This window comes from Capricornis sumatraensis, chromosome 18 (assembly GCF_032405125.1).
Source record: "Capricornis sumatraensis isolate serow.1 chromosome 18, serow.2, whole genome shotgun sequence".
In the NCBI taxonomy this organism is placed as follows: Eukaryota; Metazoa; Chordata; class Mammalia; order Artiodactyla; family Bovidae; genus Capricornis; species Capricornis sumatraensis.
Window position 1 is genome coordinate 14,127,092 of NC_091086.1, and position 72,089 is coordinate 14,199,180.

A 72,089-nucleotide genomic window follows, 5' to 3' on the forward strand; every position below is an offset into this window, starting at 1 on the left:
AGAGAAGCACAGGCCACAGACCTTCCAGGCTGCTCTCAGGTAGAATCAGGGTTTTCCTGCATTTAAAGATGGGGAGATTGGGTATGAGGCACAGAGGGGTGATTGATGGAGAGTCTGGCTGGACTAAAGGTAAAAGCTTGTGTAAGAAAGCTACAGAGAACCAAGTTTGCCAGAAGGGTGGTAGTTTAGTACTAAAGAGCATTGAAGTCAGGCACAATGCAAAAATTCAGGGGTAATTATTAGGACTTCCCAGGTGGCTCAGAGACAAAGTGCCCTCAATGCAGGGGACACAGGTTCAATCCCTGGGTCCGGAAGATCCCCTGGAGAAAGAAATGGCAACCCACTCCAGTATTCTTTCCTCCGAAATCTCATGGACAGAGGAGTTGCAAAAGAGTCAGTTATAACTAAGCAACTCAAAAACAACAAAATTATTTTTATTGGGCTGACTAGTGACATGCACGAAGGTGTCTTGTATAAATACTTGAATGGAAGTGGCACACTGAAAGAATTGGAGGGAAGAGAAAACTAGAGTCGGGCAGATGAGTTAGGATGCAGATGGTACGAGAGGACAGAGACAGCAGAGATGGAAAAGAATGGGCAAATCAGCAAGACTTTGCAGGTAATAGGCTTGGTGGTGAATGTACCAAGACTGAAGGAGATGATGAAAATGGAGGAGGAGGAGGAGAGAGGGTGACGTTTTGAGGAGGACCCTTCAGCTTCGCAAAACTGAAAAATGGCTTTCTACCTTCACAAGTGCTGGGTGATGTTTCCTGGGCAACATACTCCATGATCTCATAAAAATTTTTTTAATTTAAAAAATTGTGGTGAAATGTTCATAACATACAACTTACCATCTTAACTATCTCTTGAGTGTACAGTTCAGTAGTGTTGAGTACATTCACATTGGTGTGCAAGTAATCTCCAGAATTCTCATCTTGCAAATCTGAAACCCATTAAACAACTCCCCGTCTCTCTCACCAGCTCCTGTCAGCCACTCTTCTACTTTCCATCTCTCTGAGTTTAGCTATTCTCATACAGTATCTGTTTTTATGATTGGCTTATTTCACTTAGTGTAATGTCCCCAAGGTTCATTCATGTTGTAGTAGGTATCAGAATTCCCTTCCTTTTTAAGGCTGACTATAACATTCTATTGTATGTATATACCATGTTTTCTTTATCCATTCATCTGTCTACTAATGGACAGTAAGGGATAACCTTCTACCCTTGTACTATGGTAAATAACGCTGCTACTGACATAGCGTGCTCTATTCTTTTGAATATACCAAAGAGTGGAATTATTGCATCATATGGTAATTCTATATTCAACTTTTGAGGCATTTCCATACTATTTTCCATAGCAGTTGCACCATTTATACTTCCTCCAACAGTGCAAAGGATTCCAATTTCTCTACATCCTTGCCAACACTTATTTCTTTAATTCCTTGTTTTTATTTATTTTTAATAGTAGCTGTCTTAATTGGCAGGAATTGGCCCATGGTTGGATATTAAGGATGTGTTATTTCTTTCACTAGCTATAATTCTCTCTGTCATTTAGGAAAGCATTTTGGACTACACGGGCTTACTCTGAAAGGGTGAGAGCGTTAGAAAAAGAAAGTGAAAATGTTAGTCGCTCAGTCATGTCTGACTCATTGTGATCCCATGGAGAGTGTTGAGTAGGCTCTAATTTGTAGAGGAACTCATTCCCACACTTTGGTATCCACTTACAAGCATCAGCTTATTTGTAACACTCTTACGTTATTGCAACATAGCAGTCAGTTTGAATTGAATTTTCAATTCATAATGGTTTCATCTTACACACCCACTGCAAACAACACACTCTCCCCTGAATTGGCATTACAAAAAGGAAAGCAAAAAACAACAGAAAGCCCATCACGGAACAAGATTTTATATTGTCCCAAGTGGTTCAATCAGTGACACTTATTGGAAACAATGTCCCTCTTCATCTACAGAAACTCTGCAGCCCAAGGTTTGGAAACCAGGCCAGAGCATCTATCATTCATCTCTTATGTAGGTATTTAGTGATTATATCTTGAGAGTTATTCCTACTTGTCCAAGTTGGTCACAGAGTAGCATCCAGAGAAGAAAAGTTACAGCCATGAAAAATTTTAATTTTTTCTGAGGTTTCATTTATATAAATAAGGTTGCTTATTTTAAAGAAAATGTGTATGTGTTTTCCAGCAAGGAATTGATGTCTGTAGACCACTTAAATAGTATTCCAAGTATTCAGTGGATCTTCAGGCCCCCCAAGGGCCACGGAAAGCTGAGGATGCCAAATGTTGGCCTCCTTGACTACGGTGGAGTGGCAGAAAGACAGGTCTTTGGCCAGGGTATCTGGGGGCAACTTTCTCCCAGCAATTTCTCTTCAAGACCAAGGGGAAGAAGACAAAGCTTGCAGGTAAGATGATGTTGAAAAGGCCAAGAATACTCCAGGGCAGTGATCCCCAACCTTTTTCGAACCCAGGGAGTGGTTACTTGAAAGATAATTTCTCCATGGACTCAGGGGAGGGTGACGGTTTCAGAATGATTCAAGAACGTTACATTCGTTGTGCCCTTTATTTCTATTATTATTACATTGGATCCACCTCAGATCATCAGACATTAGATCCTGGAGGCTGGGGACTCCTGCTCTAGTGAATTCTCTGTCTGAAGGATTGTCAATATTGCTCTACCTGAGTACTTCGTGTCTGTAGTCAACAATGCATTAGACATGTAAAACAGATGACCCAGGCAAGTTGGATGCATGAAGCAGGGCACTCAAAGTCGGTATTCTGGGAAAGCTCAGAGGGATACAGTGTGAGCGAGATAGGAGGTGGTTTCAGGATGGGGGGAACACATGTATACCTGTGGCCGATTCATGTTGATATATAGCAAAACCATCACAATATTGTAAAGAATTATCCTCCAATTAAAATAGATTAATTAATTGAAACACACACACACAAACAATGCACTAGATAATTACAATTAACAGTTATTTGTTTGCTTTTGAAGTTTGCTCAAACTTCAACTCCAGTTTGAGTTTTTAAAAAAGACCTGAAGACACCGAAAAACTCAAGCCTGAACATTTTTCAGCAAGATTCGGGGCTGCGAGATGGTGACAGTCCTGAGAAACCCTTCCTTTACTTACTTAGTGCTCAGAACCAGCTGAACAGCAAACAGAAGGGGGAGTTTCTGTGCTTGCCGGGCTCCTTCTCCCGTGTGGGGAGTGTCGCCAGCCTCCCAGCCCCACAGACGGCCTTCCTTCTTGAGGAGGTGGCCTCCCCTGCCCTCCCACACACGGCTCTCCATCGGATTGCTTTTCAAAGACTGCTTGAAAATTTCCTCTACCCAGTTTTTCCTTTTCAAACTTATAATTTCCTTTGGGAAACCATTCCTGAGAGGAATGGTGAACACACGCTCAAGAACCACTGCCCTGGATAAGTGGTACAGGGCAGTGGCTAAGAGAGAGGGGGATTTGGGTCAGACCACCTGTGTTCAAATCCTGAGTGCCCCACTTACTTGCTGTGTGACCTTAGGCAAGCCACGTGACCCCTCTGGGCCACAGGTTCCACCTCTATGAAATAAGAGGAGTCATACTGCCCACCCCTAGGGTTGCTGTGAACACTGAAACGTGGGGCACTCTTGGAAGAGGGTCGGCACACTCTTACAAGGATGTGCCCTGTAAGGTATCATTGCCCTCCTGGGCCCTGAGCTCTATTTCCTCTGTCCAGCTCACATTGAAGCAAGTTCAAAACCCAGCGCTGTGACTTCCACTTAACTCACACTTTTAATTTCTTTGGGTTCTATTGGGGTAAAGTCTTAAGGTTTATTTGCTCTCAAAGTCCTTAACATATTGACTGCCTAACTATGAAATGGCCTCTTCAGCCTTCTCTGAAGTTACCCTCCTTTTTTTCACTTTCTCTCTTTTCTCCTTTTCTGTTTCTTTTTTTTTTTTTTTATTTCTTCTTCTCATTATTTTTTAAACAATTTTATTTTAGTTTGGCTTCATCATGTGACATGTGGGACCTTTGTTCCCTGACCAGGCATTGAACCTGCCTTATCTGCATTGGAGGCATGGAATCTTAACCACTCTGGGGCCACCAGAGAAGTCTCTCTTTTCCCCTTTTCTTTCCCTCTCCCTTCCTCTTTCTTCACTCTCATACCAGAAGGCATTGCCACTTTTCCTGCTCCTTTATGCCCCACCGTTCCCGAGGAAGCAGACGTTTAGCTCCCATTATACTTCCTTTACTTGAAAACTATAGAAATTATTTTAGCTTTACTTTTTTTCAAATATGCTGGGGTTTTTTCCTTTCTAGGAAAGGAAATATTACTGCACACACAATAATGTATATTTAATAATGTGATATTTAATAACATATAAAACTGTATATTTATACATTCAGTTCAGTTCAGTTCAGTCTCAGTCATGTCTGACTCTTTGCGACCCCACGGACTGCAGCTTGCCAGGCTTCCCTGTCCATCACCAGCTCCCAGAGCAACTCATGTCTATAGAGTCGGTGACAGCATCCAACCATCTCATCCTCTGTTGTCCCCTTCTCCTCCCACGTCTTTCCCAGCATCAGGGTCTTTTCCAATGAGTCGGTTCTTCCCATCAGGTGTCCAAAGTACTGGAGTTTCAGCTTCAGCATCGGTCCTTCCAATGAATATTCAGGACTGATTTCCTTTAGGATGGACTGCTTAGATCTTCTTGCAGTCCAAGGGGCTCTCAAGAGTCTTCTCCACCACAGCTCAAAACCTTCCACACAGATCTGCGTCATCTTTGTTTAGAATTGGCCTACTCTGATAGCCAAAGGCAGCCGTGGTGGCCCAGGAAGTTCTGGCAAAGAGAAGAAGTCTGATGGCTCTTTATGGAGTCTCTGACATAATCTCTTAGAGTCTTGAGACTCTTGCCTGCCCCTCCCTGTACTGGGTACCCCCACCCCTCCAGCGTCAGTCAGGCCCTGCTCCAGGATTCTTGGAGGTCCTACCACTCTACATGCCCTTGGGCCTGTGAGGAGCCCTGCTGGGCCAGCACCACCTCATTCCATGTGCACAGCCCACAGGCTGGGTGCCATGGCAACTGTCCTCGCAAGCATACACAGGTGGCCAGGTAAGGCAGTGACAACAGCCCTCGGTGCTGTCATAGGGCCATGCCAGGCAGACAGCCAGGCTTGCATACCCTGGTGCCCACTCCATCCGGGGGCCCCCCGTCAGGGGAAGACCTGGGCTGTTGAGCTGGGTCAGCTGAGACGCAGCCCCAGGGAACCACAGTGCTGGGAAGGAGAGGAGGACGGCAAAGCTCTCCGGGGGTTTCCAGGCCGGGTCAGTGCAGAAGCATCTCAATGACTCAGACTTCTTGTTGCAAACCAGGAGCCCTGCCGGGGAAATGAGCCCTTAAGCGGCCCTACGACAATCGCGCCTTTCTGCAAGGTAGTGGCTGTGTTGCCAGCACGGCTGGGACACAAAGCTCACGCTCACTTGCACAGTCTTGTTCGAAGTAGGCCTGGCTGGGGTTTGCTCTCCTTCTTGGTTTCTAATAAATTTAACTCTGCCCTTCATTTGGCCAGACAGCTTCTCTTTTTCCATTACTCCTCACTCCTCCCCTTTGCCCTGCTTTTAAGAATCAAGGACATTGGATTCTTTGTTTGTACCCTGAGAATGCAAGGTGGCACCTGAAATACTGGACAGATATGATACATCTTCCTGAAGCTTCAGTTCCAATTGTTGTGTCCGACTCTTTGCGAGCCCATGGGCTGCAGCACGCCAGGCTTCCCTGCCCTTCAGCATCCCCCGGTGTTTGCTCAGACTCATGTCCGTTGAGTCAATAATGCTATCAGTTCTAAGTACATAAGTGATAAAATAGTATTTCTATGTTAAAATATGTGGACTTATTACAGCAAAGTGGGAGAGTTCCACAGGTTTTCAGGTGAAACTTTAGACTAAGGAAGCTATTCTCTTGCTGAAGACCTTTGGGCTGAACTTCTGGGTGACGTGTGACTCAACCTGTCATTGGGAGATTTTGGTGAGAAAATCTGAGAGGTGCTCCTTGTGACTTGGTGATCCCTGATCTTGGCTGTCTCTACACCTATTCTTCAAAGAGCAGGGATTTCTTGTGGACCACATGCCCAGCAAAATTGAGAGACAAGGATTTGGAGAAAAGCTGAACAGATCCCAACCTGATACAACTTTGGATGCATAATTATGTCATCATATTATGCTCACCACTGTAGTCAGTGTTGATTTGATGTAATGAAAGAGATACAGATGGCGCAGAGACAGTGGTGACATCAGCTTGTCTTTACTTTGAGAACCAGTAATCTTCAGTATGATTCTATCGAATCATGTAATTTTAATCTTCTGCACTTTCAGAGCTTATAAACTCACAAGTGTGTGGATTTATATTCCAAAAATGTGTGTTCATTTATGATTATATTCTGTCCAAATGTAGCTATACTGTACCAAGAACTTTTTAACATGTGGGAAATTTACCAAGAGAGCAAGTGGGAGGGTCGGCACAGGGTACCAGGGAGCTGGTAACTCTGGGTGGTTCACGTACCACTTGAATGTTTTTTGCTTTAGCAAGCTCTAGATACTTCTTTTGGCCATACCTACTAGCCAGTTATGGGCTTCCCTGGTGGCGCAGTGGTAAAGAACATGCCTGCCAATGCAGGAAGCGCTGTTTCAGTCCCTGTGTCAGCAAGATCATCTAGAGAAGGACATGGCAACCTGCCCCAGTACTCCTGCCTGCGAAATCCCATGGATAGAGGAGCCTGGCGGACTACAGTCCATTGAAAAGAGTTGGACACGACTTTGTGACTGAACAACAGCATCAATAACTAGCCAATTACACCCTGAGGTTCGGTTGTAGATTTTCACTGGAGAGGAAGAGTACCCCTCAGTGATGGGGAGGATTGGCAGGCCCTCCACTGATGAGCTGGGCAAATGCTGGCACCTTCGCCTTCTGTAGACATGGGAATTCTGCAGACAGGCTGCTGCTGTGGTGGATCCCGCGCACAGAGGTATCTCATTCCTGGTTCTTGCCCCCACTCCTGCCCCGGCAAAGCTCTAGTCCTGGGGACGTGGCTCTAGGAGAATAGAAGGATACATACTGAGCTCCCAACTTTTCAGTCATTTACTATTTAACTTGATCTTGGGAAGAAATTTAATTTTTTGGAGTATTATTTTGTTTACTGGGGGGATATGTTATCTTCCTTAACAGACAATGATTTTCTTTTAGTTTTTTTTTTAAATTTTTATTGGGGTATAGTTGCTTTACAGTGTTGTGTTCGTTTCTGCTGTACAATGAAATGAATTGGCTGTAAGTACACATATACCCCCTCCCTCTTGAGCCTCTGCCCCACCACCTGTGATTGTCTTTAAATGAGATAATGCATATGTATCACCTGAGCACAGAGCTTCATGCATATGTAGTAAAGAATTCGCCTGCAATGCAGGAGACCTGGGTTTGATCCCTGGGTTGGGAAGATACCCTGGAGAAGGGAAAGGCTACCCACACCAGTCTTCTGGCCTAGAGAATTCCATAGACTGTATAGTCCATGGTGTGGCAAAGAATCAGACATGACTGACTGGCTTTCACTTCACTTCACTTCCAACAATAAGTGAGCCAAAATCCTCTACCTAAAACTCCAGTCAAATAGCAGACTGAATTCCCACATATTCTGCAGGCAGGAGAGAGCCTGTCATCTACAGACACCCCGTGCCTGGTCACGGCTCTTGTGATTTACCAGTGAGACCCAGGGATGAGGCATTAGAGTAATCTCATTCTAAAACTTCTGCTCAGCAAAAGTACAGCCATCTTTAAGTTGGTAAAGAAGCTCAAAGGACTTTAATTTGCCCTGTGAAGTGTGGATTGCACCAGTTTATCTTTCAGAGAAGGCATGCTGCCACCTCCATAGCATCAGTAACTAGGCCGTTGCTGTCTGAGAGCGGCTCCCTCCTGATCGCAGGTGGAGCTGCGGGCCACACAGCTGTGATTCATCTTCCATTCAGTTATCTCAGTGGCTCCCTTGGTTGTTCATTGCTGTCGCAGAGAAGGGCAGTGGCAGAGAAGAAGGGGTCGGAGGGGAGGGTAATAGCACGCCGGGCTCACTCCTGTGTTTTGTAAAACCATTACTCTCTATTACCCCCACTTCTGCATAATATTTTCTACTCAATTAATTCCTGGAGATATCACCAGAAATTGATGTGTGCATACTGAATAAGCTTGGGAATTTTTTTTATGTTGTTATTTGCCTAGATAATATTTTTGCAGACAGCAGTATTATGTTAATTGCTCATCTGGGACATAGAATAGCTGCCCTGAAACTATCCTTTTTTGATTTGGCCCATCCATTCTTATCACAAATGCCATTGGCAATGAGGATCAAGAGCTGAGGATCCTCCTCCAGCATATTTTTCCGTGTTGAGTATGGAGAGGTTCACTCATCTTCTGGTTTCCAGTACTTTACAGAAAACATAGGGATGAGAATGGAGAAGGCAATGGCACCCCACTCCAGTACTCTTGCCTGGAAAATCCCATGGATGGAGGAGCCTGGTAGGCTGCAGTCCATGGGGTCACTAAGAGTCGGATACGACTGAGTGACTTCACTTTGCTTTTCACTTTCATGCATTGGAGAAGGAAATGGCAACCCACTCCAGTGTTCTTGCCTGGAGGATCCCAGGGACGGGGGAGCCTGGTGGGCTGCCATCTATGGGGTCACACAGAGTCGGACACGACTGAGTGACTTAGAAACAGCAGCAGCAGGGATGAGAAGTGATCACTGGGCATCGGGGCATTGATGTCCTTCCTTGGTTTCACTGCCCTGTAATGTAGGATTCTGTGAGTTTGATGAAGTCTTATCAAACCTAAGCTGTTGATTGCTGATATGAAATCATGCTCAGGTAGCCGAGGAGCAGACCAGGCACAGCTGGGTGTTCCCATTCTCTGGAAAGCCAGAGGGACTGAGTGTGTGGATGGGTCATTCATTCACCCCCAGCCCCTGGGCACAGTCCTTGGCGGTCTTCCCAGTAGACCTCTGCAACAGCTGTTTTGGAGGATTGAGCCCACAGACATCAAAGTTGACACAAAGACCACCAACCTCATAGCCAGTCATTCCTCCGTGATAGATTTTTTGCTCTTTTGTCTCGCTCAGTTGCTAAAGTCAAGTCTTTCTTCCAGTTCTTGAAGGACTCATCAGAGCCTGAGAAGTCCAGAGCAGCGCATTCGCCCACATCACCCTCTCCTTACTGGGCAGGTTTCTCCTTAGAGTCAGGAAAGCAAGAAGGTTTTCTCTAGAGATCCTCTCAGTGTCCTCCTGGGCTCTGTTAAGGTACTGGCTTAGATTTCAGAATAACTGTTTAATCCTCTGAGCAGTTAGTACCTTTTTAGAATTCAGACATCTTTCAGACCCTGGCCTGCATAGCCCTCTGAAGTGCTTTTGTCAGGATGGTTTATCAGTCTTAGATCATGTTTTGCCAGCTGCTCAGGCCAGCAGCACAGAGAAAACATGGAGGCATCTGGTTCAGAGGCTCACATTTTTAATCTGAGTAAAATCTCTCTGAAAAGACCTCAGAATATAAAGAGCCAATCAGTGCATATGTTGTCAGAATGTTTACTGTTTCTCTCTCCTGGGGACATTTTCTTGGCATCCCGGTCTGATCTTCTAGGTGTGTCTAATTGTTCTAAAGGCCCAGCTGTGTGAATTTGACTTGCCTAGAGAAAAAACAAAAAGCCATATCTTCCAACGTCAGGGAACAATCTTAAACTTCCCTCTTAGTTCTCACCATTGAATTTCTGCAAGACCTCTGACTTTAAAGCCTTTTGGCAACTAATAGAAAGCCTTGTTTTCTCGTTAGCCTCAGAGGCTGGGTTTTGATATCTTTGAACTTGTCCTGAAGAACAAGGACCAAGTAGAACAGGCCTCATCACTTAGACTTTTAAGCACTTTCCATTCATATCTCAGAGCTAAAAGGGAGGGAGAAAAGAGAAGAAAAGAAATCTTTTCTGACTTTTCCCTTTGTGGATGCCCATGTGACCCATTCCTGCAAGCTTTTGTGGGGATGTTGTAGCCAAAGATAGTTTCACCTCTGACAGTAATTTTGTTGAGACACAACAGACTCATTTTCCTAGAGCTGAAATAATTATTTCAGCATTGATGTTCAAGATGCCCTCTGAGACGGATCTCAGGGAGGGAGGAAGCTACTATTTTTAGTTATGAAAAATATCAACATAAGATGAAGAGACTCAGATTGTGGCTAAGACTCTACTGTTTCTTCAAGATATTCAAGATCAGTAATGTCAAAGTTACTCACTAAGCAATAGGAACAGCCCTCTGGGCAATGTTCTGACACCATCCAGTACTCAAGTGATGCAAGGATGCTGCCAAAGCCCATCCAGGGGAGATGCTTTATGAAGAACCTCCTCCTGAGAACTACCTTCTTGAGTCAGTAGACTACAGTCCTTCTCTCTACCTCCTCATCCCTCGTGGAAAGCATTCAAGGTGTGTGAGGCTGGGGGACTCTGCTCCAAGCCTTGGGACTGCCTCCAGCTGGCAACTTTCCCCATAGCTGCCTGCCTCATTCCTACTGCTTTCAGAGATGGCCTCTCCTCTGGCTTTGGAGACCAGCTCCAACACTACACGGACAGTGATTCGGACATCAATCTTCTCTTACTGACCTGATGAAACTGCTGGTAAAGCACTTACAGAGTATTGAGTTGGCCAAACAGTTTGTTCAGGTTTTTCCATTACCCAAACAAACTGTTTGGCCAACTCAAAAATAGCCCATTTTCAATCATCAGGACTCACACAAGGAAGCAAGGGCATGGAACAAAACTAGTGTTCAACCAACTAGCAGTCACTCCCCAAACCTTATGGTTTTGAATGGCTGTTTTTTATTGGCAGAGTAGGATCCTTTCTAACATCAGCATGCATACAACCCAACCTGTCCTTTCTCAGACTTTCCACTGGATATCATTTTCATTTTTGCAGTTGTTAAGAGTCAAAGAAGGCTCTTGGAAACATTTATCTCAGGAGTGCTGTGTCAGTTACAAGTAACAGAAAACTCAAAAAGGCTTAAGCAGGAGAGGGAATCTATCAATGAAAAGTAGTCAGGCCTTCAGGAATGATGGACTTTGAGGCTCTGATGATGTAATCATGACTATTACTGTCATCAGCACATTTTGACTTCATCTTTCTGTTAATTTAAAACTCTCAATTTCATGTAATTGCTTGAAGTTAGCTTCAAATCTGATAAGCAAGAAGAGTGACTATCCCCCTGATAGACACCTCAGAAAAAATCTCAAAGTATCTCATTGGCCCTGTTTAGGGTCACATGCTCATCCTAAGCCAGTTAGTGAGGAACACAGTGATTTTTTTGGGTGGCCTGGGTCACATGTCACAGTGAGCTTGGGATAGAATCATCTCTCCTGAAACCACGTGGACTAAAAATAGGAGGTGAATGAGTTTCCAAATGAAAACAGAGACTGTTGCCACAGGAAAGGAAAGTGGAAGCTGAGACAAAGGGCACGCGCATCCATTAGCGGCAAAGGCACCTCTCAGCAACCACGCCTTCTCAAAAGGTGCTGACTTCACGGCAGACACTGGACTGAGTCTGGGTGTAGGGAGAGGAGAGGAAGGGGGGCACGGAGGTGCGTACAGCAGTCTTTGCCACTGAGGAACTCAATGTCTGACATTTTGCTTAGGCCAACACGTCTGTGTCCATGGCAGATGTCAAGATGTTATTAATGGGTCCTCCTTGTTGAGCCTGGAGACAGTGTCGGAATTCTTCCTATTACTGTACTCCGCGCAACTGCCGCAAACCAACAGTGACCATTATATGAGATTGATCAGTATTTGGTGAATTGGACCAAATAAACAATCTCTTTCAAGTGGGTTTGGGTAAATGGGCTGGATGTAAGTTGGAGGCTGAGATGACTGATCAGCAGTTGACCACCAATCATTAGTCTGGAAACCCCTGAAGCTGGAAGAAGACAGCAACTAGTTGGCCGTACTTCACAGCTTACAGACATCTAGCTTCTACCAAGTAGGTCAATGAGCGCATGACAATAATTTCTTTTCAAAGGATCTAAAATAATACTAGATGAGAATAACAGTGGGTAACTAGGTTTACTTTTGTGTTTTTGCAGTTTTGTTGGGTAATCTCTTTGTGCATATGTATGCCAAGTCATTTCAGTTGTGCCCGACTCTTTGTGACCCTGTGGACTATAGCCAGCCAAGCTCCTTTGTCCATGGATATCTATATGGGATGGGTCAAAGAAAATTCTTATTTTTACACAACCGAAGCAGAAGTCATCTAGCTCTCTACTGTCAGTGTTTAGAGTTCACACTCATTACCGGTAGAGTAAAATGCCAAATCTGCCACGTATAATGGTACATGAGGCCAGGAAGAAGGATTTAGAGTACCAAATTGTGACAAGATGCACAAATATTTTGGAGATTGGTGCTTTCTCAAAACTCTGAGGCCAACCCTGAAGACATGTTAACTGAAAGAATATGATGTGATGAACTAAAATGGCCTTAAATGTTAGAAGTAACCACTTCTTAACTCAACTAGTTAACAAATTCAATCAACAAATATTTACTGAGCTTCTATCATGTGCAAAATATTCTTAAATATTTTGTGAGATACAAAGAGGATAAACTTGCCCCCTTTCAAAGAAAGAGGGAAACAACCAAATTGAAGATACAAGATTTACACAAATGAAAACTTAAATAACAATAAAGCACTTAACAATAGAAAGCAATAATTATTGAGATGAGTAGTCAGTAAGTGGTTAATTGCCAATTGGAGTATATGAAGAATAATATGGGAGATTTTTTAGGAAGGTGTGATCAATTCAGACTGGAGAGTGAAGAACCTCATTACTAAGGAAGGAGGAACTGGCCTTCATCTTGGAAGTCAGGATTGGTTTTGGAAGCCAGTTTTGGTGGAGAGAGCAGCCTACAAAAAAAGCAAGATGAGTGGAAGGAGCAAACTATATTTGAACCAGAATGAGTAAATAAATTTGTCTAGAGTTGACATTTTGTGTAGAGAAGTGGAGGGTAGATGAGGTTTTAAAAAATATTGAGTTGGTGTAAGACATTATAGAAAAACCTGAATGAACAGTTTAGCCGTCCTAATATATTGAGGTCAGTGGTGGCTGTCAGGCTGAAGATTTTAGACGTAATCCAGCAAGCAATGGGGCATTATGGAAGGTTTCTGGGTGGCAGAGTGGCATGGATGAACTGTCTTGGGAACAACTAATTTGACATAAGGGTGAGGATACAATGGAAGCAACAGATATTGGAGCTAAGGAAACGATTAAGGGGCCTTTTCCAATAGTTTGAAAGGTTAAAGGGTTCAATTTAGCTTTTTGGCAATAGACCTATAATCTTTACAGTGAAATAGAAACAAGAGGTTGTCACTAATGAGATATTTTTCAGAGAGGAGGAAGGAGACCTCAATTTGAGATGTCAGTTCCAGGAGATTAGAATATTGGAGGAAACTGGAGAGGAGACAGTTGTGGGCTCAGATGAGAAATGTAGGCCTAGATGTTGAGGTTCGGGTGAAGGCGCAGTGAGCAAGTACAACATCCAGCTCCTCCCTGTGTTGTTGGCTGGAGAAGCTTCAGCTCAAAGTTCAGGCATCCTCTCTGTGGAGAGATGTTTGAATTAATACTTACCACCCGGCTTCAATCGTGATCAACACCTGACCCACCTCATTTCACTTGCCACGTCACTTCTGCTCTCCAGCACACATGTTCTTGGATGAGGAAGTGTGCAGGCTGACTTTTCCTGTGTCTCATTGAGAGTCAGCACTTGTCTACCTAGCAAAGAGCATCTTATTTGTGATAAAATTGATAGACTGGGGTTTGAGGAAATTAGAAGCAATGTTTCTCTTTGGAATTTTCAGATCACTTGTTTATGACTACAACAAAATTAATTGTCCAATAGATTCTATTATTGGACCTTAAGGCAGTATATGCATTTGTTATAAATGCTTCTTGAGAATCCCTCTGCTGAGTTCAGAGAGTCATCCAGCTTTCTCCATTAGCCCAGGCACAAAGCTATGACAGGTGTCTTTGAGCCCACATTCACTCAGATCAGAACCCACTGTGGAAAATGAGCAGAAACACACAGCTTTGGTCTCAAGAGAGGTAGGAGGCAAAGTTAATTGACCTCTGCTCTTCCTTCTTTGCCCTTTCTTAATCTGAGGTATCCAGAATCATAAAGAGAGAGATCTATTCACAGGAAGTCCCCTACTACACTCATCCCTTCCAATGATTGTCCAACTTTCTATCTCGATACTTCTACCTTTTCTAGAATTCCTCATGAATGACATCATCTGACACATAGACTTTATGTCTGACTTTTTTCCTTTTAGCATAATTCTTTTGAGATTCAGCCATGTTGTTGCGTGGATCAGTAGTTCATCCCTTTTTATTCTTGAGTGGCGTTCCATCGTTTATCCATTCCCCAGTTGAATGGTTTCCACTTTTTAGCCATTATGAATAATGCTGCCAAGAACATTCATGTAAAAGGTTTTGCATAGATCTGTATGTTCCTTTCATGAGAATAAATACCTAGGCATGAGAATGTCATTTGTATAGTAAGTGTATATTCAACTGTTGATGAAACTGTCCATCTGTTTTCCAAAGTGGCTGAATCATATTACATGCCCAACAGCAAGGGATGAGGGTTCTAGCTCCCCATCTCACCAATACTTTCTGTAGTTACTCTTCCTTCTTTCAGCCATCCTAATGGATGTGAGTAGTCTGTTGTTGTGTTACTTTCATTTCCTTGATGAGTGTGATGTTGAGCATCATTTCAGGTGCTCTTAGGCCATTTGCACATCTTCTTTTGGTGAAGTGTCTCTGTTAAATCTTTTGCCTGTTATTTTTATCAGTGTTTGTCTTATTATATAGTAAGAGTTCTTTTCATGTTATTGATGTCCTTTAGCAGACATATCGGAGACAGCAATGGCACCCCACTCCAGTACTCTTGCCTGGAAAATCCCATAGACAGAGGAGCCTGGTAGGCTGCAGTCCATGAGTTCGCTAAGAGTCGGACACAACTGAGTGACTTCACTTTCACTTTTCATTTTCATGCATTGGAGAAGGACATGGCAACCCAATCCAGTGTTCTTGCTTGGAGAATCCCAGGGACAGAGGAGCCTGGTAGGAGGCCATCTCTGGGGTTGCACAGAGTCGGACATGACTGAAGCGACTTCGCAGCAGCAGCAGCAGCAGAAATGTTCTGCAGTTATTTTTTTCAGTCTGTGACTCGTCTTTTCATTTTTCTAACAGTCTTTCAAAGAGCAGAAATTTAAAATTTTGATGAAGTTCAATTTATCATTTTTTTTAATGGTTTGAAGTTTCTGTGTTCTAAGAATTTGCTTTTGCCAAAGTCATATTTTCTATCATGTTTTCTTGAAGAATTTTATGTTGCTTTAGCTCTTACATCTAGGATTTACTTTGAGATAATGATTTTATAGTATAAGGTCAAGGTTGAGTTTCATTTATTTGCACATGGATATCCAGTTTTTTCCAGTACCACGGCTGAAGACTCTCCTTGAATTACCTTGACATACTTGATACTTTTAAGAGCTGAAAGTTTTCTTTTTTTTTTTCAGTTATGCCAAAATGTCTCTTTCAAAAGGATGTGACAAAGTTCTGTGTATCATTTTTTTAAATTAGAAAATTATTGAAAATGTACCCAAAGATACAAGGAAGATTATACAAAATTATTTACATTAATGGGAAACACTCTAAATATATAGCAATAGGAAGCAAGTGAAATAAATTATGGCACATTCATGTAGTGTAATATTGCAGACCCTAAGACTCTTAATGTTTATCTACATATATGAACAGGGAAAGATATTCATTGTAAGCATTAAGGGAACACACAAAGATCATAAATAGAATGTCTGATGATACATCTTTGCAGAAACCAAAACAACAATAAAAATTATAATCACTCATGCATATAGAGATGGACTTACCTGGTGGCTGAGACAGTAAAGAATCTGCCTGCAATGTAGGAGACACGGGTTTGATTCTTGTGTCAGGAAGATCCCCTGAAGAAGGGAATGGCAATCCACTCCAGTATTCTTGCCTGGAGAATTCCATGTATAGAGGAGCCTGGTGGGCTACAGTCCATGGGGCCCCAAAGAGTTGGACACAACTGAGCGACGAACATACATGCATACAGAGAAAAGAAAAATATAAAATCATGTAGTGTTTATTTTTGGATGCTGAGATTCCAGACAATCAAAGTTTATATTTCTCTTTCAAAGAATGTGGATTACCTTTAACACCAAGGAAAAACACTTCTTTACTAAAAAGAGATAGGTACTCAGCATCAGTGTTTAAGGATTCCATATATACATATATATATGGCTTAACATAACACTATGTAATATTCTCACCTTAAATACTCTTAGTGGTGTGAACTTTCTGGAGAATCAGATTCCAGAAGAAATCTGGTATGCTCAAGCTAGAGAGACCCACAAAAGGCTTACTAAAGAGAATGAGGCATTTGAATCTTCATTTCCATTAAAATGCAAATTAGAATTAAAGTTTTCCATATGGTGATGCATCTAATTTTCTACCATGCTCCTTCTAACCCAAATAAGAGATAATTTCTGTTTCTAAATTCTTTAATGATGTAATTCCTCACAATTATAAGTCTATGTAATCCACTCTATTTTTCCATCAATAGTGCAGATAGATGCCTCTGATCTCTCATGCAGCCATATGGTGTGATGAGACACGAATCTACTTTTAAAAGTTTTATTTTCCCAGAATACATTCTGCCTCCAGCTACATTACATGCACATTATTGCTCTGCGTTTTAGAGGTGGCTCTCGGAACTGTTACTAAATCCAGGACAGAGTTAGACTGGAATGTTCCAGGAAGGCAAGGATCTGTAGTCCACGGCCCAGTGTCTGGGTCCCAGCAGACCCTCAGAAAATGCCCGTGGAGAAAATGGATTGAGAAGAACGTGGCTGCTCATTTAAGAACCAGGGTCATTTCATACTTGGATGATCAAAGAAGATGTTAGTCGCTCAGTCATGTCCAACTCTTTTCAACCCCTGAACTGTAGCCTGCCAGGCACTTCTGACCATGTCATTCTCCAGACAAGAATACTGGAGTGGGTTGCCGGAAGATTCCCTTCTCCAAGGAATCTTCCTGACCCAGGAATCAAACCTGTGTCTCCTGCATTGTAAGCAGATTCTTTACCATCTGAGCCACCAGGGAAGCCTGATCAAAGAAAAGATGTTTCTAACTTCAGGGGTCCTGGCTTACATCTTTTATAATGTGGAAATATTAGCACACTTAGCATTGTGTTTCAGTTCAGTTCAGTTCAGTTCATTTCAGTTTAGTCGCTCAGTCGTGTTCGACTCTTTGTGACCCCACGAATAGCAGCACACCAGGCCTCCCTGTCCATCACCAACCCCCGGAGTTCAATCAGACTCATGTCCATTGAGTCAGTGATACCATCCAGCTATCTCAGCCTCTGTCGTCCCCTTCTCCTCCTGCCCCCAATCCCTCTCAGCATCAGAGTCTTTTTCAATGAGTCAATTCTTTGCATGAGGTGGCCAAAGTATTGGAGTTTTAGCTTCAACATCAGTCCTTCCAAAGAAATCCCAGGGCTGACCTCCTTCAGAATGGACTGGTTGGATCTCCTTGCAGTCCTAGGGACTCTCAACAGTCTTTTCCAACACCACAGTTCAAAAGCATCAATTCTTCGGTGCTCAGCTTTCTTTATAGTCCACCTCTCTCATCCACACATGACTACTGGAAAAACCATAGCCTTGACTAGACGGACCTTTGTTGGCAAAGTACTGTTTCTGCTTTTCAATATGCTGTCTAGGTTGGTCATAACTTTTCTTCCAAGGAGTAAGCGTCTTTTAATTTCATGGGTGCAGTCACCATCTGCAGTGATTTTGAAGCCCCCCAAAATAAAGTCTGACACTGTTTCCACTGTTTCCCCATCTATTTCCCATAAAGAAATGGGACCAGATGCCATGATCTTCATTTTCTGAATGTTGAGCTTTAAGCCAACTTTTTCACTTTCCTCTTTCACTTTCAACAGAGGCTTTTTAGTTGCTCTTCACTTTCTGCCATAAGGGTGGTGTCATCTGCATATCTGAGGTTATTGATATTTCTCCTGGCATTCTTGATTCTAGCTTGTGCTTCTTCCAGCCCAGCATTTCTCATAACTTATTATTTAACTTATACTCTGCATATAAGTTAAATAAGCAGGGTGACAATATACAGCCTTGATGTACTCCTTTTCCTATTTGGAACCAGTCTGTTGTTCCATGTCCAGTTCTAATTGTTGCTTCCTGACCTGCATACAGATTTCTCAAGAGGCAGGTCAGGTAGTCTGGTATTCCCATCTCTTTCAGAACTGTCCACAGTTTATTGTGATCCACACAGTCAAAGGCTTTGGCATAGCCAATAAAGCAGAAATAGATGTTTTTCTGGAACTCTCTTGCTTTTTCGATGATTCAGCAGATGTTCGCAATTTGAACTCTGGTTCCCCTGCCTTTTCTAAAACCAGCTTGAACATCTGGAAGTTCACGGTTCACGTATTGCTGAAGCCTGGCTCGGAGAATTTTGAGCATTACTTTACTAGCGTGTGAGATGAGTGCAATTGTGTGGTAGTTTGAGCATTCTTTGGCATTGCCTTTCTTTGGGATTGGAATGAAAACTGACCTTTTCCAGTCCTGTGGCCACTACTGAGTTTTCCAGATTTGCTGGCATATTGAGTGCAGCACTTTCACAGCATCATCTTTCAGGATTTGAAATAGCTCCACTGGAATTCCATCACCTCCACTAGCTTTGTTCATAGTGATGCTTTCTAAGGCCCACTTGACTTCACATTCCAGGATGTCTGGTTTACCACATAACAAACTTTACTACTTTTTTTTTTTTAATGTGAGGAAATTGATACCTGGGTAGAATGTATCAGAGTCTGGATTCGTCCCAGGTCTTCTGTTTAAAGACTTGTGCACACACTTAACTTCTCCTCCTCTTCCGTTCTGATAGTCCCCAGCCCCAAGTATTTCTCACCTCCTACTGCAGCCTCACTCCAAAAAAACAGCCAAGAAGACTCAAGCAATAGAAGAGAAACTGTATGTGGACCAGTACAATGTAACTAAAACATTTCAATCCACTGTGGTTTGTCCATTTTTCTTTATGAAAGGTGTAGAAAGACCACTGAACTAAGGGAAGTGAATCTGGCCACTGCGTAGCTAAAGGCACGCTAAACAAAATTTAAAGTACTAATCAATTAACTAATTTGATGAATATTTATTGCATACATACTATGTGGCAGGCACATGGTAAAATATATGACATTATCACTTAAAACAATGCAACACAGGAATTCGGTTGTGGGAAACTATTTGATATAAACACATACTGAGTTCTTTGATGACAAGAAACTTTCATATGTGGATGAGAAAGCTTAAAGTTATTCATATAAAAATACATGTAAAATAAGTAATATATTTATGTGATGCTTTATAATTTTCAAATAATGTATTTATCTGATTGGATCTACAAAAATACCTAGGATGAGAGAAACAGGTTTTACTCCATTTTCCAGAGAAGGAGACAGGCTCAGAGGGCCAAAAACCATCTCTAACTAGTAAGTATATGATCTTACATTTTCTGTACGTCTTAGGTGTTTCTGAAATTTGTTTTAAATGCTTTGTTGGGACAAGCTCATTTTCTTAATTTAAGAGAGGTGGGACTGTATCTGTTTGCCAGAATACACAGCCAGATTAATAACTAGCTTGGCAGAATCCCCCCTGCCAGGCTACATGTGGCAAGCTGTAACACACAGTAGTTGAGGGGCCACAACAAGATAGCTACCTTGTGATTACCCAGGGCAGCACTGCTGGGGGAGAGGCAGACACTGGCAGAGCACACGGAATGCATTTTCTTCATTTAAAAGCGAATAAAACAACCCAAGGAACTGTGTCCAATCTGATCTGTGCAAATGCATGCTCTGCTCCTGAGGAGAAAGAGAACTCAGAGGCATCCACCCCTGCTGAGAACGCCTTTGGGAAAGGATCAGGGTGCTGTCGTACTTCAGGCCCGAGCAGTGGCTGCCAGAAGTGACCTGTCAGAACAGATTCCATGTCATTGACCTACCTCCGCAGCACTTGTGTTCTGTACTGCGCGTCACAGTGAAGGGGGCAAAAGCCAAGGGGGGACATCATTTGGGAGCCAGAAAGCTCAGATCTGACGGCACCAGGTGGAAGTGCTTCTTAGACTTTGAGCAGTCTGGGTGAGTATGAGAAGAGCTCACTGGGAGTTGTTAATAAAGATGGATATTGTTCCCAGAGAAGTGTTAAGGTCAAGATATGATGGCTGGGGGTTAATGACCTCACAACCAGAACCTCTGCCTCCTGCTACTAGTTTATCTTTTTTAAACTTTTTATTTTATATCGGGGTACACCCAGTCAACAATGATGTGCTAGTTTCAGGTGGACAGCAAAGGGACTCAGCCGTACATTACATGTGTCCAGTCTCTCCCAGACTCCCCTCCCATCCAGGCTGCTCATAACACTGAGCAGAGTTCCCTGCGCTGTACAGGAGGTCCTCACTGGTTATCATTTTAAATATAGCAGAGTGTACATGTTGATCCCAAACTCCCTATCTCTTCCCTGCATTCTTCCCCCCTCTGCTGCTATTTTCTTAAATTTTTAAATTTTATTTTATTTTTTGCTATTTTCGTCCTCTCTGCTGCTGCTAAGTCACTTCAGTCATGTCCGACTCTGTGCGACCCCATAGACGGCAGCCCACCAGGCTCCCCCGTCCCTGGGATTCTCCAGCCAAGAACACTGGAGTGGGTTGCCAAGACTCCTCCTACAGTGAAGGAGGCAAGAAAGGCTTGGCAGTGTGGCCTTTGAACTGAAATTTAGAGACTGCAAAATACAGAACGGTCTGAGGAATGGGGAGGCATTTTATTTCAGGGAGTGGTCAGAGGGGTGGGGCCATTTTCCAGGAGCAGCAAGTTTTCCTGTTTGAATAGAGCAAAAGTCTAAGGAAGAAAAAATCAGGACACAAGAGAGATTGGTAACCTGGAGCCAAATTACTGATGGTTTTAGGTGTCAGGCTGAGGAACTTTCACCAGACAGTGGGGAGTTGACGAAGGACTTTTTGCTGAAGACAGAGGCAAACAAGCCTGCATGTTAGAGTGATTCATCTAACTGGTATACTTGATGAATGAAAATAGAGAAATGCTATGATAGCAGAAACCAACTGAGTGGGAGGCTATTGCCTTGGACCAGATGAAAGATCACATGAGCCTGAGGTGATGCATAGGTTGAAGCTATTCAGAAATTAGAAGCAGCAGCCTTGGAGACAGACTGGGTGGGTGATGAGGCAGAGGGAAGAGGATATTATTGGATATCAGTGGAAAGGGGATAAAACAGGAGGAGGTGTATGTTTCAGGAAAGACACAGCAATTAGAGCCTGGGATGTGTATTAGTTTCCTAGGCTGTGAAATACCACCGAATGGGTGGCTTAAACAACAGAGATGTATTTGCTAATAGTTCTGGAGGCTAGAAATCAAAGATCAGGGTGTTGGGCAGGTTGGGTTTCTCCTGAGACCTTTCCCCGTGGGCTGCCTGCCTGCTGCCTGCTTCCTCACATGGTCTTGGCCCTGTGCGAGCATTCCTGGTATTTCTCTGTGTGTCCCAATTTCCTCACCTTACAAGGACACTGGTCAGGTTGGATGGGGGCTCACCCTAACTGCCTCATTTAACTTAATCACCTCTAAAATGCCTCTCTTCAAATATAGTCAAGTTCTGAGGTAGGGCTTCAACATATGAATTTGGGGGTGGGTGGGAAAGAAATAGCTCTTAACAGGACAAAGAATCTGAGATGCCTGTGGACATCCCAGAGAAGGCCTAGTAGGTGGTTTGCAGTATAAGTTGGAACTCAGGGGAGAGGTCAGGGCTGGGCATGGGAAAGTGAGTGACTGGAATCAAGTGCATGAGCTGAAGTCAGGAGAGAAGATAAAAAGATGAGCTCTCTCTAGAGGTTGTGATGATAAAGATAATCATGAAATCGTAAGAGCTTCCATGTATGGAGAAGGTTTCTATGGCATCTGCACTGGTATGCTTGAAACAACTTGGAAAGAATGGTTATTATTTTTATTATTGTTGTTATCATTTGCTTTTGTTTTATAGACGAGAAAGCTGAAATCTGGAAAGGTTAAGCAATTTTCTAAGGTCTGAGTCTAAGGTCTGATAGCTCCCGAGTACCAGAACGAGAATGTAAAACTTTGTCTGAATTAAAAGATTTGTGCCTCTGCCCAGCGCTGCACCAACCCACTCCAGTATTCTTGCCTGGAGAACCCCATGGACAGAGGAGCCTGGAGGGCTACAGTCCATCAGGTTGCAAAGAGCCGGACCCGACTGAAGTGACTTGGCACAGGCCGCACTGCACTAGCTCTAGGGACAGCAAGGAGAAGAACAAAGAGAAGGGGCAGGGGCAGAATCAAAAGAGGAGGGGGGACGATGAGGAGGAAGAGCAGAGCAGAGGGACAGAGAAAAAGATAGTCAGAAGGCAGGAGAACCAAACCGAAATGGTGAGCTGGGCGCCAACGGCATTGCCAGGGCATAGCTGAGAAGGTCAAACATGACAGCAAGATGAGAAGGAAAAACACATTGGTGGGCTGGGGGAAAGGGAGGCTGCTGGCACCCTTTGGGAGAGCTGGTTTTCTGGAGGGTTGGAGGCAGATGACAGATGGTGCATGTTGGGCAGAGGATGGGAAGTGGGAAGAGGAGGTGGCGAGCCTCGTCATCACCGGAAGGAGGAGGGAGAGAGCTCTGGTGGAAGGGGAAGCAGAATCCAGGGAAACTTATTTTCAGAATGAGCCAGAAAGATTGAAAAATGTTGGTAGGCAGATAGGGGAGACACAATTCCGAAGACAGGAAAGGGGAAGTCATCTGAAGTGGGGGGTGACAGGATGGGTCTTCAGCTGGAAGATGGCTTTGGAAAGGAACAGGAACTCTTCCTTTGACACAAGAGGGAGCAATTAAGGATGGGTGATGTCATGGACGAGCCAGGAGGTTGGCCGGCTTGGAACAGAGGAGAGTCAGCTTCCAACAAGAATAGAAGTGTCTGAAGAAAAGTCACCAGCCAGAATGTTGAGTTCCTGGCCCATAAGCTATGTCAATTCAGAGATGGTCCATTTTTCTCGGGCTAAAGCTTGGGCTCATCCTGAAACTGGAAGGCAAAGCAGAATCTGAGAACGGACCCAGATGGGTTCAATTGAAGAAATTATTGGGCTGTCTAGGATCAATAAATATTTGTATACAGTGAGAAACATTCCCAATCAACTAAAACTTATGGAAGGACCTCAAGGTGAAAAGCATGGTAAATTCTTGGGAGACAGATTTTACAAAGGTTTCCCAACTCATCTTCACAGGTAAATGAATTCCATCTTCAGCCCCTGACATGAGGAGGAACAAATGTAGAAACTGGATGGGGAGTGGCTCTATGCTGGTCCCTGGCCTTCTCAACATTGTCTACAGCTGTTTATGATCTGCTCAACTGGGCATGAGTAATGAGCAAATCATCCAATAAAGAGACTCAGCTTCCAGCAATCTAACTTGGCAACAGGTGAGCCAATTAATTAGAAGGTAATTTAATAACACTGCTTTTAAGTCGTCCACATGCTATAGCAGAGGATTCAGGGCTTTTTGAAGTGATGGGCATTGTCTGTGAAAATGCAGATATGAGTATAGTTCACAGTGTGGGTGTGAGAAGGATGCAGAACTCAGCTGTCCTGTAAACCTCCCCCAAGCTCCATGAGAGTGGTTACTGCTGGTTAGTCACTTGGGGATGCTTGCTCTGTGGGCAGTGGAAAGGCTGGTTTCTTCCAGAGAGTCTCCTGTTGGTGGACAAGGAACCCAGCTTACATGCTCAGACCCAGCATGAAGTGGCCATTGAGGTGGTGGAAGCAGAAGGAGGTTTTCGCAGATGTTGCAAAGCTCCATGGACCACATCAAAACCCCAAGAGAGCATGGCCAAGCTTGGCACCGTCTTCCCCATGGGCTGACAGTAGTTCACACCAGTGTGTGCCTCCTTGAGGACATCTGAGACTTGGCTTCTTGGGTATTCACATGCAAATTAGTGCTGTAGAACTTGGCTACAGATTCTTGGGGCTGGAGTCCTAGCCTGGACCCTGAGTTACATAGGGAAGCCTTCACAGCCAAAACCCAAGCTCCAGAGGCAGCAGATACCCTCCCCTCACCTTCAATTCCACACGTCTTAGGCATTTTTAAGCAGGAATTTCCTTAAAGATGGCAAATGACACAGCAGGAGTTTCAACAAAATTCAGCATGGATCCTCTGGGAGGCAGGGTGGGGAGTGCAGGTGTCTGGAGAAACAGGCTTCAAAATTAGACCCTGCAATGCTAGTTATGGAATAAAGGCTCCATAGTTTAAAAGTAAAGTTCTGTCTGTTTGTTTGTTTGTTTGTTTAAGGGACAAACAATATAAAAAAGAGGAGCTATTTTGAGACCATTTACTCTCTCCCCAATGAAAAAGAAGAAAAAATCCATTGCACACTCCTGTTACCCTTCATTCCAGCCCTGCCCAGGGCTGAGCTCTGTCTGGGTTTGCTGAATGAATGAATGAATGAATGAAAAAATCTCTCATGGAATTGCTTGTTTTGACTCGTTGGCAAACATCCTTGAAATGGCCTACCTTAAGAAACACAGGTTCTATATACTCTAAAGACATTTAAATGAAAAATAAAACCCTGAGGTTGATCAATATAGTGTGAAATTGGGTGGTGGCATCAGAGGAATGATAATACCAGAAACTCAGACTAAAGGTTTTCCTGGTGGCTCAGATGATAAAGAATCGCCTGCAGTGCGGGAGACCTGGGTTCAGTCCCTGGGTTGGGAAGATTTCCTGGAGGAGGGCATGGCAACCTACTCCAGTATTCTTGCCTGGAGAATCCCTATGGACAGAGGAGCCTGGTGGGCTACAGTCCTTGCAGTTGCAAAGAATTGAACTCGACTGAAGTGACTGAGCATGCATAACAGGGAACTATATTCAATATCTTGTAATAACCTATAGTGGAAAAGAATTTGAAAAGAAATGTATATATAGAATATAATATATAGGGAATATAATATATATATAGCATATATATTTATATAACTGAATCATTTTGCTGTACACCTGAAACATTGTAAATCAACGATACTTAAAAAAAGATAAAGTTAACCAACAAGGCCCTACTGATAGTACAGGGAACTATATTTTATAATAATCTCTAATGGAAGAGAATCTGAAGATATGTTTATGAATGAATCACTGTGCTGTACACTTGAAATTAACATGGTATTATAAATCAACTTCACTTCAATCAGCATCTTAAAAAACAAAGACATCACTTTGCTGACAAAGGTCTATATTGCCAAAGATATGGTTTTTCCAGTACTCACATACAGGTATGAGTGTTGGACCCTAAAGAAGAGTGAGCACCGAAGAACTGATGCTTTTGAATTGCAGAGCTGGAAAAGACTCTTCAGATTTCCTTGGACAGCAAGGAGATCAAACTAGTCAATCCTAAAGGAAATCAACCCTGAATATTCACTGGAGGGACTGATGCTAAAGCTGAGGCTCCAATATTTTTTGGGTATCTGATGCGAAGGGTCGATTTGTTGGAAAACACCCTGATGCTGGGAATGATTGACGGCAAAAGGAGAAAAGGATGGCAGAAGATGAGATGGTTAGATAGCATCACCGACTCGATGGACATGAACTTGAGCAAATTTGGGGAGACAGTGGAGAAACCTGTGTGCTGCAGTCCATGAGGTTGCATAGTTGGACACAGCTTAGCGGCTAAGTAGCAACAAACTTCAATCAAAAATATGTAGACAGATAGATAGCTGGTGCTCAGTCACTCAGTCATGTCTGACTCTTTGCAGCCCTGTGGACTATAGCCCACCAGGCTACTCTGTCCATGGAATTTTCCAGGCAAGAATACTGGAGTGGGTTGCCACTTCCTGTTTCAGGGGATCTTCCTGACCCAGGGATTGAACCTGCATCTCTTGTGCCTCCTGCATTGGCAGGCAGATTCTTTACCACTAGCTCCACCTAGGAAGCCATATATATATATATATGTATATAAGAACTCAAGGATAACTGAAAAAAAATGCATCTTTGCATTTAATTCCTTTGAGTTGTTGCCGGGGTTGAAGAGAAGCATGAGGACTTCAGGCAGGGCAGAGACTCCCTCTGTTAAGTTAGGGGAAACCTTCGCTTACATCCGGGACCTGAGGAAAGCAGACTCTGCTGTTTTTACGACTGTGGCCGTCCCACAGTGGTATGTGGTCCAGAATCTTACTAGAGTGCCTGCCCAACGCTTGCTGTTGGAGAGATGACATTTGGAAAATGTCCCTTCGTATTCACAACTCTCCAGTGGTTTCCCCTCACACACTTGGACTAAAATCCAGTCTTGACTGTGGTTCACAGGGCCCCACAGTGTTTGGCTGGCAGCCACCTCCCTGCTCCCTCTGCCACCCACCTCTAGATGGCTTCCCTCCAGGCATGGTGGCCAGCAGCCCCTCTGTGTGCCAAGCACACTGCCCGCTCTGGCTCTCCTCTCCTCCGGGGCGCTCCTCCCCATCCATCAGCTTGTCTCAGCTCCTCACGCTCTAGTATCTACTCAATTTTTCCTCTTCGCTGCGCCTTGGCCTGACTGCCTTATCTCTCCAACCTCACCAAGCCTTTTTTTCTTCTTCAAGGCACCCACCACTAACATTATTTTATCTGTTGGATGAGTTGGTTTGTTGTCTCTTTCCACACTTGAATGTAAACTCTGTAAGGGCAGGGGATTTTTTCTTTTTCTTTTTATTTTTTTGCTCTGTTCACTGTTTAGAACAGTATGTGTCCAATAATTGTTTTGGAAACAGTAAGTCAATACTTCATATCTTTGTTCATCTGTGGATGATAAAAGGCCCCAAAGAGATCATTATATAAAGACAGGTTGTCAGTGGCTAATGTTATGTGACTAGAGACACTTGTGTGGTGAGGAGAAGCAAAGGAAAATGAATTGAAGTACTTTTTACTCTCCTCCTATGGGAGAAAATTCTGGAGAATCAGGAAGGAGAACAATAGAAATATAAGATGGTAGCATTAAAATTTCCTTAGGAAAAGCTTTCTGGACTTTTCATTAACAAAGATCCCTTTTTAAATTTATTTCAGGACTTCCCCGGCAGTCCAGTGGTTAAGACTCTGTGCTTCTAATGCAGGGAATATGAGCTGCATTCCTGGTGGGGAACTAAGATCCCACTGGCTATGCAGTGAGGCAAAAATAAATGAAAAAAACAAATAAATAAAAAAATTTTGATGTATTTTGTTGCACGTTCCCACCAAAACCTTGTGTGTTTTCAATAATAATCCATTGATTTTCCTCAGTTATATTAACTAAAGAGATATGTAATATCCATTAGAGCATCAGATCAAAATGAAAGTAACCAAGGGTCATTGTGTGACTCTGAGATAATTCCTTCTAGAAGCAAAGGCAGCACTTGTGCAAGCTCAGCTCCAACAATTAGATGATCTCCACTGGATTCTGAATTTTTAAAAATAGCTCAAGAGGCCCCGCTGCTGCTGCTGCTAAGTCGCTTCAGTCGTGTCCGACTCTGTGCGACCCCATAGATGGCAGCCCACCAGGCTCCCCCGTCCCTGGGATTCTCCAGGCAAGAACACTGGAGTGGGTTGCTATTTCCTTCTCCAATGCATGAAAGTGAAAAGTGAAAGTGAAGTCGCTCAGTCATGTCTGACTCTTAGCGACCCCATGGACTGCAGCCTACCAGGCTCCTCTGTCCATGGGATTTTCCAGGCAAGAGTACTGGAGTGGGGTGCCATTGCCTTCTCCGAAGGGCCCCCACTAGCATCTAGAATACTGTGACTCACCCAAGATCATAGCAAGTTGTTAGCGATATTATTGGTGTCATGACTCACGTATACTGTAGGTGCCCTGTTTATCTCCAAGTCATGTATGAACAATTTCCCATGGAGTCAAGTCACATGTTAGCTCTGCTCCAATTATTTACTTAGATGCCAAGAATAAGAATAGCTACTATTCATTAAACATAAACTACATCTGTTTGGTTTATGGTTTTCCTAAGTTTGGGGAAAATTTTAGAGTGGTTTTCCTAAATTTTCTATGACTCCAAATAGCTTTTATACCAAGTACCATTACTCTCAAGTTAGTGAAGAAAAGGTGTAGGGAGAGGTTAGTAACTCACTCAAGTGCTCACAGCTAGTTGGGGCAGAGTCAGGATTTGAACCGGGTTTTCTGCTTCAAAGCCGAGGTTCTTTGTTATACCTCACTGCCAGTATACCCAGTGCTGGGTTCTTACACATGACTCATCCTTTGTGAGATTGTGCCCTGGAGAGGCAATCCTATAAAATTATTTCAATGATGGAACACTTGCTCCCAAGTAGATTGGTCACAAAAAGCACTGCCTTTTTAATTCACTGTGTGCTGAACCCTAGAGAGGGCAGGAGACAATTGTAGGAAAACCGTCTGGGAAAGTGGGTGGAGGGCCCTTAGAGCCGGATGACCTCTTCAACTGAAGTTGTTTCTATAATCACCCAGGTCCCTTAATTTTCCACCATTTCTCTACCTACTTCCTTAGTTCTTCCTTATCTTATACACACACAGAATAAATTATTTGTGTCTTCATGACCTGGGAGTCTTTCTAACTGAGAATCCCATTTCCTGGCTATTTTTGAGGAATGATTGTCTAATCCTCCATACAAGATCGCCTCTCTGAGCATTGGCAGATGGAGAGCTTCTCAAGCAGTGGTCACAAATGTTTAGAAGCTCCAAAGGTCATGTCTCTTGCCTAATGGATATTTGATTTCTGATAATGGACTTGTGACAAACACCTATCATTTGAATACTAATTACTCTGATTTCTTCTGAATTCTCATTGGCTGCCTTAGAAGTTGATATTCCAGAGAGTCCCTGCTAGGGAGAAAGACATGGAATCATGTCTGGCATTGAGACACTGAAAGGAAAACAGCACACTTTGTTCTTTTGGCAAGCTCCCATTTAGCTGACAAATCTGTTGAGCTGGAGAAGCTTTGTTTAAGTAAGGAATAAGGAATGATTTAATTCATGTGACAGTCTAAATATGATATTTCCAAGATGGGCTAGGAGAGAGATGTCTGACCTTTTTTTCCTCTAAAAGAAGGGAAAATTGTAGCTTGGTGGGAAAACCATGAACTTTATAAGTAGAAAGACCTGGATTTTTAATTCCACTGTCACTGTTTGTTATTATTATTGCTGTTGTAAGTAATAATAACAGAAAGAGTCTACTTGACTTTGCGCATATAGGCAGTATCTTAGTTGTTTGCCTGGATTATTTTATTTAATCACTGCAAAAAATCCTCTGAAGTTTTATCATGAGGTATTACTAGTCATCTTTATTTTACAGGTGAGAAGGTTGAGGCTTAGAGATTGAATCAGTTAGGGTCCTGGCAACAAATAGAATTGAATGCAGATGGTTCCAATGTGCAGCCTTTTCTAACAGAGGTGGGGCAGGGATAAGGGACCCAACAAAGGATGCTGAGGCACTGAAGACTGCGGTGTTAAAGATTTGCTACCAGCCTTAGTGCTGACGGAACAAGAGAAGGAAGCAGATGCTAGCCTGTGGACAACTGCTTGCCTGTCGGGAACCAAGGGCGTGGAGTGGTGTAGGGTCGGGGTAGGGGGATGCTGCGACAGCCAGAAGTGTGCCAGCAGGTCAGGGAGGAAGTGGGAAGACCACCTCAACCTCTTTCTCTTCTCCGCTTGGGTCTCCTGTTTATGCCTCTCGCTAAAGGGTTGAACACTCTGAAGAAACACATTGGATTCTACCCAGAATTCGATTCGCGTGTTGAGACTGGTGATGCCTTACATATACCAAAAGTTTACGAAGGGATTGAGCTCAAATAATGAGGATTTCAGCAAGAGCATGGTGGCCCCCAAGCAGGTCCAAAAGCAGAGGAAAGAGACTGGCTTGGTATTTTTACGGAGTTTATAGGCTGGAATCAGAGTGAGGGTTTAAACTTTTGGCAAACACCAAGGGAGAGAGTGCCCTGGCTTTCTAATTAGCTAGCCTAGTTGAGGGGCAGAAAGAGAAGAGAGAGGGACAAGTCTTAAAAGTTCAGATCCTTTATAATACGATGTCAAATAGAGATGCACCAGGAGAGAGAGTTCAGTGTTTTGCTCTAAATCACTTAACTATTAAGTGATGGACTGGGTTTTCAACCCAAGTCAGTCTCTTAACCCAAGCTCATGCTTTTTAAAAAAGCATTTTAATTGCTTTTAGTTGATTTACAACGTTGCGTTAGTTTCCTCTGTACAGAAAAGTGACTTAGTTTTATACATGCTGCTGCTGCTGCTGCTAAGTCGCCTCAGTCGTGTCCGACTCTGTGCGACCCCACAGACAGCAGCCCACCAGGCTCCCCACCCCTGGGATTCTCTAGGCAAGAACACTGGAGTGGGTTGCCATTTCCTTCTCCAGTGCATGAAAGTGAAAAGTCAAAGTGAAGTCGCTCAGTCGTGTCCGACTCCTAGCGACCCCATAGACTGCAGCCTACCAGGCTCCTCCGTCCATGGGATTTTCCAGGCAAGAGTGCTGGAGTGGGGTGCCATCGCCTTCTCCGAGTTTTATACATACACATGTATATATCCAGATCTATATATTCTTTACCATTATGGTTGGTTGTGCATGCAGGCATGTGTTTGCTCAGGGGTGTTCAACTCTTTGTGACCCTTTGGACTGTAGCCTGCCAGACTCTTCTGTCCATGGGATTTTTCCAGGCAAGAATACTGGAATGGGTTGCCATTTCTTCCTCCAGGAGATCTTTGTGATCCAAAGTTTGAACCTGCACTTCCTGCAATGGCAGGCAGGTTCTTCATCACTGAGTCACCCCCAGGTGATGATGGTTGGTCACAGAAAACTGAATGTTAGTTCCCAGTGCTATACAGTATGACCTTGCCGCTTATCCATCCTAGGTATAATAGTTTGCTTCTGCTAATCCCAAACTTCCACTCAAACTCAGGCTTTTAATTATCACATTACCTGGTTTTGTGACCCTGAATGAATTACTTAAGCTTTTTGAGTTAAAGCCTCAGTCTTCTCATCCATGACACGGAAATCATGTCTCCCTGCCTGGCACATAGCAGGTGCTGTTTCATGGTGTTTGTAATCATTGCCTTTTTGTTCCTGTTGGGGTTGTTGTTGTTGGCATTAATTTCCTTCCCCATCTTGCCTGACTCCAACAGGGCTTCTGGATACCCTAGGGTTGTTCTAGCATGTCTTTAAAAAAGTCTTTAAAAAATGGCATAGATTTTATTCCCATTTTCCCAAGGAACATATCCTTGAATACCATGCTATTAGCACTTTCTTGAGATAAGGTTGAGAAGACTCTCTTGCCAACTGAATTAACAGACAGTCTTACCATGTGTTTCCTTGGAGTGCTTCAGAAAGGAAGCTGCAAGGCTTTCCATCAAGCAGACACCAGAGCCATGTGACCCAGGAGGTCAGAAGTGAAAGGGTGTCTCTCACTCTCCTTGGTTATCAGCTTTGGAATACCTATCATCTTTTTAAGGTTAGAAGAGGGGTGAGATGGGTATTTTTACCCCCAGTGATTCTTGAAGGTCATGTGGTTCCAGAATCTTCTATTTCTCCAGTACTACTCCATCTCACCCACTCTATAGGCTAAGAGGTTTTTTGTACACAGTCTCTCCTTAACTCATCTTTGTTGAATTCAAGCTATTGCATTAAAGACTGATTTTTGAACCAGTGGGACACCAACTAAGTTACCGATACTTTATGATTTTTTCTTTAAAAAATGAAGCCAAAAAGATTAAGTATAAAAATAAGTACTGTTTCAGAACAAATTTTGTTAGTAGCCATCTTTGCACATGTGGGAACTGAAATCACTCCTGAAAAACTCTAGGGCCCCAGACAGCATGCATGTGAACTATCGATCCATCAGGTGATGATACTGACTCACAGCCTGGAACTGGATAGGTCCTGGGCCTGCAAACGCCAGTCCTTTCAGCCAAGAAGCTGAGAATACAAAGGAAAGATACGGCTCAAACAAGAACTTTCCTGGAAATTTCAAGAATCATTGTTGGAAAAAGAGTCCTGGCCTCTGTCCTTCAGCTAGCTGTCCTGTTGGGGGTGGGAACAGATGCTGCCCTGGCTACAGAAAAAGCATAATGTGCGTCGTTTTCTTTCTGCTTTTTAAACCAGAAAACACCATCTACCGCAGGCCATGGCAGAACAGGTGGCATCCATTCGAATTGGAAATGAGGTCCCCAGATGAGAGACACTGGGATCCAGCACGGCCGGCCCCGAGGGACAGGCTCCCGGGCAGAGGGCTCATTGTTTCTCTCTTTTAACGAGCAGATGCCCAGCTCCCCATGCCACTTTGACTCCCTTAAGTTTATTAATTATCCTTCTGTGTGCTCCCCTTTGCACAGTTTGCTTTTGATGAACCCCGAGCGTTCCTCGTGACCAGACAGGGCTGCCTCTTGAGGAGACGTGGGCTCTGTGTGAAGCTGCATGAGAAGACATGGTTCGGGGTGGGATGTTTCCACAGAGGCTGTGTCACCTCCTTGGCCCAGCCCCTCATGTGTAGGAACCTTTAGAACTGGGGTGAGGGGGGACGGGGTGGAGAGTGGGGAGCAGAGTTAGAGCTCACAGATAAAGACAGCAGGAGAGTCTCCCACTGTCTCCTGACTAGAAAAGGCAGGATTGAGGGGGTGGATAAGAGGGCCAAGGGACAGTGGCTTTCTGACTCCTCCTTCCGTGTCCAATCTCCTCTCCCCTATCCCATTATGGCATGACACTGCAGCAGCCACCTGCTTCATGCAAGGTGGGGTGGGGGGAGTTGGAGGCTGGGGGACAAGAGCAGGTTTCAGACATCCCGCCTTTCACACAATTTCTCATCTTTTCTCCCTAGTGGCTCAGATGGTAAAGAACCTGCCTGAAATGCACGAGACCTGGGTTTGATCCCTGCGTAGGGAAGTTCCCTGGAGAAGGGCATGGCAACCTACTCTAGTATTCTTGCCTGGAGAATTCCATGGACAGAGGAGCCTGGTGAGCTACAGTCCATGGGGTCGCAAAGAGTCAGACATGAAGTGCCATCGCCTTCTCCGATATATTTGCTAGTTTCCCCAAATCTGTGCGCATGTGCTCATTCACTTCAGTCATGTCTGACTCCTTGGACGATAGCCCACCAGGCCTCTCTGTCCATGGTATTTCTTAGGCAAGAATACTGGAGTGGGTTGCCATGCCCTCCTCCAGGGGATCTTCCCAACCCAGGGATCAAACTCACATCTCCTGCATTGCAGATGGATTCTTTACTACTGAGCCACTAGTCTCCCCAAATCTTGTGTGCATATAACCAAAGCAGGGTGCAGTGGATTTCAGTTATTATGAAAGAGGTTGTTTTGGAACTACTGGGAGCAGGGAGAGTCTTTTTATTTTTCAGAGCCTCTCAAATGAAGCCAAAGGATCTCATGACAGGCAGTGAGGCCCTGAGGAAGAAGAAGGGGAGCTGATATGTACCAAGAGTCCCAAAGTTTTCATGTCTTTGGATGTAGTAGTTGCAACCCTAGACATCTATCCTAATGAGGAAATACTTAGAAAGGCTGACAAAGATTTATGTGGAAAAATATTGATTGTGATAGTGTTGCTCCAGCTGAGAGAATAATCTGAGAACTGGCAAATAATTTATTTAAGAGAGAAAGCTATCTTGGGTTAGAGTCACAACTTATGGAGGTAGTTATGGTCAAAAAGATGAACAAGGCTCTCTAGTGAGGAATGGGAGCTGGATAAGGAGATAAGTAGACTGCTCTGCTTGTGATGTTTCTGGGAATGTGAGGGTTAGGAAGAGCTGACGATAGCACAGTGGGAGAATGAGCGAGCATGTGGAAGGGGGAGCAGAGGAGTTGTATAGAAATGTCTGGGCTTACGGGTGAGTTGAAGGAGTGGGTAGTCTGCAGGAATCTATCTGTTTCAGTTTATTTGCATGTGGGAAAAAGAAAAGGAAAGGAGGCAAGCTGGATATGGGAGACAGAGTGGTACTCCCTGGTCCATGGGCAGAGTTCTGATACCTAAGCAGAGAGATTATTTTCACAGGGGAACTCTGTTGTTGTTCAGTGTCTCTTCCCGACCCCACGGACTGCAGCACACCAGGCTTCCCTGTCGTTCACCATCTCCCGCAGTTTACTCAAACTCATGTCCATTGAGTCAGTGATGCTATCTAAGCATCCATCCTCTGCCACCCTCTTCTCCTCCTGCCCTTAATCTTTCCCAGTATCGGGGTCTTTTCCAATGTGTCAGCTATTCATATCAATACTAAAAGCTGGGTGCTATGACCAGTACCAAGGAAACATTTCATGCAAAGATGGCCTCAATAAAGGACAGAAATGGTATGGACCTAACAGAAGCAAAAGAAGACACAGAACTGTACAAAAAAGATCTTCATGACTCAGATAATCATGATGGTGTGATCATTCACCTAGAGCCAGACATCCTGGAATGTGAAGTCAAGTGGGCCTTAGAAAGCATCACTACAAACAAAGCTAGTGGAGGTGATGGGATTCCAGTTGAGCTATTTCAAATCCTGAAGGATGATGCTGTGAAAGTGTTGCACTCAATATGCCAGCAAATTTGGAAAACTCAGCAGTGGCCACAGGACTGGAAAATGTCAGTTTTCATTTCAATCTCAAAGAAAAGCAATGCCAAAGAATGTTCAAACTGCCGCACAATTGCACTCATCTCACACGCTAGTAAAGTAATGCTCAAAATTCTCCAAGCCAGGCTTCAACAACACATGAACCATGAATTTCCAGTCCAAACTGGTTTTAGAAAAGGCAGAGGAACCAGTAATCAAACTGCCAACATCCGGCAGATCATCAAAAAAGCAATAGAGTTCCAGAGAAACATCTACTTCTGCGTTATTGGCTATGCCAAAGCCTTTGACTGTGTGGATCACAACAAACTGTGGAAAATTCTGAAAGAGATGGGAATACCAGACCACCTCACCTGCCTCTGGAGAAACCTGTATGCAGGTCAGGAAGCAACAGTTAGAACTGGACATGGAACAACAGACTGGTTCCAAATAGGAAAAGGAGTACGTCAAGGCTGTATATTGTCACCCTGCTTGTTTAACTTCTAAGTAGAGTACATCATGAGAAACACTGGGCTGGATGCAGCACAAGCTGGAATCAAGATTGCCGGGAGAAATATCAATAACCTCAGATATGCAGATGACACCACCCTTATGGCGGAAAGTGAAGAAGAACTAAAGAGCCTCTTGATGAAAGTGAAAGAGGAGAGTGAAAAAGTTGGCTTAAAGCTCAACATTCAGAAAACTAAGATGATGGCATCCAGTCCCATCACTTCATGGCAAACAGATGGGGAAACAGTGGAAACAGTGTCAGACTTTATTTTTGGGGGCTCCAAAATCACTGCAGATGGTGATTGCAGCCATGAAATTAAAAGATGGTTACTCCTTGGAAGAAAAGTTATGACCAACCTAGACAGCATATTAAAAAGCAGAGACTTACTTTGCCAACAAAGGTCTTTCTAGTCAAGGCTATGGTTTTTCCAGTAGTCATGTGTGGATGTGAGAGTTGGACTATAAAGAAAGCTGAGCACTGAAGAACTGATGCTTTTGAACTGTGGTGTTGGAGAAGACTCTTGAGAGTCCCTTGGACTGCAAGGAGATCCAACCAGTCTATCCTAAAGGAGATCAGTCCTGAGTGTTCATTGGAAGGACTGATGTTGAAGCTAAAACTCCAATACTTTGGCCACCTGATGTGAAGAACTGACTCATTGGAAAAGAGCCTCATGCTGGGAAAGATTGAAGGCAGGAGGAGAAGGAGATGACAGAGGATGAGATGGCTGGATGGCATCACAGACTCAATGGACATGAGTTTGGGTAAACTCCGGGAGTTGGTGATGGACAGGGAGGTCTGGAGTGCTGCAGTCTATGGGCTCACAGAGTCAGACATGACTGAGCGACTGAACTGATGAACTGAACTAGAACCAGCAGCATCAGCATCACCTGGGAGCATTCAGGCCTCCCACCCCTCCCCAGGACCTCATGAGTCAAGCTCTGTGTCGTAACAAGGTGCCGGATGAGCACAGTTGTGTGCACACTGGAGCTTGGGAAGTGCCGCCCTTGGGGAGCCAACCCATCCAAACGCATCTCAGTGAGTGGGGTGAGCAGCATCTGCCTGCCTCTGCCTAGAGAACTGCCCTGGGCGGGGGCACATTCTGAAGGGAATCGCGTAGGGCTTTGAATTCTCATGGAAGAGGTGGCAGTTAGAGCATGATCCTCAAGTGATTTTTTTCAGATGGAGGGAACCAGTGAAAGGATTGAGAGAGAAAGGTGTGCTGGGATTATTTGGAGAAGAAGCATAAGTTATATTTGGAGGTTTCAAAACCAATACAGGTTTGAAGAAAGGGAAAAAGAGTCTTGTGTTACCCACAAACCCTCTCTGGGTTAGTACTATCAACAGGACCTTTTTGTAGCCAGAGGCTAGAAAGGCCTTGGGAAGACTCGACAGCGTGAGCAGCCAGCAGGATCTTTACTAAAAGCAAATATATCAACAAGGGCATAGGATATAGTTGGGCTTCCCAGGTGGTGCTAGTGGTGAAGGACCTGCCAGCCAATGGAGGAGACACGAGAGGTGTGGATTTTACTCCTGGGTTGGGAAGAGCGCATGCCATCCCTGGAGGAGGGCATGGCAACCCACTCCAATATTCTTGCCTGGAGAATCCCATGGATAGAGTAGCTTGTTGGGCTGCAGTCCATAGAGTCGCAGAGGTGGACATGACTGAAGCAACTTAGCGTACATGCATAGTCAATAATGGTGTTTCCTAATACTCTTAGGAAAATAGATTTAGAAAGAAACGGACTTGAGTTTATCTCTGTGTAATTTTGGATTTTACTTTCATACATTTTTGTACTCTGCAAGTATTCTGCAGGGATTGTAGGTAAATATAAGTAGAAAAATGAACTGAGATGGAAATCATGCCCGTCTCCTTCCCGTTCTCCTGTGTTTTCTAGTTTCTCTGTAAACCAGATATTCACTTGTACTCAGGAGGGAAATAAGAAGGTGCAGGGGATGTAGCGTCAGAAGAGCTGTGCTCCACAGGGACCCCTGCCTGTCCCAGCGGTGCCTGCCATGGTGCCATGCCCTTATCTCACTCCTATGTGAAGTGTGATGGTGTCAGCCATCCCGGAGCGGGGGGCGCGGGGAGGTGCGGAAAGCTATCGGGCATGGAGGACCTGTGAACTCTGCTTGCTACATGAGTGGGAGAGCTGAGGTGACCTCACAGGGCCAGGCAGAGTCCTTCCTCAGAGCTCGTCCAGTTGCTCCCCTCGGCCTGTCCAGGAGGTGGTCAGTGGAGAGTGTCTGCCTCAGGCTCCTTCCAGAGAAAGCTTCGAGTCTCTGAACAGGACTTTCCTCTCCACAAAAGAGGCCAATGTGACAGAGAGAATTCCTGCAATTTTTAATAGAGGCGGTCTGACAGGCAAGAGCAGCATCTCTCATTTATGCAACCAGGCTCGGGCCGTGCTGTTTCCTACTGAGTCCTCATCTCCCAGAATGACAGTGGCATCCTTGAGACAAGTTCTTTAAGTTTCTATATGAAGAATGATGATCTGAGTTTCAGACAACAATAAAACCCAAAAGGATAGACTTCTGAGATCTGTAGTAGGTCTGACTAATGAATAAATCAGGTGGTCTAGAAGGCCAATAGATGAGAGACTCTTCTTTGTACACTGACTGAAATGTTCTGCTGGAGAGCTTCATGTGTGAAGCCCCTTGGTCCTGAAAGTTTGGTGCATAAGTCCTTGAGCTGGCTGTGACAAGGAGCCACAGACTGGGGTGCGGCAAGGCACTTTTTGACTTGCAGACAGGGGTGCTGTGATTCAAGTCAGTTGGTAGGCTGATCAGAGTCCCCGGCTTCTCCTACTTTCAGGACAGATGTGAGGTGGAAACCTGAAGGGCGCTGGCTGGGGTGCGACTTTGCAGGTAGATCTCTCATCTGGAGATCTAGTGTCTGATGACATGGCGACAATGCAAGCAACCTCGTGACATCAAAGTCCCACTCTTACATTTTGCAAAAAAAAAAAAAAAAAAAAGTGGAGAGAGAGAGAGAGACTCTAGGGCAGGATCAGACCTTCCAGTTTTAGAAAAATAATCTCATTTTGAGGATATGGAATGTCAGGCCTTCTGTTGAGCTAGGACTATAAGCCTAGATCTCTGATTTATTTTCTAATAGCCTTGACCTTTATCAAATACAAGCCAGGCCATTGGTTGGCTTCTCTGCCCTTGTTTGTGTCTTTGGTTTTGACAGACAGTAGTCAATGTTGCGGCCAACAAACAGTGGCTGGGCCAGCTGTCCCCGGGGTCTGGCCAGGCGGTTCTCTTCCCTCTCTGTCTCCATGACTGTTCGTGGGGCTCAGTTGGGCAGAGACTCAGAGAGGCAGCTGGGGAGGAGCGGTCTGCCGGTTGGTGGGAGAGAAACCAGAGACCCTTGCTGGCACACAGACAGACTATAACTCCCTGCCTGTCGAAGCGAGGAGGGCAAGCCAGCCCTTCCTTCCTTCCCCACGTCCTTGCTTATCAGTGTGCATGCTGCCCTGTAACCACTGATTCTCTGCTTCCAGGATGTATTTTCACTAGTTTGCACTTGGTGAAAAAAAAAAAAGCAGTAGGTTCATGGTTAAGGGGACACAGTGTATTTTGCCATGCACAGGGCTTGAAGGCTAGAGCCTTCTACAGCTTGGGGAGAAAATTCTGGTGCATAAGAAAAGATCACACACAAAAATATTCCTAGCTATATGTTAGTGACTCATTTCTTTCTAAGGATTGATATGGGTGTTCTATATGTAAATTTTGAGAATCTAATGTAGAAGGATATACAAATAGGACAACATTATTTATTTCCATTGCTTAGAAGAAGCAAGCCCTTCGTTTCTGGGGGAAGGAAGGCCACTCTGGCTCTTCTGATGGCTGAGCCTTCCAGCCCTGAGGAAAGATAAACCAGCTCTTTGATGGGCTATTGGCTTCATAAAGCATCCAGCGCTTCTCCCCTAGAGCCTCTAAGCCTCCTTGTGAAATCAAAGCATAGTAAGATAAGCTTTTTTCTTTTTAAGGGTTGAGAAATCAGGGCTGAAGGCAGAGAAGAATGGAGTGCTCCAGGAGTCAGGGTAAGGAAGGAGGGGGTGGTTAGTACATTCCGATGGTGATAAAATCTGAGCCCATATGTACCCAGCACTCTAGAAGGTGCTGGAGTTTGGAGGGAGATGGCTCAGGGCCTCATGTGAGTGCTGGAATTCAAAGGCAATGAGTTCCCCAAGGTCAGCTAGCCACAGAGGCAGTGCAGCCACTGGTGGGACCATCTGCCTTTGACAAAGCTGTGTGAGTGTGGCCAGATGCATCTTCAGAGGTCATCCCAGTGGGCTGGCAAGCTGAGACCTCCCCCTCCCCGATCTCCTTGATTGGATTCCTGGATTACCAGGTCAAGGGGTCAGAAACCACGATAGCATGACAGATTCTAGATGGCTCATGACACGGGTGAGTGGAGAGCGGAGCTTGGATTTGATGTGATTTAGGAAAAAAGGAAAACCGCCACCACCACGACTACCACGGCAGTCCAAAACAGGCAAAAGTAAACTACGTTTTGGAATCAACACACATCTGGTAACATTATAGAGAAAAACAAAGGGACAATAATGAAATTAATACTGGGGGAGGTAGGGTAAGGTGGTGGGCAGTAGGTGTCTAAGTAGAATTGCAAGATAAAATATAGGACACTCAGTTACATTTCAATTTCAGATAAACAATAAAAGATATCTTAGTGAAAGTATTTCCAAATAGTACATGGGACAAACTTATGATTTAAAAGTCACTTATTTTTTTTATCTAAAATTCAATTCTTGTATTTTTATTTGGCAAATCTGGCCATTCCACTTCTAAGATATAGTGATGTTCTATTTCTTGACCATGGCTATTCTATTTTTTTTACTGAGAAATGTACATATGTTTTATATGTTCTTGTGTATGTTATTTTTCATACTGAATTTTTGTGTAGAGGGTTCTTACAGCTGGTGAGTAGTAGTCTGAATTTGTCAGACCCCAAATTCTGTAAAATGCCTGTGTTATGCAACAAAAAACAACGTAGATCAAAATCTCCTGGGGCTCACAGGAAACTTGTGAGGGATGGTCAAGTCCATCTGACAGTGAGGTAATGAGTAAAAAGTTTTCTAGAAAAGACTAGCAGGAATCAACACACACCATCCCTGTGAGGACACATCTGTGGGCGTATCTGACAAGGATTTTAAAGCAGCCATGATAAAAATGCTGTGACAGGCAATTATGCACATGTTTGAAATAATGAAAAAAAAATTTTAAATCTCAGAAAAGAGAAGATACAAAGAAGAAACAAATGAAAATTTGAGTAGCCAAAAATACAGTAACAAAATAAAAACTTAATGGGGCCCAACAGTGGAATGGAGAGGGCAAATAAAGGGATCTATGAACTTGAGGGAAAAAATAATAGAAATTACCAATCTGAGCAATGGAGAAAAGAGAGGCTATAAAAGAAAGAATGAGCAGAACTTTTCAGGGACCCATGAGAATATAACAAAGGATTTGACATTCATGTCATCAGAATCTCAGAGAGGAGAGGGTGGAAGGGTCTGAAAAAGTACTCAAAGAAATGCTAGCTGAAAACTTCCCAAATCTGGGGAAAATTGGGAAACACACAGATTCAAGAAGCTGAGAGAATTTCAAATAGGCTATATCAAAAGAAATCTATACCATGACTCATTATGATCAAGCATCAGAAAACTAAAGATAAAAACAAATAATCTTGAGAAGTAATGAGAGAGAAATGCCACTTTTCCAAAGAGGAAAAACAGTTTCAAAGACAGTGGATCTTTCTCAGAAATCATGGAGGCCAGAACGAAGTAACACATTTTTTAGGAGCTGAAAGAAAATAACTGTGCATTCTCCATCCTGTGAAGTTATCTTTCAGGAAGGGAAATTAAGACATTCTTAGATAAAGGGAAACTAAGAGAATTTATCACCAGCAGACCTACTCCCACAAGAATGGCTCTCAGAAGTTCTTGAAACAGAAAGGAAATGATACAAGAAGGAATCTTGGAACATCTGGGGGAAAAAAGAACAATGGAAAGAGTAAAACATATGAGTGAATATAATAGACTTTCTTTTCCTTAAGTTTTTTGAATTACGTTTGTCAATCCAAGCAAAAAGCATAACATTGTCTGATGTGGATTTCAATGTTTGTAGAGGAAATAACTGAGAACATTATAAATAATGGCCAAGGTGAGGATAACAGAGACTTAGAGGGAGATAAGATTTCTACACTTCTGTCAAACTTGTAAAATGCTGGCACCAGGAGATCCTGGTGGTGATTTGTACTTTGATTGTGATGGTGGTTACAGAAATCTAAGCATGTGATATAATGTAATAGAGTTATACACATACATTGTACTGATGTCAATTTCCTAGTTTTAATATTATGTTATAGTTATACAAAATGCAACCATTGGGGGAATTAGGTGAAGGGTACGTGGGAACTCTGTCACATCATTGCAATTTCCTGTAAATCTGTAATTATTTCAAAATAAAAAGTTTGAGATAGAGAATGAGCAGAGGGTTATGATTCTTGTTTTTTTCTGGTGTAGTTTGACTCTAGGATGTGTAGAAAAACTCCAAGTGGTTATAAGATGTCTGAATTAAGTTCTGGCTGGAAAGAGTACTCCACTGAGTGAACTGAGGCGTCTGTGGCTCAGCCTGCAACAAGATGGATCTGGGTCTGAAACACATGCTGGTTTCCTGTGCCTTTCAAGGGAATCAATATATTGACTTTCATTTACCTAGCCATATGTGGTCAGGACACAGTTTATCTAGTCTCTATGCATCAAAAGACACTGCACTGAGGGGGCTAATTGAGAGGTCACAAATCCAGTTTTCCTAGGGAGGAACAGCGCACAAAATAGAATGTCTCTTTCTTTGGAATTTCCTTCTCTTCCCTCAGGCCTTCACCTTCTGCTTACATAGTTTGGTTTGTCCCGGTAATGTACACACCACGGGCATCAGGCCTCTGTAAGTCCTCTCAGCGCTACCTCCAAATTCTCTTTCAAAATTTCCAGCTCTTTTCTTTGCCTGTTGCCATTTTCCTTGTCTGGGCACCCTCAAAGCCCACGTGAATTGCTTCAATATTCTCTTCTTGGTCTCCTTCTTCTGTCTTGCACCCTTCAAATGTGTTCTCCATCCATCAGTCTGAGCGATATTCTAATAGTGTACAGCAGCTCACATGACATCCTCACCCAGAACCTCTGATAGCTGCCCTTGCATTTGGAATAAAATCTGCACTTGTTACCAGGGCCTTCAAGATCCTGCGTGACCTGGCCCCTGCCAGTTTCTCTAACCTCATCTCAGTGATTCTTATGGTCTTAGGGACATTGGCTGCTTTTCTGTCACCTCCCCAGCCAAACTGTTTCCCACCTGAAGCTTCACCCCACTCCTTGGAACAGGCCTCTTGCTGCTCTTTGTGCATCTGATTCTTGCTTATCCTTGTGTTACGATTGCAATGTCCCACGTCCAAGGGGCCTTCTTTAACTCCCCATCTCAAGCAGCTCCCACGTCATTGACTGACTCCCTGTTACATCAGACTGTTAATTTTCTCCATAGCATATATACTTTCCAATGACTCTAGTTGCTTTCTTGGTTATTGCTGGTCATTCTGCTAGAAATTAAGCTGTATGAGGGCAGGAACTTAGCATGCCTATTCACTGTGGTAGCCTCAACTCAGTAAATATTCACTGACCTCCTACACTGTTGTGAGAATGTAAATTGGTGCAGTCTCTGTGGAGAACAGTGTAGAGTTTCCTTGGAAAACTAGAGTTACTGTGTGATCTTGCAATCCCACTCCTGGGCATACATCTGGAGGAAACTAATTTGAAAACATACACGCATCCCAGCATTTGTGGCAGCACTATTCACAATAGCCAAGATACGGAAACAACCTAGATGTCCACAGACAGATCAAGAAGATGTGGTGTTTATGGTGTATACACACAGAGTGGAATATTACTCAGCCATAAAAAGAATGAAATCATGCCATTTGCAGCAACATGAAACAAACTAGAAATTGTCTACACCCTCGGAGTTTACAGAGCCTTTTGAATTGTGTGCCTCCTGTAAGAGATGAGAAGCAGCAAGCTCCCTCAGGGTCACCCTGCTGGCAGCAGGCAGGCTCTGGATTTCAGATCCAGGAGCCTGCAGTCCAGATGGGACAGTTCAGCCTCTCAGCCTCTGGCACAGTGCTTTGGAGCAAGTGTCACCATTTTTGGCTGCAGCTGGGTAGCTCTCACTGTTTAGCCAGAGGCAGGGATTGCTGCCATTCTGTACCGGCTCTGCCACCTGAACTTCAAGAAGCAAAGGAGGGACTTCCCTGGTGGTCCAGCAACCTATACTCTGCATTCCCAATCCAGGGGCCCAGGGTTGGTCCTTGGTCAGAGAACTAGATCCCACGGGCTGCAATTAAGATTTCCCATGCCATCGCTAAAGCTTCGGCGTGCTGCAACTAAGACCCGGTGCTGCCAAATAAATAAATGATTTTTAGAAGTTTACTATTAAAACGAAAGAAGCAGTGCAGACAGGACAATTCAAGGCGATGGAAGAGAAACAGAGGCAGGAATGTAGATGGAGAGTAAATAAACGGAAGCATCTTTTAAGAGAGCTGGCACCCTGGAGGTGTCAGCTTGTCAAACTCCAGCATGTTGCACTCCATAGAGGGACCGGGCAGGGCCTGGTCCGTTTCCTCGAGAGTCTTTGGGCCTCTGTGGGCCCTCTGGGGCTGGGGGTGCTGTGTGCTCTGAAACCTGGCCACCCGCTTGCTGGACTGTATTTTCCTGTGCCAGCCTCTGCTTCCTTGGTCATTTTAAAAGGTTGAGATAATGATGAGAGAATTTCAAAGGCCACTCTTGGCAGTCACTCTCCTCTTGTTTCAAAAGAATCGTGGTATTCAAGTGACTAACCATCTCAGTTTCCCCAAAGCATCCATCGGAGTGAGAATGTTACCATAGAAATTCCACTTTCATATACCTTTAATCACGTGGCAAATTACCTTATTAACCACCAGGGAGTCTTGTCGTCTTATTGAATTAAGCCATCTCTTTCTTTTCTTATTATTAAAACCACATGGGTTTTAACTTCTGTGTGGTTGTAGATTCTTTCTCCCTTCTTTGGGTGTCTGCAGAATAATAGCTGCATGAAAGAATTTCTGTTATTTTGTGTTGACGAGTAAGGGTTAGCAACATTAAATACAAGGGGTGGGAGGCAGCCTTGGTGGAGTCTGTCTGGACAGGCTCACTCTGGCCAGTGATGTAACGGCCACTTGGGTGGTATGGAACTCTGAGATGTGTACCCGTCACTTACTGCTTTCTCTCACCCAAACATCTGGAATACCAAATCCTGTCATTAGACAGCCCACATGTTAGAAAAACAAAAGGACAGAAACAAAAAAAAAAAAGAAAAAAAGGAAAGAAAACCCAGTGCCCTCCAAATGGCTGGAGAAAGTCTCATTATTGCTGGTAGGAAATTAGACATGTAAGGTTTTACTTCAAAGCAACTATTTTTATTACAAGAGGCTCAATGTTTTGATTTATTTGGCTTCAGAGCAAGATTGCAACAAATATTTCCACCTCAAAGAAAAGAGTAATCAGGCCTCTGAGCAGTCTACTAAGTGGACTGAGCAGCCTAGAAGTAGCTGAAAAATCAAGTTTGTTGCAACAGGAGTTGGAATGATGAAAATTGTATGCATCTGCTCAAAGTCCCTGGAAAACGGGCCGCTTCAGTACATATGCCTCAAAGAAATGATGTAATCGTGTGGGAATTTTCTTCTCATCAAAGGTCAGTAGGAAAATTTTGTAAAAGGAAAGAGCTCAAATTGTTAGAAAGTCTGTGTTACCTTTCTTAAAAGGTCAGCCCTAAACAGAGCCTGAGTATAAGCCTACATTTCAGTCTGAGGCACCATTCAAGAGGGATGCTAAGAATGTAGGGTGGGTTCTGAGGAATCTATAAAGATAATTACAGAATGAAACGTAGGGTCTGGAGACAAAGTTGAAAGAATTTAGAATATTCAGACATGTTGGGGTGGCGGGAAACACAACTTAAGAGGGTTTAAGCCAACTCATTGGAAAAGACCCTGATGCTGGGGAAGACTGAGGGCAAGTGAAGAAGCGGGTGACAGAGAATAAGACGGTTGGATGGCATTACCAACTTGATGGATATGAATTTGAGCAAGCTCCAGGAGACAGTGATGGACAGAGAAGCCTGGCAAGCTGCAGTCCATGGGATCGAAGAGTTGGAGACCACTTAGCGACTGAACAAAAGCATTAGGTTATCCTCAAGAGTTAGATTAGTAACCGTTTTAGGGAGAAGAAGCAGTAGGTTGCATTAAACGGTGACTCATCTTGACTTCTCTCCATCTAGACATGAACTTTTTTTCTCTAATATGGCCCATTCTGATTAGAGTAAGTCAGAGGGAGGTTTCTGGGAGAATGTGCATTATTGAATTTGGAAATTGATTTTCTCAGACAGGTTGTAGAGTGTCTTCTCTGCAGTTCTCTGAATAAAGAAGAACGTATCCTCCCAGATGTGGGAACAGAAGTTAGCGGGAAGAGCAGAGGCTGTGATGTGAGGCTCAGAGCTTGGGATGTAGTCTCAGCTCTGCTGCTAATGAGCTCTGTGACTTTGGCCAAATCACTTCTTTGGGCCCCAGTTTCTCATCTATACAACGAGATTGGACTAGGTGGTTGAAAAGAACTCATGCAGTGTATTTTGATTTAAAATGGAAAACAGAATAACCCTAGGGGAGCAGTGAGGTCCTTCTTATTTTTTTCTTATGACTCTACTGCTCAGGAGGGAAGTTTGAGTATATGTGTGTAGGGATGTGTGTGTGTGTGTGTGTGTGTGTGTGTGTGTGTGTTGGAGGGAGGGTAAGGAGACTCTACATGGACCATTGTTGTTGGTCAGTCACTAAGCCTTGTCCTACTCTTTGCAACCCCATGGACTGTAGCACGTCAGGCTTCCCTGTCCTTTACTGTCTCCCAGAGCTTGCTTAAATTCATGTCCATTGAGTCGGTGATGCCATCCAATCATCTCACCCTCTGTCACCCCCTTCTCCTCCTGCCCTCAATCTTTCCCGGCATCAGAGTCTTTTCCAATGAGTTGGCTCTACGAATGTTCTTAAGACTATAGGTGTAATTTGAAATTATATTAATGACTTTAGTCTTTAAATGCCATGCAAAGGAATTCTAAAGGTGAATGCTTTGTAAATTGAATAATTACTGCCACATGTATCTGTTTTGTAAGCACACATTATCACTTGTTGGGCGCTTGCTGCAGGGCTGAATGCCGTGCTGAGCTTCATAAATGTGTGCATGAATTCACAGCTAGAATCATGCAGCATCGAGTGTCTCCACAGTTTAAACTAAGAACAGAGATAAGGATCTTCCATAGAATGAGCCTGAGATGCTGCAGAACTCTGCTAGGCTTTTTGCACCACGGAAGACAGGTAAATCTTGTCCAGGTAAATTTTAAACATTTTCATAAAGATGCTTGACTGAGCATTAAATTTTTGAATAGTTAGGAGGCCTTCAATAAATTTCAATTGAGTGATTGGACAGGATATGGAAAAAATCTCTCGGAACTAGAAACTTGAACTTAATAGAACGCCCCAGTCTCAAAAACTTTGTGCTGCTGGCCCACCCTCTTCTGTTACTGAGGGAAGCCAGACAGTGAGTAGGAGAGAGTTCTGGAAACCACTGGACTGATGGCCAGGCAAAAAGCTCACATTGACCAAACAGGCCCAGGTCGTGGAGCAGCTTCTAGAGACATGGTCCTGGTGAGCGGGGAGAGAAGAGGAAAGCCAGGGTGTGCTATTGTGCCCTCCAATGCCCACCTCCCCAAACTCAGCAACTGACAGTCACTGGGGCTGCCAGTTCTGGACTTCAAAGCATTTAGAAAATGTTCATAAACATGTTCAGGATCCCATGGTGTTACTAAAACATTTTTATAAGATTATAAAATAAGGAAAACTGGCACAGGTTTTGTTTGAACAAGTGTGGCGGCCATTCCCTTTCCTAACGTGAGAGACTCTTAAACAAGTCTTAGTAATTGCTCTGTGGGAATTTGGCCTCTTAATTTTTGAAAACACAGTAAAATCCAAGCAAATCTCTAAACCCTGTAGATGAGAGGCCCTAAACCTCAGACAAATGGGGAGAGAGTTTTGGATGAAAGATGGCTCTGATCAGGCTAGGGTGTGAGAAACAGAATTAAAAAGGAGATAATGGGATTCTTGCTTTGATCCTTGGTTATACCGGAACATGAGACTTCTGGAGGGTTTCTTCATCCAAAGAGCCCCTACTGCTTCTCTAGAAAGTCAGTAGACCTAACCACTCATAAACTAGTTGTTTCCACAAAAGTAAAGCATAGAACATCCTGGTTGAGGGGAATTCATTATTTACCACTTTTAAAAACACTTCTTTTATTTGAGTTTTGGCGCCGCTCCCTCTTGTTGCTGTGTGGGTTTCTCTCTAGTTGCGGTGAGCGGGGGGGCTGCTCTCTAGCTATGGTAGGAAGCTGCTCATTGCAGTGGCTTCCCTTGTTGCAGAGCTCTGCCCCTAGCATGCGTGGGCTTCGGTAGTGTCAGCCCTCGGGCTCAGCAGTTGCGGCTCCTGGGCTCCAGAGCACAGGCTCAGTAGAGGCACACAGGCTTAGTTGCTCTGCAGCCTATGGGTCTTCCCAGATCAGGGACTGAACCCACGTCTCCTACATTTGCAGGTGGATTTTTTTTTTTTTTTTTAACCTCTGAGCCACCAGGGAAACCCTAATTGTCACATTTAACAGCTAAAAACTTAAGGGAAGGACAGGGTGGAAACACAATTACTTTTTTCATGACAAAATACAATACAAGTTACACATAATTTCCTCCTCCTGGTATTGAGGGAATTTTCTAAAGTCCCAGAAATCTCTGCCCTGCATCTGTTGGGATTTAAGCATGGATGGGGGATGACAGGATGGAATCATTACTTTAAGAAGCTGAGGCCAGAGACCCTCATCTTCCTGGCTTTTGTTTACTGGTTTCAAAGACATGCCTCCCGATGGGCATGTGTGTGGTCAGTCGTGTCCAACTTTGTGACCCAGTGGACTGTAACCTACCAGGCTCCTCTGTCCATGGCATTCTCCAGGCAAAAATTTTGGAGAGGGTTGCCATTTCCTCCCCCAGGAGATCTTCTCAACTTAGGGATCGAACCAGTGCCTCTTACACTGGGGTGGATTCATTACCACTGAATCACCTGGGAAGCCCTTAAAGGGGGTATTGGCCGAAGTAAATAGTCTTAAAATGAGCAGCTGAAGCTCCTCTCAGGGAAGTTAGAAGGATTGTGTTCTTTCTTCTAGGAAAAGAGGACAATGGGAAGAGATTTATTTAAGCAGTCAGTATAGCTCTCCGATAAGAGGCAGCCATAGAGTTGGGTCCCTATGTTTCTAGTTAATGACCAGGCACAAGGACGGGCAACAAGATCAAAGTTTCTTTAGGGCAAAATTGCTGACATTCCTGAAATAGCCCCAGATTCCTCACATCCCAGCAAACCAGAATCAAGTTCACTGGCCTGTGAAGAGGACCCATTACAGCCTTCAGTTCTTCTGTTACCTGGACTTTTAGCTCATTGTCCTGTCTGACCTCCTCTTAAGCTGAAGAGTAATGACTGCTGATCTGACCATTGTTCTCCGCAACCAAAGATGGCAGGGGTCAAGATCTGTGGCTACAGAGAATCTAATTCTCAAGAAAGTCTAAACGAAGGCTCCCTTCCTGCAGTTAAACATTTAGACAAATACAGGCAGCCCTCGTGTAAAATAATCTCAAAGAGAAATCAAAGGAAGTGAGACTCATAATTGTCCCATTAAGGTTTTCAGGGGCTCCAGGGATGATAACACACATACGAACTTTGAAAGCCAAGAACCTTCTCAGGGTCCTGGGTGTAGTATGTGCTACCTAGCAATAGTACCACTTGCCCTGCTGGGACCACACACCAGTGCCCAGGGGCTTCTAGTATGCTGCCTTCCTCTCTTCACTGTTGCTACCAGTTTTCAAGGTGGGGTCAGGTTCCATGTTGCAATGAAGAGACTAATTTTCCTTTCCACTCGAGGACTAACGGCTGAAAAACAGCATGGTTGCTGCCCAGAGTCTCACAAAGTCCTTCAGTCGCTGTTCTAACCCACTCCCCTGGGAGCTTAGTTAACACCAGCCTAAGAGGAGAGGTGGAGGTATAAAACAGGCTCTCCTCCTAGCGAGCTGTCTCTCGTGCTCTGTCAGGAGTGGGGGCTTTGAAAAACAGAAGCAAATGTACAACCTCTCAACTTTCTTTCCCACATGTAGCCCCTAAAACAAAATGTTCCATGCCTCTCCACTCAAGACACATACATGCTAGAAATAACAATAGTCATTATTAATATTATTGAATGTTAATAATAGATGGGACTTCCCTGGTGGCTCAGATGGTAAAGAACCTGCCTGCAATGCAGGGGACTCAGATTCAGTCCCTGGGTTGGGGAGATCCCCTAGAAAAGGAAATGGCAACCCACTCCAGTGTTCTTGCCTGGAGAAATCCATGGACAGAGGAGCTTGGCAGGCTACAGTCCATGGGGTCGCAAAGAGTTGGGCACAACCTAGAGACTAACATTTTCACTTTTTTTCACTTTTAATACTGGATATCCCAGCCTTTCAGTTCTGAATATTGATTGGCCATTTTGGAGCACAAATGGAACTCTGTGCTTATCATCTTACAGTAGTGAAAACCAAGACAGGAAGTGATTTTATCTGTGGTCATGTGACAACTAAGTGTAGGCAGGGCTCAGATACCAAGATCTTGAGGTCATCACCACACAAGCTCCCATAAACTGCTGATGCAGTGTTCATTCATTGATGAACTGATGGAATCATCAGTCCATTCTAGTATTTGAAAAAAGCAAATAATAAACTCCATGTGAATTGTAATACTGGTGGCCCTCCATAGACTGCGTTAGAGGAGAAACACGACAAGGTTTGCAGACAGTATTTCTTACTAGTAATTTTATGGTTTCCAGTTAAGATTATTTAGCAGGAGAGGCTGTCATGGAACACTGGGAGACTTCTCAAAAGGTATTTCAGGGTTGTGTCTGGGAAGGTTAATGAAAGTATGTGTCAAAAGGGTTCTGCTGTGTGCAGTGAGGGGGTATGCAATCCATCAAACCAAAGCATAATCAAAGGCATAATAGGAGGAAATATAATTATAACTTATACTTACTCTTAGAGTCCAGACCTCACGCTTGCAACCTCCCACTTCAAACTCATATGAAAACGAAAGCAAATCTGCTGTATTTCAGACAAAAGAGCATTGGATTTATGAGTGAGAAAGTTGATGAGGGGGGTGGGTCTATGGGGAAGACTTAATTGTAGCACCGAAAGAATCCACTGAGTAAACCACTCTAAGCATTATAGAATCCAGACCCAGCCCTGTTAACATAATGGTCCCACCAATTTCCAGAAACATAATAACCCATCAGGCGAGAGAAGTTTGTTCTATTCACTAAAGGCTCTACTTCATATTGATTCCAGTTCAATAACATTCCCACATATCTGGGAATAGACAGTACATTCATTCTCTCTCCTTTAATAAACACTGTGCTCTTAAGAGAGTAAACCTCCAGGGACTGAACCTCAGGCGGCTACCTTTAGCCCAAATCATCTTTCTATTCCAGTAGATGCTAAAGCTGCAAGAGGTATGACCATTCACAGCCCCAAGAGCCAGATACAAAAAAATTAGTCTCAGAAACAAGCCGTAGGGACAAGGGAAGACCGTGGGTAGTAAGACGGGGGAATGTGCCTCACTGACATCACAGGTCAGGGTCACTCGGAGGACAGGCCTGCTGTGCTCTGCCCAGAGGTGTCATAACTCACGCTGCCATGGTGCCTTTGGACCTGGCATACTTCCTCTACTAGCCCCGTAGGTCCCAGGCCTTCCATCTCAGGAAAGGTCAAGATGGTTTTTGTACCATAAGACCCATATCCTGTGTTGTGTGACGGTAAAGGGGCCACTGCTGTGTCCCCGGAGTATCTGGGGTGGAGAATTGTCTCCTGTGAACTCTGAGATCCGGGAACCCTGGGATCTGGGGCAGAAAAGAGCAGAGAAATGCCCCGGACCCACCAGCTGCTATTCTGTCCTTACCGCTAGGCGTCCGGAACACAGGCCTCTGGCCAAGCAGTCTGTCTGTGAGCAGGCGGACGGGCAACCATATTTTCATGGACTGTCTACGGCGGTCATAGTCACATAGAAGAGGCAGAGGAAGCCTCTGGCTAGTACTGTCCGCTCCACCCCGGCGTAGAAGGGAAAGCTACTGACCCCATGGTCCCTTCCTGGTGGCCTCCAGCTGAGACTGGCTGTAATCCCCATGGCTTCCCCATCAGTGATTTTTCCTTCATTGCCTAGTAGAGATTGCCACTATGACTTTTCCAGAAATAACCAAGAAGACCTTAGAGAGGCTGTGATTACTAAGAGAATTTAAAAAGAAGGTTTTGAAGTCAATCTCCACTCCCTGCCCAGACACCACTCCCCTTACCCACTCCAACACACGCACACACACACCTACACCGACAACCCACTCACAGAATTTACCAGTTAATAAAGGCAGGGAAAACCTTCCTGAAGCTGAACCTATTTGGGGAAATTGTCACCTATATTCCTTATATCTGAGCTTTTCTCTTTGCCAAAAGTTGCTTGAAGTGAAGTAAAAGTCACTTAGTCATGTCCAACTCTTTGTGACCCCATGGACTGTAGCCCACCAGGCTCCTCTGTCTATGGGGAATCTCCAGGCAAGAATACTGGAGTGGGGAGCCATTTCCTTCTAAAGGGGAACTTCCTCATGCAGGGATTGAACCTGGGTCTCCTGCATTGTAGGCAGATTCTTTATCATCTGAGCTACCAGGAAAGCCCAAGAGTTGCTTGATGAATTTTAAATATGCATCAGGATAGCATCTCAGAACTTTGAAGGGACCAGATTATTTGAACAGGGGTTAAGGAAAAAAAAAGGAAAGAGAAGGATCAAACAGGGAGCTCAGGAAATCCCTGATCCATGCAGTCAGAGCGGGCTGGGCTGCAATTTTCTCCTCAAAAGTATGCAATACTAATTGCCTCCACCCAGAGTAATGTTCTAAGCAGCAAATTAAGAAGCTTAAAAAGAAACAACCCTCAGTCACTGTGGATCAGTGGATGAGCAGCTTGGTATAGTGTAAGATCCTGATTGATGTGATACAAGGCTGAATGTGAGAGCTGGAGGCAGAGCCCATGCTGCCTCTGAAATGATGAGCAGCCCCTAAGTCAGAACTGGAAAGGAGCAGCTTGGGGGTTTTCTGGAAGCTTCACTAAGGAGATTTATGTAAGCAGACGTTTTTCTAGACAGCCCAGTCAGCCACTTGGAGAGAACCAGGGGCTGTTCCTAAAGACGTTGTCTTCCAGCGGATTTAGGTCAACCACACTTAGATGGAAAATTTGGGGTTTTGCCATTGATCTTAAAGGAGTTGAACAAGTTCTCATACAATCATTCTTCATCCAAATGTGGTGCAGTAGAGAAGGGTCAGAGAAATCCTGCAAGGCCTAGCACCCTGGGTGAATCTCTTTGTACCTTTGGATCTTCCTTTCCTGGTGCTTCCTTGTTCCACAGTTTTCAATAAATGTGGTCCTAATAATAAAGGCTAACACTTAATTGAATGCTCATTTTCTGGTAGATTCTGTTTGGGCCTCACATTTACTTTTTTAATCTTTAAAGTGCTCCATGTAGTAAGTACTATGGTTATACCCATTTTACAGATGGGAAAACAAAGGTATGGAGATGTTGTGTAACCCATCCAAGGTCTCATAGCTACTAAAAGAGACAGGGAAGAGATTCAACCAGAGCTTGAGGTCTTGGTCATAATGTGTGTTTTTATATTTATATTTGGGAACTTCCAGCATTCTCATCTGGCCCCGTGGAATCAAGCTGTTTTCTCCACGAGCACATATCTGCATCTACGTGAACTATGTCTCTGTACTTCCCTGGGCCTTTCTGAGCCTCCATGCTCAGGGTTCTGTCTGCTGCCCAGAGTGGACTGAAATTTGCCCACCTAAAGCCAGTATCTGGGGGAGTGACTGTTTTCCATCTGGAGGGGCTCTGGGTGACCCCTGCACCCCCCCCCCCCCCACACACACAGTATGTTGGTGCTGGCCTCTCAGTAACCAGGAAGGGGGCACTAAGGCAGGGGGAGGCTTCTAGGACACTGGCGGTATTCTCTTTAGATGGTCGTTACAAGGGAGTTTTCACTTGTAAACATTATAGTCATGTTGTCCATACTTTACTATGTTCTATGTCAGTAAAAAAGCTTATTTAAGAATGAAAGGGGGCAGTGAGCCAGAACATCAAAGTCAGCACAAGTCAGAAGCATGAGGAGGGTGAAGTGCTTGCTGAGTCCTGCAGAGTGGAGGTACCAGTAACCCCACTGATAGCTCTTTCCTGGCAGCAGGCAGGGTGGAAGAAGGTAAGCGGGGGAACGAAACAGGAAGGGGTAGAGAGTGAGTGTGGGTCATTCTTTGGAGATGTTCGCCTGAAAAATGGTGCTCATCAGAGGGGCAAGAAGGAGCCCAGAAAAGATTTTGCTTTAAATGGAAAACACTCGAGCCTCTTGAGAGCTAACAGGAAGCATCCAGGGAGAGGAACTGATTTTATATAATGGGAAGATACCCGGTTTTATATAACTGGTTGATAGGGTGTGGTGCCTAAGAATGTGACAGGAAATGGAGTTCAGACACAGGGTACTGGCTTTACATATGAGGAGGGCATTTCTGACCTCCAGTCCCACCAGCTATTCAGGCCACTCACCTGATCTGTGCATGTGACACCCCATGTTGCAGTGTCTCTGTTTACCCGTACGATTTTTACCTTTCAATGAAATCCTGTTGCGTACCACCACTACGAGGCCTGATACCCCACTGATTAGTTAGCACAAGGCTTTGTATGCTGTAGGTGCTCAATAAGTGTGCTACGGTAATAGATGATGGCAATGGCGCAAGAAGGAAGAATAAAAAGGGAGTACATTGCTTTGTTAGGACCTGATATGAAGGTTAAAGCAAGATAAAGAGAATTCCCTTCGGATAGCCTGACATTTGTTTTTATTTGTGTAGCGCTTGCATCTGAAAAGTGGGATAAAAGGGTCAGGGCAGTGACCACGTGGGCCACCCCAAGTTAGGCAATTAGGAGATGTAATTCTCTGCTCTGATCCCTTTTCAGGACTATGATATCACTCTTTCTTAGTCTTCAAAGTGCTTTCACAATTCAGAGGAAACAAGTTCAGAGAACTTAAGCAACCTGTCCAAGGTCACACAGCTATGGACAGGAGCGTGCCAAGTATCCAGTTCTCTTTCCCCAGCAGCTCCTAGCCCATCTGCCTGCACTGACCATGTGTTCCAGATGGACCGCATATGCTGCGGTGTGAACGTGCCAATCGGGAAATCTGAAATGTGTGTTTGATCACCGAAGGCAAAGACTCGGTCCTTGGTGAAAACCCACTTTTCCCTTTGACTTGTCTTTCCAGACATACTTGTATTATGATGACAATTAGTAATTACACGGAGTCTTTCAACCTCAAAGCCCTCAGACTCCTTTTAGACTAGTGCCTTCTGTTTGGCTCTGTGAGTCACTCTGCAGGCTCCGGCATCATGGAGATGGGCTAGCTATGGGACCTCCACTGTTGGAGCGTGGGTAGAAAATCCAAAAGAGAGAGAAAAGTCTGTAGGCGAAATCTTTATGCCACGCATGCCTGGGTTTATTGTCACAGACATTTGGATCACAACATTTCAAGCAACAGTGCGCTGTACAGTTTGGTTACAGATTGCAGTTAATTTTCTCCTCGCCTTTTCTTTATGTCAGTGATATCACAATTAAGTGAAAAATGAGACGGGCCTGTTTTGTACTTTCTCTGAGTCTCACAGCATCTTTCTGTGTCAACCTTTTCTTTCCTACTAACGTGGCTTTTTTTTTTTTTTTCCATTTGAAATCTAGTGGGGATGATTCATGGAGAAGGCACAGCAGCCCCAGACACCATGGCACGTTCTGGAGCAGCTGCTGTGATGCTCTGCCCAGCAGTCTCCAGCCTTTCTGGAACCAGGGATCAGTTCTGCGGAAGACAGTTTTTCCATGGATGGGGTACAGGGGTTGGCTTCAGGATGATTCAAGTGCATTACATTTATTGTGCACTTTATTTCTGTGACTATTACATCAGCTCCACCTCCCGTCAGCAGGCATTAGACCTGGAGGTTGGGGACTTTTGCTCTACTCCATGTCCCCTCCCTCTGCTCTCCTCTGAGTTTACTGCATCCTACATCAAGCACCTACACCCTCTGCTTTTCTCGGCTTCCTCCTGCCTGAGTACTCTCTGTGGTACCAAGGATACATCTTGGCGCTCCCAGGGCCATGTAAAGTTTCACAGGGTGAATACTCCTGGGGAAATCTTCAATCATGGATAAGTGACCTTGGCTCCCCATCTCTGCTGGGATACTTCTGGGATGATTCTAAATGCTCCTCAGAGCATCCTAGTAGGATCAGTCCCCATTTGCCAAAGGAAGAGGCCTACAGCTCTCATCCCTTCCCTGTTCACCTCCCCACCCACACAATGTGTTTCCTGGGTTCATCTTCCACGTCATGACCTCCACACAAGTCCTAATTTCAGTCTCTGCTTTTGTGTGGTTCTCACACAGAGACCCTTCCTAAGTCAATGTTCTTCAAATTGTCTGTCAGTACTGAACTGAATTTGGGCTTCCCTTGTGGTTCAGCTGGTAAAGAATCTGCCTGCAATGAGGGAGACCTTGGTTGGATCCCTGGGTTGGGAAGATCCCCTGGAGAAGGGAAAGGCTACTCACTCCAGTATTCTGGCCTGGAGAATTCCATGGACTGTATAGTCCATGGGGTCACAAGGACTCGGCTATGACTGAGAGACTTTCACTCAGTCACTGAACTGAATTTAGGGCTGGACACAACCAGCATTTCAAATAGTAGGAAATTCCATCATGTGTCTCAGTTTGTAAGAACTATATCATGGACACTTTGGTCCAGTTCCATATATGAATGTATACTGGGTCATGATAAGAATCTCTCTCTTCCTGTGGGTGGTGGTCAAGAGAGTTTCTAAGTGCTTTTGACATTCTACTTGTGAAAAGCCAACATAATTTCAATAAGGGAAGTGAGATCAGAGAGAAGACAAAAACAACAGCATCTGAATTGGGAAGTGGCACTTCCCACAGGATGAAGACGTGCAGGGAGCCTGGCTGCAGGCCTTAGCTCTGCGGCAAATGTGCTGTGCTTTGTGCAGCAGGTCCTATAATCCCCACGCTTCCTTTCCCACATTTCTAAATTGAGGAGCTTCTAGGGGAGGAAAGACACTTCTTTTTTTTCTTTTTCTCTTCCCATCTTGGGTTTATTGTCTGGGACTTTGCAAATTAGACAGTTGAAAGACAGACTAACAGGAGAAAAACAATCAGAAGTTTATTAATGTGTGCATCTGAGTGACCTCACGGGAGACCTCGAGGTGAGTAAAGGGCTGGTTAGAACTTGGGCTTACGTGGCATCTTAACAAAAGAACAGTAAGTTTACAGAGAAATGACAAAGAGAAAGGGCTTTAGGCCTCTGGGAGCAGCAGCCTCGGAGAAGGTAAATGTATAGGGGAAACTAATGGAAGAAAAGGGTTGCTTTTAACAAGGTTTGTTGTATAGTGTGTTCTCTGGGGTGATTAAGAACTGTCCTGCCCTTCCTGGTAGAGAGGGGGTGGGCTGAGAATTTTACTTGGGTCTGTGTCTTGTCAATTTCCTTCAGCTCAAATTACTCCATATGCCAGAGTGGCATATTTTAGGGGGAATGCTCCATACCCCTTCAGGCTCAGCCAGGCCATGTGTGGAGTTCTCGTTAGTTCTGAAACTCTGGGTGTCCAGGCCATTCCTGAAGCGCTGCAGCTGTGCAAACCCACCTGGGCTGCTGCCCTCCAAGCCCAGCTTCACGAGTGGGTCAGAGAGCAGGGACCGTCCCCCACGGGGCACAGAGGGAGAGCAGGTGAGAGGCCCCTCTCGGGAGTGCTCATCTTGTTGCAGGAGGGGAGGGAGTGGAACCGCAGATGAGCAGGTTCACAGGGAGGCTGCAGGGCAGAACGGGGCAGGGGGCTCAGTTAGGGAGTGCTGCCTGGAGGGCATGCGTGGCAGGGTGGGCAGGTTCAGGGCAGCAGCGGATGTCACCGAGAGGGGGCTTGTGGGCAGTGCAGGGCCCTGGGGCTTCCCTCCACTCCTCTTGATAAAAAGAGAGCTGCCTTGGAAGGAACTGGGCAGGGTGGGGGACAGCACCTGGAGGAACACAGACCACGTGGCTCCATGGGTGCCAAAGGAGACTCCCCCACTGTCGAGCCACAGAGCTCTCTGAGCTGAGAGTTTTGCCCAACTTTTCCCCACCATTACCCCAACCGCACACTCTGTTTCCAGCACAGAGTTTAGCACACATTAAGCTCAGCACATATGTGTTTTATGAATATTGCAAAGAATGCATGCTATAAACACACATACACCTCTCTGTGTGACTCCCTCCTTCCCGCATGTCACCCACCAGCCTGGGCTACCCTGGGATCCTTTCTCCTCTCTATTTCATGTCCTTCTCTTACGTACTCTGCTCAGTACTCAGCTTTCTATGATGTTTCCTTCACTTTCCCATCTCTGCACCAGGCCCAGGAGGCAAGAAGGCTACATAACTTGGCACAATACTGTAGGGATTCACACTCATATATCTGTCTTTCATTATTCATGCGCTTAATGGCCAATCCTTCTTTGCTACTAGATGATTTTAAGGAATGGAAAAAAAAAAAAGAACAGAGCCCCAAATCTTTCCTTATCGATCAGATGATGTAATTCAATTAAGAAAAATCTGAGGCAAAAAAGAAGAAAAAAAATCCCATGAAAATGATTGTGCCACTGGAGAGCATCGGGATAATTCTGTGAGAAATCAAGTATGGTGAGGAGGGTAAAGAATTTAATACCTATTAAGTAATCACTGTATGCGAGGCATTCTTGTAAGAACTTCACACGTATTGATACATTTCATTAAAGCTATGAAGTAGATCGTCGAAAAAGCGAGAGAGTTCCAGAAAAACATCTACTTCTGCTTTATTGACTATGTCAAAGCATTTGACTGTGTGGATCACAACAAACTGTAGAAAATTCTTAAAGAGATGGGAATGCCAGATCACCTGACCTGCCTCCTGAGAAATATGTATGCAGGTCAAGAAGCAACAGTTAGAACTGGACATGGAACAACAGACTGGTTCCAAATCGGGAAAGGAGTATGTCGAGACTGTGTATTGTCACCCTGCTTATTTAACTTCTATGCAGAGTACATCATGAGAAATGCTGGGCTGGATGAAGCACAAGCTGGAATCAAGATTGCCAGGAGAAATATCAATAACCTCAGATATGCAGATGGCACCACACTTATGGCAGAAAGTGAAGAAGAACTAAAGAGCCTCTTGATGAAGGTGAAAGAAGAATGAAAAAGTTGGCTTAAAACTCAACATTCAGAAAACTAAGGTTATGGCATCTGGTCCCATCACTTCATGGCAAATAGATGGAAAAACAATGGAAACAGTGACAGACTGTATTTTGGGGGGGCTCCAAAATCACTGCAGATGGTGACTGCAGCCATGAAATTAAAAGATGCTTGCTCCTTGGAAGAAAAGTTATGACCAACCTAGCTAGATAGCATATTAAAAAGCAGAGATATTACTTTGCCAACAAATGTCCATCTAGGCAAAACTTTGGTTTTTCCACTAGTCATGTATGGATGTGAGAGTTGGACTATGAAGAAAGCTGAGAGCCGAAGAACTGATGCTTTTGAACTGTGGTGTTGGAGAAGACTCTTCAGAGTCCCTTGGAGTGCAAGGAGATCCAACCAGTCCATCCTAAAGGAAATCAGTCCTAAATATTCATTGGAAGGACCGATGCCGAAGTTGAAACTCCAATATTTTGGCCACCTGATGTGAAGAACTGACTCATTTGAAAAGACCCTGATGTTGGGAAAGATTGAAGGCGGGAGGAGAAGGGGATGACAGAGGATGAGGTGGTTGGATGGCATCACCAACTTGATGGACGTGAGTTTGAGCAAGCTCCAGGAGTTGGTGATGGACAGGAAAGCCTGGCATGCTGCCGTCCATGGGGTCACAAAGAGTTGGTCATGACTGAGTGACTGAACTGAACTGATGAAGTAAATGCCATTTGCATCCCTGCTTTGTAGGTGAGGAGACTGAGGCACAGAGAGGTTGAACAACTTGCCCATGGCTGCAGAGATGCCAAGTGGCATTTGAGACGTGAACACAGGACATCTGGCTCCAGACTCGGTGCTTTTACTCTTGACACTGTGAGATCTCTCATGCCTGCAGGAGTGGAAGAGCAGGAAAAGCTTCGTGGACGATGGGGCACTGACGGTGAAGCAGCAGGCTGGAGTTGGAAACAGCAGGGCAGACACTTCAGCTGAAGAGTAGGAGTGTTTTCCGAACGCCAGCACATCCACAAGAGTCCTAAGGTCTGGGACCAGGTGGTCTGTCTCTTTTGTAAGGCTTAATGCTGCCAAGTAGAGGATTCAATCTCCACTTGAGAAAGGGTCAAGTTATTATGTTTTACGTTTAAGGTTCCTAATTTTTTTTTCCTCCCCCCACCCCTTTCCTTCATGAGGCTCAGCCACAAGATGTAAGAGTTTGGGAAGCTTTGACTGCAGGGCAAGAGAGAGGAATGTATTCTGGGAATGTAGGACTTCTTCCTTTGGACCTGCTTCCAGTGGAAATCCCCGTGTACGTCATGTCTCCCATCTGTTTGCTGAAACACGAAGATAAATGCCACGACGAGAGAGATAGGGAGAGGTTTTTAAAACACCCAAGGTGCTCGAAAGCAGAGAATTTCGTAGGGCTTAAGAAAGGCTTTTTTCTCTCTCAGATTCATTTCTCCAGGGAGTGTTAACTGCCTCCAGACTTCAGATCACCTTTGAGGGAGCAGGATGTAGCAACTGGTAAAACCATGTTCAGTCCATGAAGCATCCCAGAAGCACCAAGAGGCCAATCCCTCAAAAGAAGACACGCAAAGGGCGGTTACGAAGAGCAGGGCAAGGAAAAGGCAGCAAACGCATTCGCCGGCAAAGGGCTGTGTGAGGCTCACAAGTGTAACATACAAGCTTTGGGCTGGCTTCTAAGAAAGGCCAAGTCTGAGTGCTTCTCAAATACAGAAGCCGTGTTCCGTGCAGCATGGCCCTAAAGCATCTCTGTGTTATCAGGACCTGAGCTGGGCTAACCGATCGATCGCCTAATCATTCTTGCGTGGCTCCTCCTACTCTCTCCCTTTCATTTGCTGATTGTTCCAGGCTGTTTCTTGAACATTCACGTGCTTCCCTTAACTGGAAATATTACTCAGTGCAGCCGCCTCCCTTCTGGGACTGGAAAAGAAGATATTTTGTAAGCTCATCTCATCCTCTGAAACACACAGGGGGGCCACTTTCCCCTGACCCTTCCCACACACTCTGTCCTCCTCCTTGAATGCATAAACCCTTCCTCCGAGTCCTACGCTCACCCCCAGAGTGATAAAGAAAGGAAACCTAGCTCAAGATGTGTTTCCCCACGGTGAATACAAGACATATTTATTTATTCAGTATTCAAGCTTAGGAGCAGGGACTGGCCCCTGCCTCTGAAAGCATCTGAATCCGAAGGCAGTAGAAATGTATATTTCAACTGACCTAGGGTCAAGTTCTGAGTTGCTATAAGGTAACTCCTCTTGCAAAGCACAGTGTGGGCGAGAGCCTGGGCACAGCCAGCTTGGCTGTTCCAGGAGCCAGGTGGCTGGTGGCCAAGCCTTCTGGTAAAGCTCCAGGGAGCCAGCCCGGAGCAGGGGGGCCCAGCCTGGGAGGGGTCGGGCACTGTTTTCTGGGAATTCTTCACAGATCTCCCCAGCATCCTCTGAGCAGCTGCTGGAGCATGTTCATACACCCAGACACTGAGGGGTTCATTCTGTGTTTGGTTGACACTCATCTCCGTGACAAGGTCCCATCACCCAGGTCCAGTGGAGTAAACCCAGGCAGAGCCTCGCCCTGGGAACTGCCAGCGCATGATTTCAGTGTCCCTACCAGCCAACAGGAAGCCGGTAGAAAGCTCTGCTCCCTTCCAAGATGCTAATCATTTTTCTTCGTCTTTCTTGGGGGATGTGGAGCGGTGAAAATGAACTCCTCTCCACAAGTGTCGCTTCACGGGGCTGCATCCTGGGGGCCTGCGGAAGACGTCTGGCTCAGACAACACAGCGTCCGGTTTTCTCTTCTGCCCCCTCCCCTGCTTTTAAAATCAGCATTCATTACTTTCCTTCTCCGTTTCCTTTAACTTTTGAAGGTGCATTATGCAAACATTACAAAAGCGTTTAAAGGAATTCTAAGTTAAAGGCAAGAAAAACCACCCCCGGTCCCACCACCACCACCAGCCAGGATGTCTTCAGTTTTTCATCACCCCCTTCTCCTCAGAGCCACACGAATATGTAACTTTACCGGCATAATTATAGCAGAGAGACCTTTTGCATCCATTTTTTTAACAACTGAACATTCTATGGTAAGACGTTTTCCATGTCATCGCATAGCATTTGCGTTTATCTTTCTACTCTTTGCTTGCTCATCCCCCTGGGTGAATATAATGTACATAATTGATGTAAGCATTTTTCTACACTTAATCAATAGGAATGGCTTCCAGCTTCTTGCTGCTATAAGAAAGCACTATGCTTTCTCCCTTTGGGATTATTTCTTTGTGATAACTTCCTGAGTTTCCTTTCTATTTTTGCTTTGGATCCAGAGGTAAATGCTATCTTCCTGTTTGCAAGGTCTTCCGTGGCCTGGGAGTCTGGGTGGGAACCTCCTCCCCAGATGTCCTAGGCCGTGGGAGACGGACGGGGTGGGAGAGGGGGCGCAGGCCTTTATAAGGAAGTGGAGAAAACTGAGGGCGCAGCTAATTAGAAAGTGCCGTGAAGCAAGGCAGAGTTTTATGACTCTCCTAGAGTTGATGATGGTTTCTGAGCAGGCCTGCCTGTTCCCTCGCAGGTGTGTGCAGCCTTCAAGACCATATGGTTTTCGGCTACACTGGGGCTCATGCTTTGTTCAGCCCATGATCCTGTAACTGAATATCAGTTAATAACTTTTCATAATAACGTAGCTTGGATCAGCTTCGAGACCCGGAGCTCTGTCTTTTCCAGACTCCTGCTGCCTTTGTGGCACACCTGGAGGGACAGGCAGGCCCCCGGGACGTCCCCAGAGCAATAGCAACAGGCCAGCGTGCAGAGGGCCAGCTGTAAATGGGGAGGCCAGGGCACAGAGCTCACCTTCGGCAGTAACTGGTCTCCCTCGGGCTCTGCCAGTAGGGTTGGGGTCCTGAGACTTAAAAAAACAGGCGGGGGGCAGAACTTTAGACTGAAAAATGTTTTATGGCAGTTTCCCATACACAGGCAGTGTCTGGCTCCTGGGAGGTGATTTACAGGCACTTCTGAGAGGCCAGAGGTCACTTGGGATCTTGAGAATGGCTGGGGCAGCCCTGGAACCAAGGCATTCTCCACCACATCCCCCGTCAGCTGTGGCGTTTCCTCCGCGTTCATCCTCCCTACCCACCCTCAACTCCTGCTTAAAGGGGCCCTGCCCCCTTTCTTGCTGCCCCCTTTTCCTGGTGCCCATGACCAAAGGAACAAATGGATGGGAGAGAGCCGTGGCGGCTGGGCTCTGCCTGCCCCACCTGACCACTGAGCTTCGCTCTCTGTCCACACCCGCAGTGGTGCTCTTGGGCTGCGGGAGCTGGTGTCCCGCTGACCCAACTAGAATCTGTCTGGTCATCAGAATCACCAGGGGTCTTCTGAAAAATCTCTTTGTCTGGGCCTCATTGCAGACCCATGGCAGTTTGGCACAGGTGAGGGCAATAAGGAGAAGGCTTTCGTGAGCCTGGGAGTGTGCCCTTCCATTGTTACCAAACAGAAAAATACCCCTTGAAAACTGCTTGCTAGAGACAAGGGCAGAGGGAGAAATAGGAAGCTCTGTTTAACTTGGCAACCACCTGGGAAGGGAGAGGTGGGCCTGGATGAAGCCACAGGGAGATGAGCAGATGTACCCCAAAACCCTGAGCAGAAGACAAAGTGATGGGGAATCAGTCTGGGACGCGGTGGCGTCCAGGAGCTGGCCTGGCAGGAAGTCCTTAAACGTTCTCATCCACGAGGCTGGACCTGTGCCCACTGGACATCCTGGTACCCAAGGCCTGAACAGATGCAGAGTAACAGGGCCTGGGGTTTTTCATCTTCATTCATGCTATGTCCCAGCACCCAGCACAAGGCCTGGCCGTGCTCAACCAATACTTGTTGAATATTAAAATAAAAAGCATTAAGTATTTACAGTGATGTAGAACTGTGCTAACCATTTTATTTGTGTTATCTCATTCAATGTGCATAATGACCTTAGGTGACAGATGCTATTATTATCCCTCATTTTAGGGATGAAGTCAAGGCAGGGTGAGATCAGGTTTTGGGACCAGGGTCTCACTGCTAACAGGAGGAGAGCTGGGGTTAGAACCCAGGCCATGGTGATCCTGCTTTCACTCTGTCCTGGCCCATGTGGCCAGCAGGTTTTGTTCTAAGAGTCAGCCTCCAAGCTAAAAAGCATCACAAATTACACAGGCTTTTGTGTGTCCTTGGAACCTGACCCTGACATATGACAGCATCCCTAAGGGAAAATGTCCTCATCATTCCAAACAAGAGGTTTAGGAAAATCCAACTGGAGCCTGGCCAAATGGAAGAAGGGCAGAGAGCAATTTGGGGTTCTCCATATTCCTAAATACTATGGTCTTGGATGATAATCCCAAGAAATAAAGCCAAAAAAAAAATCTTTGATTAAATACTGTGCTCATTCTTAGAACATCTGCCCTCCATCCCTCCCTGCCTGCCCCCCTTCTCTCTCCTTGAGATAATACTTTTAAAAGAAAAAAAAAATCTTTATTGAATTTGTTACAATATTGCTTCTGTTTTAAGCTTTGCTTTTTTGGCCTGGAGGCCTGAGGGATCTTAGCTTCCCAACCAGGAATCGAACCCTCATCCCCCTGCATCAGAAGCAGTGTATAAGCCAGTGGCCCACCAGGGAAGTCCCATCCTTGAGATAATTCTGGGAGCGACTTAGAGGTGGGATTGGTCCTGGCTAAGAACTGGGTGTGGTAGGACAGAGGTTGAACGGCGTCTTTCCCCTGGCAGCCCTGGCAGCTCTGTCAGTTTCCTGGATGATTCGGCCAACTTGGGGGCTCAGTTCCCTCCCACTGGCCTCTTAGACTCTTCCAGTGGGGACCCAAATCCTCCTGGAGGTGCTGGGTCCAGCCAGCACCATTGCCTTGGGGCCCTTTCAACTGGGACATAGGAACATCTGACACGATTCTTGTGGACCTGAGGAGAGTTCACAGGCAAGGGCCACAGTGAGAAAACTGTATGCCTTGCTCCTTCCAACCCATCCATCTTCTTCAGGCTCCTCCAAGCCAGTGGGAGGGAGACACCCTGGAGAAACCACTGCTATTAAGCAAGCAGACTTGACAGACACCTTGAAAGGGAGGGATGGCTCAGCCTTCAGAAATATTTTACAGCAGGATGTGAGAGGGAGTGAGTCCAAACGTGTGTGTGCAGGGTGGGGGAGGAGAGAATCAGGAAGGCACTGGACCATTTTCGCAGGCGGCAGGGGCGGCCTTTTGCTCCCTAAGCAACATAACACAAGCTGAAGCAACAGTGACTCCCTGGCAACATACTTTTCCTCTTATATTCGCCTAGAACCCTTTCTCTATTCCAGTTAACAACTGTGAGTGAATGTTAATTGGTCCCAGGGCTACACACTAGCTTAAAAATGTTGGGAGCATCATTGGGCTTGTGATGGAGACAAATAGAATCTTCAAATGAGAAGCACATGTGTGTGTGCACAGCATGTGTAGGGTGGTGTGTATGGTGTGGCATGTGTTAGGGAAGGGGTGGTGGTGATGAGGGTGCATGTGTGCGTGGTGCTTGTGTGCACACAGTGCGATGGTGGGAACTGTGAGCACCATGGAGGGCCGACTTCTGGCTCCTTATCGGTGAACAGCAAGCACACAAGCATGACTCCTGACTCCCACTCCCCACCACAGATGAGACTGAGCAGCCTTCCTAAGCTGAGGAGAGAAAATGCTAGATGGCATAGGTTCTTGAGGCCCACCTCCTGACAGACCAGGAAGAGTTGACTGTTGGAACAGCAGGCCTCAACCAAGAGCCGAACCCTTTTGAGGGTTAGTAGCCAATTCTGGAGAAGGCAATGGCAACCCACTCCAGTACTCTTGCCTGGAAAATCCCATGGATGGAGGAGCCTGGTAGGCTGCAGTCCATGGGGTCGCAAAGAGTCGGATACGACTGAGTGACTTCACTTTGACTTTTCACTTTCATGCATTGGAGAAGGAAATGGCAACCCACTCCAGTGTTCTTGCCTGGAGAACCCCAGGGACAGGGGAGCCTGGTGGGCTGCCGTCTATGGGGTCGCACAGAGTTGGACACGACTGAAGTGACTTAGCAGCAGCCAATTTTTATGGTCTCAAGACAAGGAAAATTCCTGCTGAAAGGGTGGCATTAGATGATTGGTTAGGGTACTGTAGGGTGAGTGTTAGGGTTGGGTCAGGGAGCTGGCCAGTTTAGATGGGGGGGGGCTTGTGGCAACGGTTGCTATGAAGCTCAGTCAGTGGTGGAGATGTCCTTTGTATAGGGCTCCACAGTCTTCAATTTCCTCTCATTTCCCAGCATTTTTTAGAACTGAGTTTACTTTGCCATGTTGTCAAGAACAGGAAAAGATGTTTACTTTTGATTATTTTGTAACCAGCCACACTATCAAGTTACCATATTTGTTCTAATTATTTGTCAGGATTAAGAGCCATTCTATAACTCTCTCACCTTTATGACTTAGTACTACATGAAACCCTGATAGTCTAATTTGTCATTGTGAATGTAATTCATTTTATATACCTGCATATATGCACTTGTAGATGTCAGTGGTCTTTAAATTCAAGATTTGAGTGTTTACAACAACACCAGGGTATGCCTGCGTGTGGATCTTTCTTCCAAATAGTTTGTGTCCTTTTGACTAGAAATCTCGTACTTCTGCAGGGACGTTACTACTGTCCTCTCCTGGAAAAGACTGTCTTCCTACACTTGTCCGCTGTCTCATATAGGTTGGCTCAGGGTGCCATTCACTTTGTCCTTTACCTGTGAATAGTGGACACATTTCTCTTAATTCTCGTTTATTACCTCTATTGCCTCCATTGTGTCCTGAATTTGCTAATTTTTGAAAATCTGAAAGTAGTTCTGAATAATCTCAGATTATGTCTTCACAGAATTTTTTCTAAGTGCTTCTCTGTTTCTTGGGGGTGGGAGTTATCTTTGCTCTGAATCTAAGAACAGCCATCAGTTTTGAACAGCTTTATCTTTTGCTATGTCCAGTGAGCCTTCTTCTTCCCTCCCTTTCTTACTTTCCTTTCAGCCTCACGGGGAAGTCTGTGCATATCTAATATCAGATGTTGAGACAGATTTATCTGAGTTTTAGAAGGTACTTGTCCAAATAGTCTCAGTTCAGTTCAGTTGCTCAGTCGTGTCCGACTCTTTGCAACCCCATGAATCACAACACGCCAGGCCTCCCTGTTCATCACCATCTCCTGGAGTTCACTCAGACTCATGTCCATCGAGTCCGTGACTGAGGCTTTAGTGTGTGCTAAATCACTTCAGTCATGTCTGACTCTGTGCGATCCTATAAGCTGCAGCCTGCCAGGCTCCTCTGTCCATGGGCTTCTCCAGGCAAGAACACTGAATGGGCTGCCATGACCTCTTCCGGGGGTCTTCCCCACTCAGGGATCAAATCTGCATCTCTTACCTCTCCTGCATTTGGAGGAGGTTTCTTTACCACTGCAGCCACCTGGGAAGCCCCTTAGTGGCTCTTATTTCTAACTGAGGTGGATGCTCTCTTACAATGCCCCGTTTTACCTGGTCCTCCCGTTCACATCAGGTGACATTCTGGTGTGGTCCCCAGGCTGAGCTGCTTCGGGTGTGGGTTGGAATTTTCCCCAATCTCCTTGCCCCTGAGCTCACCCCTCTTCTTGCCCTGTCCCCGTGACCTTGAAGGTATGGCTTTACTTTGTTAGCGATCACAGTCTCTTCCACCAGCTGTATTTTTCTGTCACGTATTTGAGAGATTGTATTTTCAAATTTTTCAAAATTTCCTCTTCTAGAATTTTACAGCCCTTTCTATTACAAAAGGACGAATAGTTCCTTTCCCCTTGGAAGCAAACTGGCCGTTATTAATAGAATGCAGTTTGAAGTGTCACGGTGCGGCTTCCAATGCTAGAACATAAACGGCACTGGAGCCTGGCTTTCTCTCTGTCTCTCCATCTTGGGCGCCTGGAGCACCCGGTAAGTTTGCTGCCCTAGAGCCACAGTGCTGGAGAGCAGAGGATGTGGAGAGAGCACACGGAGGTAGAGGTGTCCCAGGACCCGCGGGCCCCTATCCGCGCCCCCACCGCCGCCATCTTCCCAGCATGCATCTCGTGCCCCGTGACTGAGCCTCCGGAGGACTCCTTGCCTCAGCCTTTGAGAGTCTCCAGCTGACACTTCCTGAAGCAGAGACGAGCTGATCCTGCCAAGCCTTGCCCAAATGCAAATCCAGGAGCAAAATAAATGCTGTTGTTTTAAGTCCTGAATCTCAGGGTGCCTAGTCACACAGCAGCAGTTGGGTGGAACTCAGGTTAATTGACAGGTTAGGACTTCTTCAAGCCCGTTCCGTTTCCTTATACAGCAAACGTTTTCCGAAATGTCTGACCTTTCATGTTACCCTTCCCTATTTCATATTGATAAAGACATTATTTTACTTACTTTATCTTTTATTTCATGTTTTATTTATATAAAAATAATTAATGAAAAAAACGTTTATTCTCATTGGTCATTTCATTGGAATTGGAGGTGAAAGGAAGATAAAAAGGTGGCCTCAATTTGCCACCTTAAACAGAAAATAGTGGTTTAGTTTTCAGTGCAGATACTGTGTTATATGCTTAAATCCCCATCTTGTTCACATGGCAGTGAGTTTATCAGATTAGCTCTTGTCATTAGGTCAGCTCTGTTACACTCTTTGGCTTAGCCTGTGTTACATGACATTAATTTATAATTTAGTGGGATTTATATATGTTCATCTGTTCAATCAATAGGATAAATTACTTCTAAATGTTGTCAATCCATCAAAGCAGCTCGACACAAAATACCCAGAGCAGACTGTTAGCTAAGGATGTATAAAAATAATCATGCCCTCCTAATTTCATGTGAAACCAGCAATTCCAAAATCACCAGAATCTGAAAGTGGAATGTCAAAACCAAAAGCTTAAAATTCCTAAAAGATTACAGTTTTGTTAAGTGGGGAATAAATAGTTGATCATCTTCCATCTGGGTCGACAGATGATTTTATGTGTTTAAAATATTCCTGAGCATGCCGTATTACAGAGGATTTTCTTTGTCCTCTTCTCCTGGTTGGCTTCCAGATGTTGAGCCCTGAAACAGTCATTTCTTCATCCTGACTGGCACTTCTTTCTTGCATTCCTTCTTTTAATAAGAATATCACAAGAGTCTTTGGGGGAAATAAGCTTTTGGGTGAGGGTGGATGGGGAAAAGAATCACGTGGCAGAAGGGAAAAAGCACAGCCACAGAGGCTGGATATGGGACTGGATCTTAGCACTGCCACATCCTGGCTTGAGAACTTGGGCAGGCTACCTTCTTAGAAAGGCAGTTTCTTTATCTGAGAAGTAGGCATAATCACACACATTAGTTTCTCCAGTTGTCATAACAAAGTACCACAGACTTGGTGGATTCAACAATGGAAACTTAGTTTCTCACAGAGCTGGAGGTTAGAAGTCCAAGATTAAGGTGTCATCAGGGTTGGATTCTTCTGAGGCCTCCCACCTTGGCCTGTAGATGGCTATCTCCTCCCTGTGTCTTCATCATCTTCCCTTGAGCATGTCTGTGTCCTAATCTCCTTAGAAGGTTGCCAGCCATATTGGGTTATGATTTCATTTTAACTTAGCCACCTCTTTAAAGACTCCCATCTCCAAATGCCATCACACTCTGAGGTACTACAGGTTAGATCTTCACCTTGTGAAGCTAAGACACGGTTCAGCCTATGACACATGCCTAAGCTAAAAAGGTGTTTGGAGATATTGTCAATATCCTTGATCATAAAAAAGGAATGCAGTTCCTTTACTCCAATTTAACTTTTCCTCTTTTTCTTCCCAAGAAATTATTTGTGAGAAATCATGTGAAGATGAGCTATCTTAATATTTTTCTTTTTCAAAGATACTACTTCATTAGTCTCAAAAGGAATTCCAACAATTTTCTTCCTCTCTCTGGAATGTCAACATGATAACCAGAATGGCAACAGGCACCCTGAGACTAAGAGATGACTCTGATGTTGGAAACCCCATATAAGGTAAAGGCATGAAAAACAGAAGATGCCCAGGCCGTGGATGCCACTGTGTTGATGCCCATCTGCTTTGGACTGCCTACCTTAGGACTTCATATTACATGAGAGGAAAAAACCCTGTATTATTTATGCTACTGTTATTTCAGCCCCAAATAATTCCTAACTGGTGTGGAATTTGGAATCAGCTGCAAAACTTAACATGCATGTTAATAAACTAATGAGTTTCAAAATAAATTGCCTTCATGTCGTTCAAAGCTTATGTGTCATGTCTTATCTTTGAACACAGTTGAAAACACTGCTGTGTGAGCACACGCACATAAATCTGCTCCAGGAAGCAGGAAGGAGGAGTGGACAGGATTGGAGTGAGCAGGGAGGCAGGTACTATGACAGTCAGATGACTAGCGGGGAGCTGGATCTTACTCAGTTTAGCAACTCACTGTAAGAATTGGAAATAATTCTGAGTGAAATAGAGAGCCATGATCTGATTCGCATTTTGAAAATCCTGGTGTTGCTTAAGGATTGAAGGGGTTCCAGCGAGTGTAGAGAAAGAGAGACCATTTAGGAAGGAAGTAGTGATTGGGACAAAGACAGTGGCACTGGTTGGTGCAGAGGCAAGAAAGACATATTTTGGAAGTAGCACCATCAAAAGCTGTTGCTTGTTTGGATGTCCAGGTTGAGGGGTGGGAGGGGTCAGGGACAGCATGCTATCATCTGGTCTTAATAACTGAGCAGATGAGTGGTGGTAATTAAAGAGATAGGGATGGCAGAGGGAGATCTGGATATTTTGGGAGGGAACATGGGATTAACAGGCTTGTTTTTGCTATGTTAAGTCTGAGATGGATGAGGTACATAAGTGTTAATATCAACTAAGAAGTCGACTATCTGAGTCTAGACTTCAGAGCAAAAGTTCAAGCCAGAAACATAAATTTTGGAGTCATTACTGTAAAACAGCATCAGAAGCCACGAGTTTAGATGAGAACACCTAAGGAAATAAATAGGGGTGGAGGAGATGTTCTGAACTGAGCACGGAGGAGCTCTGTCCTTTAAAAGACAGGTGGAAAAAGAAGATTTGGGAAAACAGCCTGGTAGGGAGTGGCCAGTGAGATAAGAGGTTAAACAGGAAAGTGGCATCCTGGAAACCAAGGAAAGACGCAAAAGGGAGTGGCTAACCATGTGCAATGCTGTTGCAAGTTTAAAAGCAGGACTGTAAAGAGCTCATTCTAGAGCACAGGAACACTGATGAGAGAAGAGACAGGGTCTTGTATTTTTTTTTAATATAAATGTATTTATTTTATTTTATTTTTTTAATGTATTTATTTTAATTGGAGGCTAATTACTTTACAATATTGTATTGGTTTTGCCATACATCAACATGAATCCTCCATGGGTGTACACGTGTTCCCAATCCTGAATCCCCCTCCCTCCTCCCTCCCCGTACCATCCCTCTGGGTCATCCCAGTGCACCAGCCCCAAGCACCCTGTATCATGCATCGAACCTGGACTGGCGATTCGTTTCACATATGATATTATACATGTTTCAATGCCATTCTCCCAAATCATCCCACCCTCGCCCTCTCCCACAGAGTCCAAAAGACTGTTCTATACATCTGTGTCACTTTTGCTGTCTCGCATACAGGGTTATCATTACCACCTTTCTAAATTCCATATATATGTGTTAGTATACTGTATTGGTGTTTTTCTTTCTGGCTTACTTCACTCTGTATAATCAGCTCCAGTTTCATCTGCCTCATCAGAACTGATTTAAATGTATTCTTTTTAATGGCTGAGTAATACTCCATTGTGTATATGTACCACAGCTTTCTTATCCATTCATCTGCCAATGGACATCTAGGTTGCTTCCATATCCTGGCTATTATAAACAGTGCTGTGATGAACATTGGGGTACATGTGTCTCTCAATTCTGGTTTCCTCGGTGTATATGCCCAGCAGTGGGACTGCAGGGTCATATGGCAGTTCAGTTTCCAGTTTTTTAAGGAATCTCCACACTGTTCTCCATAGTGGCTGTACTAGTTTGCATTCAGGTACTATTGCACAGAGCATCTATTTATATCAGTATTTTCCCAAATCTCTACTATATTCTTAGGAAAAAATTGCTAAGGTCAAGACCATGGACATTTTCTAAGGCTCTTGACACATTTGTAAAGCTGTATCCAGAAAAGTTATATCAATTAACATATGTCATTTTTATCTTGCATTCTTTTGAATATTTTAAAATATTTTTTAGTTATTATAATTTTTCTTTCTTATTTTTAAGTTGGAGGATAATTGCTTTATGCTGTGGTGGTGTCTGCTGTACATTAAC